Genomic DNA, 71683 nt, shown 5'->3' on the forward strand with positions numbered 1-71683 from the left:
AGGTCCCTGGCCTGCAGTCTACGCGCGTTCCGGTCGGATCACGGCGTTGGTACGTTCACACGTCCCGATTGAAACCCTACGTGGCCCCGCGAGTGGATGCGTCATCTCCTAACGTTGCCTTGCCGGTGTCTGTCACGTCCGATGCGCCACTGACTTTGCCTGTTCAACCAGCAAGCGCGCCTGTCGTGCCTCCTGTAGACGGGCCGGCTGTGATCCTGCCAGACACAGGGATTCCTGCACCGGGTGGGCCTACCACGGCAACGGGGACATTTGGCCCCGCTGCCCCTCCAACCCCGCCGCGGTTGCAGTTGCAGGGGGCCCCGATTATGGACCTCTCTGGGGAACGGGGTGCTGGGACAGACAGGCCTCCACCAGCGGCGGATGGTTCCGGTTCCGCTGCTCCTAAAACCCTGTCGGGACTGCGACCTTTGAGGGCGCCGCCTCTGGTGAAGGACGGGCCGGTGACCCGCACTCGTTCCAAATCCCTTCCCTTTCGTTAAGTGTGTTGTTGTTATACTCTCCGTTGTGTCTGGTGATTCCTGATTGTGATGCTGTCGCTCGCATTATTTTATCCTATTGCAGCCGGGACGGCTGGATTTTTCATCGGGGGGGGGTCATGTAATGCGAGCATAAATGGGGTTGTTGCTGGCCTCTGGTCCAATCACGCGGCCCGGGGCATTGGGGGGCGGAGCCTGGTCTGCGGGGTGTGTGGGAGGGGCCAACGTTCACCTCGGCTCTGTTGTGTATATGCCCCCCTTTTTAATTTTTAAAATTATTTTTTTTTAAGAATTATTCTGCCAACATACAAAATATCGGTTTTTTTTAATAGACACGGGGCAACGTGAGAACGGACACGCCCCCACACTTCCACAGATGCGCGCATACCTCATTTCAAAGGAAAGAGGGCATGAAAGAGAGCAATCAAGGTCATAAAAACTCCCCGAATTTCACACAAGAGGAACAAGGGAGGGGGGAATTGCAGACGGGGGGGGGGGGGGGGTCAGGAGGACATCCTTTTGTTAAAAAAAACCCTTTGATAAATAGAAAACCAGGCCACGAAATATATAATGATATTCTTAACAAAGGAAACAACATTGACGATAAAAAAAACACAGACGGGTTTTGAACCATGTTAGATAAACAATTACCAACTTAGCCATGAAGAGTAAGCAAACAGTATCTATCCTTACTCCAATTGATAACCAGACTACAGTCTGCACCAGAGTCGCGATTGATCAATTGTTAATTAAATACGGACATTGTTTACCTTAAATAATTTCTACGCGGCCGGGCCGAAGCATCGAAGAATAATTATGGCGTCTATTTCGCTCCAAAACAAAGATCCCTAGCCGGGATATCAGATTAAATAATCACAAGAAGTCAAATAATAAGTACGGAATTAAAGTGGAAGAGGAATCAAGGGCGGATAAGGCTCTCAAAATTAACCAAACACAACACCCCATGGGAAGCGAGCAACACGACCGTCTTTGTTTTTCCAAGAGGATCTCCACACGCAGGCACAAAAGCGAGGAAATGACACCAATAAAACTCCCGGGCAATGGCTCAAAGGAAATTAACACGCTCTCGGAAATAAATAAATAAGCGCATGCGCCGGGTGCTTCCACCGTGGAAACAACCGTCTTTGTCTCCCCACAACACGGACAGCAAAAATTGCACACGCGAGGAAATAACATTTCCATGAGAGATCGGGTCACGATGAAACATCTGGAACACGGTTTCGGCATAACTTGGGCATAATGGAAATAAGTCGCATTTCAACTTCCAAACCAAAACAACTTAAGCTGTGTGAGACAAAAGAGATGATCCCCGAGCAAGTCAGGGAATAATTAAGCTCGCTTAACGCGTAGGTTTTCGCAACAAATATTATTCAGTAACAAAAACATGGATTCGAATATTTTTTTTATATATATATATATATAACTCGACGCGAACCATCGGTCTGGCTAATGAATAACTTAGGTGGCGCCGGACGAGGCCCCCACCCCACCCCTTTCTTCCAGAACGACACACAGCTGTGTCTTCAAAGCTAATAAACACACGGACGGACACGCACACGACACACACAACGGACGCAGATGGTTCAGCCCCACAGGAAGGTTTTATGACACAGCCTTTGAACAACTCGGGAAACCGAGTGGAATTTTCCAATATAAACCGAAGGAAAATCTATCCAAAACAGATCGTCAGGGGCCCTGGCCCCCCACCACAGATCGCCAGGGCTCTGAGGCCCATCTCGTCGCCAGGGCTTCGGCTCCACCACACATCGTCCGGGCCACGGGCCCCACCAAAGAGATCGTCCGGGCCACGGGCCCCATCTCATCTCAACGCCGACAACGAAGAAGTTTTCGTCATCCAGAATGACGAGGTTCGCGGGGTAGCGACGCGCAGCTACCAGCCGAGGTCTGCACCACCTGAGAAGAATCGCTACCCTGAGTCGCCGAGCTGCGAGTGAAGCCAACAAAGACGCCAACGTCCACCCTGCCACGAACGAAGCATCGCTCCTCGTCAGAGTGACGACCAGCGAACAACCCGCAGGAAAGGCGGAGACCGCCAAGCGAGCGCCACCGAGCGCCAAGCGAGCGCCACCGAGCGCCAAGCGAGCGCCACCGAGCGCCAAGCGAGCGCCACCGAGCGCCAAGCGAGCGCCACCGAGCGCCACCGAGCGCCAAGCGAGCGCCACCGAGCGCCAAGCGAGCGCCACCGTGCGCCACCGTGCGCCACCGTGCGCCACCGAGCGACAACGAGCGCCAACGAGCGACACCGAGCGACACCCAGGTCGACCAGCATCAACCAAAACCGACTCGGCATCCCGCCGTGGAGAAAAAGAGTCAAAGTCTTCTGAACGAGCGCCGCCGCTCACCTCACAGCGGAGAAAGTCTCGGCTGCAGCTCTCACAGACAGCAGAGAGGTCGTATCGCTCCCCACATACAGACTCAAGGAAACACAGAGAAAATCTTGTCAAACCGGTTTCTTTGTCAGAGTCTCGCCGAAGAATTAATTAAAACAGAGCCAGATTCGCTCCCCCACACACACGCCCTCACCCACCAGTATATACATATACTTTCGCCTCTGGGATACAATAAGTGCTTTTTATTACCGCAAAATGAAGTGTGTCATGCTTGTTTCAAACTCGGCCAGTCGCCGATTGTGATCGATACAAAAACGAACTAATGAGATGCCTGGTTGTTAGGAGGGTTTTAGCCATTCAGTTCGTTAAATGCACAATATCGCAAATGCATAAGAGTTTTGAGTTATTCAATTTAGTAAATGCATAGTCTCGCAAATGCATAAGTGTTATTCATTCATATTAGTTAATGCATAGTCTCGCAAATGCATAAGAGTTGAGTTATTCAATTTAGTTAGATGCATAGTCTCGCCAATGCATAAGTGTTTATTCATTCATTTTAGTCAAATGCATAGTCTCGCAAATGCATAAGTGTTTATTCATTCATATTAGTCAAATTCATAATCTCGTAATTGCATAAGAATTTTAGTTATTCATATTAATCGAATGCATAAGAGTTTGGTTATTCATGAATTATTGACGCATGTTTGACCTGCATGATAGAATGTCACATGCTTGTTAGAATAAAATTGCTTCACACCAACTGTTCGAGTGCTTCTTTCCAAGTCCATGCAAAACTATCTTATTCTTGATAACTGTATCCTGTGATGAGATCTGAAACTGGTGACCTAAAATATCATAACACACACTAGGATAATCGGTAAACGTTTAATCGATGATAATCGTGTTATCCTGATTGATATAACTCTGGAGAAACGAAGCTGAGCTTAAATATCACAACCGCACACATTAACATAATCGCAAGCATCCGCATAAATTAATACGATTATCTCCGCGATTATCATAATTTATGCATATAATTACACGCATTATCATACTTTATGCATGTTAATACACACATTAACATAATTCATGCGATTTGCGCATTTTTTGGAAAATTATTAATTTTTATTATTTTCATCAAAATTTCATAACCCGACACATACAACAGCTTCAATGGGAGGCGAGGTAAATGGGGGCGGAACCAGCGGGTTAGTATGAGAAGGCCGGATCTGACGATCCGGGAGGCGGGAGTCAGGGTCACGTGGGGGGAATGGATATAAGTGGGAGCCCGGAAGAGATCGGGGCAGTCGGGGAAGTTAAGAGGCTGAGCCACGTTGGGTGGTGAGAAAAGATCCACGCCATCGGCCACGTGGCCGAAGGACCTCAGCAGGCCGTCGGCCAGCGGTGTGCGGAGTGCGGGAATAGGGGAGCTAACGGAGGAGCGTGCTAGGCACGCGAGAGAGAGCGTGCGTAGCACGCGAGAGGGAGCGTGCGTGGGGCGCGCGCGAGACAACACTGGTCCGAGAGGAGGCCAGTGGGGGTGCGGAGAAGAACCTGAATAAAAGACAAACGGAGACCAGCATCGCCTGACGGAGTCTTTTATTACAATTACATTGTCTTAGATAATATGAAACTCAACAATAGGTCCTGAATGGACCAGGCACCGACAGTATACTTACGAATTCCCGACTTACTTTCACCCACACTTACGAACACTCGCACTTACTAACACCCGACTTACGAACACCCACACTCACGAACATCCGCACTTATGAACCAGCTTCGATGAAATGTTAATCTTTTAAAATTTACTTAAAACCAAACTCGCACTTTTTTTCAGCGGAGCAATCCTCCGAGATGATGTAATGAGTGGGCCTCGCGCTGGCAGTGAGTTTGTGTATGTGTGTAGACGCATGCACGTGTGTGTGTGTAAGTGAGTGTGTGAGGAGCGGTAGTGTAGCGGTCAGAGTGCTGCACTACGAACCTGCCGACCAGAGTTCGAATCCCACTCATGGCCAACACCGGATGATGATTATCTGAACCCGTCCTGGGCCTCTCCTACATTGACTCAGCGTCTAATGAGTACCTGGTGCAGTGTGCAGTAAACATCGCCACTTGGAAGACAGTGGCTTGAATCAGATACCCATAGACTCATTAAGCAGATACCCATAGACTCATCACACTGATACCCATAGAATCACAGAGACCCATAGACTGACATTGCCTGTGTCAGCTGATATTTGGATGTCTTTGCATAGCTGCAGCTAGTAGCCATTTGCACAGCGTCTTGGGAGCATTTAGCGTCTTGTCATATGCGGTGCATTTGTAATTGGTGAGGGCAATGCGCTTTTATTTCAGAATGGGTGTTAGGTACATTGAATTAGCTTCGAACCAGCCGTTTGACTTTCTAAACTTTTTGCCACAAGCTGTCAAGGCCGTGCTGTGCATGTCCAGTAGAGTGTCCCATTTCTGCTGAGCGCAGTGGGATTTGGGGACTTGGGAAAGTAATGCACCGAGGGCACAGAGGAAAGCTTCAGCTTTTGTTGGGTCAGCTTTTTTGCTGCTGCCGATGCAGGAGGCTCTTTCCTGTGTATCTTTTTTTATCTGTAGCTTGACTCTACAGCACACGAGGGAATGGTCAGTGTCGCAGTCTGCACTGTCGAAACTGCGGGTTTGGAGAATGCTTCTAAGATCAGCTCGTCGTGTTAAGATCGGGTCCAGCTGGTGCCAGTGACCTGACCGTAGGATTTCTCCAGGAGATTTTGCGGTGGGGTTTGGTCTGGAAGTATGAGTTGGTGATGCATAAGTTGTATCAGCACTGTAAATAGCTCCGTGAGGCATTACATCTGTTAAAATAAAACAAATGTTTATATATTTTTTTATAGTTCGTGGCCCCAGTCCTGGGGGGTGCCTGGCCTGTGTGCGTGACATCATATTGAAAACAGCCTTGCTCGGATATCTGTTGACCGAGTGCCATGCCTCCGTAAGGTTCTAATCCCATGCCTACGACTGGACATCTGTGAGAAAAGGAGCTTCTTTGCTCATCGGATTCGTCCCGCAGTAATACATGCAGATTCTGATTCTGTCTCAATGGAATCACTCCAACTGGCAGTGCTTTCACCGCGTCCAGACGGAACCCCTTCCACCCCTCCCACCCCCTAGGGTCATTAGCTCCTGGGGTGGGAGGGTCACCACACGCGGCACTGAGGTCCATGTAGGCTCCTAGGCCACTTCTGTTTCGTAGGCCTTTAGTGATAACTGTCTATACTTGGTACTGCTGCCCATCTTGGTACCGCCGTTGTCACTTTGCTTGTTTCAAGCGTAAGTGCTTTGTCTCGCGGCTGGGCAAGATTTCGTTACTGATGGTACTCCAGTATTTAGTCGGTGCCCTCATTCGATGGGTGGCGCGATGTGTGCCGCAGATAAGCAGATTGAATTTGAAATTATTGAGATAAAAAACGAGGCAAGCCTAAAAATAGTCTAAGCGAAAATGGCTTCAACTATGTTTTTGTTTGCTATGATTGTCATATCGGATGACGCAGCTTTAAAGGGATGTCGTTCGTTTTCCATCAATAACAAATGCATTGTTCCGACAAGACAACCGCATGGCGAACGCCATGTTGCTTTATTTTTGTGTAAGCGTAAAGATTTGACACTTATTTTCAGTGTAATACGCCTCACTTACAACGAGCCAACTACCTTTGTTACCACTGCGAAAAAAATTGCCACGAGCAGCCAACAAATGAAGTGGCAAAAAAAATGATGGAGATTGTGCGACAAACGCCATTTGAAGATGTTATTGCTATTTCTGCAATTTAAAAACATCCATCTCCGGGGTTAATTTCTCTCTTACGTTATGGAAAAAAACGATTGACATTGACATGACTCTGCCTCTTTGTATATACACTGTACCCATCCTTGCTATATACATATATTTATTCAAGAAGATATCTTGGTCACTTTTTTAACAAATATAAAAAAACAAGGTCAACGTTTTTGTTTTGTAGGCTCCTTATAGTTTTTAATGTCCCTAGGGACAGTGCGTACTGTGGCCTATTTGATAATACAACCCTGGTGGGAAAGTGAGTGGGTAAATGAGTGAGTGGGTGACTCGGTGAGTGAGTGGGTGGGTGAGTGAGTGGGTAGCTGGGTGAGTGGGTGAATGGGTGAGTGGGTGATTGACTCGGTGAGTGAGTGGGTGGGTGAGTGAGTGGGTAGCTGGGTGAGTGGGTGAATGGGTGAGTGGGTGATTGACTCGGTGAGTGAGTGGGTGGGTGAGTGAGTGGGTAGCTGGGTGAGTGGGTAAATGAGTGAGTGGATGAGTATGTGAATGAGTAGGCCCCTAGGCCACAGTGCCTACTAACGTGGCCTATTAGATAACAAGTTCCTGGTGGGTGGATGAGTAGGTGGGTAAGTGGATGAATGAGTTATTGGGTGGGTCAGTGGGTGAATTAATAAGTGAGTTGGTGGCTGGATGAGTGAGTAGGCCCTAGGGACAGTGCATATTACTGTGGCCTACTGGATAATACAGCCCTGGTAGGTGGGTGAGTGGGTGGTTTAGTGGGTGGGTGGGTGAGTGGGTGAGTGAGTGGGTGGGTGGGTGAATGAGTGAGTTGGTGAATGAGTGAATGGGTGAATGAGTGAGTGAGTAGCTGAGTGAGTGGGTGGGTGGGTGAATGAGTGAGTGGATGAGTAGGTGAATTAGTGAGTGGGTGAGTAGGTGAATCAGTGAGTGAGTCGGCCCCTAGGCAAATGTGCCCACTAATGTGGCTTATTGGATAACAGGGCCCTGTCGAGGTCCCCTTGCCGTCGATCGAGAAGCCGTCTCCTCGCTGCTGTTGAGAAGAAGCCGCCCTTCTCCCAAAATCCCGCATTGGCTCTGGCGTTAGTGGTCGGATTTTTCAGTTTTTTTCCACTTGTTGTGTTTCCTGCTGGCGGAAAGAGAGGTCACAGGCAGGTCACGGTCAGCCAAAGTTTCCGTTCTTTACCAAGTGGGAAATGGAGGAGCACGTGACCAGAGTATTGTTTAAAAGAGGAGACGGGGGAGAGGATTCCAGTGACTCGGTGACCAACGCTGAGCACCGACAAGCTCCGATTAGCAGGACGCTCAGCTGCTACGTACGGTGGAGCGAAAGAAAATTCAACTTACCGTACGTATAAAGACTCACACGGATATCCATAGACTCATCACTCCAAGACTCATAGACTCATCACACGGAGACCCATAGACTCACACAGAGACCTATAGCCTCACACAGAAACCCATAGATTCCTCACACATAGACCCATATATTACTCACAGAGACCCATAGACTCACGCAGAGGCCATAGACTCCTCACACAGAGACGCATAGACTCACAAAAAGACCCATAGACTCACGTAGAGACGAGTACACTCACATATAGACCCACAGATTCATACAGGGATCCGTTGCCTCACACAGAGACCCACAGACTAACACGTAGACCCACAGACTCACACATGGACCCGTAGACTCACACAGAGATCCATAGCATCACACAGAAACCCATAGACTTACACGGAAACCCATAGACTCATCAAACATAAACCCACAGACTTACACATAGACCTACAGACTCAAACAGGGACCCGTAGACTCACACAGACCCATAGACTCACAAAATTACCCTTAGAATCACAGAGAGCCCTGTAAAATCATATAGACCCACAGACTCACACATAGACCCACAAAATCACGCAGGTAATTGTAGACGCACACAAAGATCCATAGACTCACACAGAGACCCATAGACTCACAAAGAGACCCATTGACTCACGACGAGACCCGTAAACTCACACAGGGACATGTAGACTCACACGTAGACCCACATACTCACACAGGGACCCGTAGACACACACATAGATCCATAGCCTCACAAAGAGACCCATAGACTTACTCAGTCCATTGACTCCTCACGCAGAGACCCATAGACTCAAACAGAGACCCATAGACTCACAAAAAGACCCATAGACTCAGAAAGAGACCCACACACTCACACAGAGACGAGTAGACTCAAACATAGACCCACATACTCACACATAGACCCACAGACTCACACAGAAATCCATAGACTCACACAGAGATCGATAGACCCCAACAGAGATCCATAGACTCATCACACAGAGACCCATAGACTTATCACACAGAGACCCATAGACTCATCACAAGAGACCCATAAACACACACAGAAATCCATGGACTCACACGGAGTCGCATAGATTCACACGGAGACCTGTAGACTCACAAAGAGACCCACAGACGCACAGAGACCCATAGACTCACACAGAGACCCATAGATCCACACATGTATCACTATGGGTCTCCATGCGTCTCTCTCCATCTCTATGTGTCTCTATGTTTGGCTGCTGCTATAAATGTCCACGTGATGTTGACGACGATGATAGGCCACTTTGTGAAGCTGCCATTATTTGTGATGGAGAGGTCAACAACAAAAAACATATTTTTTTCTGGCCTGGACTTTTGCAGCTGTTCTAGACTAATTTCAGGCTGCTGATTCCAAATCTGATCTCAGATTTGCTCTATCACATCTCATTTTGTATGCTATCGGCATACCCCATTTTCATTGATTTTACCCGAAATTGACTCCGTCACTTATGATTGCAAGTTGTTGCGAGTCAGTGACTGCTTTAGTGTTCAAATATGCTGCTATATTTTTAGGATAGTGTGTTTATAATATCATTTTATGTAGATATCCACATTTATTTCACATTTTTCTTCTTCAGTTTTTATTGAAAATGCAATATTTTATATCTCAAAAACCTGATGTGATAGACAAAAACTGATGCCAGATTTGGAATCAGCACCCCAAAATTACCTTTAAACCATTAGAATACTTTATGCCAGAAAAAAGTGTGTTGACCAGTGTAATAAGTTAATAGCTCAGTTGGGGTTTTACCTGGGAAGATAACAACTAGTATAGATTTCGATTTAAAGCTTTCGTGACTGCAGGGATTCATCTTCTTGGTTCTTTCGGTAAAGTCACGTAGAAGGGAAGTAATAAAATAATAAAAATAAAACATAATAAAACAATTCTCACGACGTTTCGGCCACAACGCAAGCAGCCATCCTCAGGCGAAGAATGAAACACCCCAAGCTTGGAGCGTATATTTAAGCTGGGTTAGAGGGGGGGGAGGTGGGAAGAAGAGCGCCTAAACAAAATAATTTGCATATCAAGAGGAATTCAGCATATGGAAAATGCGTAGGAGGTGGGCGGGGGGGGTTCCAAATCAATACTATGCCCGTGCATTATGCAGGATTAGCAGCATCAAAGGGGGGGGGGGAAGGGGGGGAGCATTAACAAAGGAAAGGAATGTTAATAGTATGTAGCTGTAGTTACTAAACAACCACGTAAAAAACTACAGTATAAACTGCATGACAAACTAAAGTTTATACTTTAGTTTGTCATGCAGTTTATACTGTAGTTTTTTACGTGGTTGTTTAGTAACTACAGCTACATACTATTAACATTCCTTTCCTTTGTTAATGCTCCCCCCCTTCCCCCCCCCCCTTTGATGCTGCTAATCCTGCATAATGCACGGGCATAGTATTGATTTGGAACCCCCCCCGCCCACCTCCTACGCATTTTCCATATGCTGAATTCCTCTTGATATGCAAATTATTTTGTTTAGGCGCTCTTCTTCCCACCTCCCCCCCCTCTAACCCAGCTTAAATATACGCTCCAAGCTTGGGGTGTTTCATTCTTCGCCTGAGGATGGCTGCTTGCGTTGTGGCCGAAACGTCGTGAGAATTGTTTTATTATGTTTTATTTTTATTATTTTATTACTTCCCTTCTACGTGACTTTACCGAAAGAACCAAGAAGAACTAGTATAGATGTTTATTTTTCGATTTAAAGGTTTCGTGACTGCAGGGATTCATCTTCTTGGTTCTTTCGGTAAAGTCATCACGTAGAAGAGAAATAATAAAGTAATAAATAAAATAATAAAGTAATATTAAAATATGTCATTTTTATTATTTTATTATTTCCCTTCTACGTGACTTTACCGAAAGAACCAAGAAGATAGATGTTTTTGTATATATTGTTTTACGTGATTTGTTTACCTTTCCTATACTTCGCCCTCCTATCCTGTTTGTGCATCGTGTTGTTTGTTGTTGAAACGTTCTGACTTCGTGGCCTCCTTACCGGAGCATCTGTGACGAGAAAAGAGCTTCACGGCTCATCGGATTCCTCCTGCAGCGTCAACTCGACACGCTGGTTCTGGCTGCTGTCTCCCCGCTTGTCTCTGATTCTCCCTCGTCAGGTTCGATCACCGGACCCCTGACGATGCCTGCTGCTGCTCCTTCTTTGGAGTTTGTGTCAATCTCTCTCTGTCTCTCCCCGTGGAGATATTAACGACCTCGCCTGGTATACAGGAAGTCCTGGGTTCGATTGAGACCCCAATGATGCCTGCTGCTGTGTATTTGGAGTTTGTGTCAATTTCTCTCTGTCTCTCCCTGTGGAGATGTTAATTACCTCGCCTGGTATATAGGAGGTCGTGGGTTCGATCCCGACCCTGATGCCTTCTGTATATTTCGTGTCGCTCTGTGGTCGTGTGTATTTTTCTCCGGGTCCTCCGGTTTTTCTCGTTCAATTTAAAATCAACATCACCACGTGTTTAGAGCTTTGCTATACATTTTCACGTGACAATGATAAGCCTACTTCATTGAACTATCATTTGTGATGGGCAGGGCGCTTTGAAAAACGATCGACTTTATAGCAGCTCATTTGAACCTTACTTGGTAAAATAAAATAAAAGTTCGTCGTTTAAATCCATCCTGTATACCAGGCGAGCAAGTTAACATCTCGCCACTGCTGTCCCCAGATGTCCATCTCGGCCCTTCCGCTGCTGCTGCTGCTGGGGGTGGTGGTGGTGGGAGCCCAGCAGGAGAAGACCGTCTGCGCGGGCATCAACGGGATCCCCGGTCAGCCCGGAGCCCCGGGGCAGCACGGGACCCCTGGGGCCCCCGGGAGGGACGGCAGAGACGGTGAGGGGTCAGGTCCCAGAGGACCCCCCACGGTGCGCTCGTGGTGGGAGCGACGCGATCACTCGCTCGCTCACTCGCTCACTCATTCGCTCACTCGTTCATTCACTCGTTCACTAACTCGCTCACTCGTTCACTCAATCGCTCACACCTTCACTCACTCACTCATTCACTCCCTAGTTCACTCACTCAATCGTGCACTCATTAAAAATCACTCATTCTATTGCTCACTCGTTCACTCACTCACTCATTCACTCACTCAATCGTTCACTCACTCAAACGTTCACTCGCCATTTCATGCCCTCGATCGTTCACTCGCTCATTCTCGTAGGAGAGTGTCTCGTGTGGAGTAGAGTCAGATGAGAGGGGAGAGGCAGGAGAGTGCGTGGTGGGGAGTTGAGTGAGATGAGAGGGGAGAGGCAGGAGAGGCAAGAGAGTGCGTGGTGGGGAGTTGAGTGAGATGGGAGAAGAGAGGCAGGAGAGTGAGTGGAGGGAAGTGGATTGAGATGAGAGGGGAAAGACAGGAGAGTGCGTGGAGGGGAGTAGAGTGAGATGAGAGGAGAGTGCGTGGAGGGGAGTAGAGTGAAATGAGAGTGGAGAGGCAGGAGAGTGCGTGGTGGGGAGTTGAGTGAGAAGAGAAGGGAGAGGCAGGAGAGTGAGTGGAGGGAAGTGGATTGAGATGAGAGGGGAGAGACAGGAGAGTGCGTGGACGGGAGTAGAGTGAGATGAGAGGAGAGTGCGTGGAGGAGAGTGAGATGAGAGTGGAGAGGCAGGAGAGTGAGTGGAGGGGAGTAGAGTGAGATAAGAGAGGAGAGGCAGGAGAGTGCGTGGAGGGGAGTAGAGTGAGATGAGAGGGGAGAGGTAGGAGAGTGCGTGGAGGCGAGTGGTGTGAATAGAGAGTGCACTGTAAAAAAGAAAAAGTTAGTTCAACTCAAATTTTCAAGGCAACCGACTGCACAGAATTTTTGAGTTGAAGATATCAACTTAATTTTTTAAGTTTTGAAGAACAACAATTATTAAGTTGCGTCAGCTAAGTTAGTTCAACTCAAATTTTCAAGGTAACCGACTGCACAGAATTTTTGAGTTGAAGATATCAACTTAATTTTTTAAGTTTTGAAGAACAACAATTATTAAGTTGCGTCAGCTAAGTTTTTCAAGTTCGTACAACTAAGTTTTTTTAGTTCAAGTTACTGGAACTTTTAAGTCTGTAAAAGCTTACTATTTTGAGTTTAAATTACCCCCCCCCCCCCACACACACACACACACTAAATCATCCACTGACAGTAAAACTGTTAATTTATGCATGTTTATTTGAACGACTTTGGCACAGCTTTACAATTCCATAATGACATCAGTATGGGCATTGGGCAATGTAAACGAGTTATACCCAAAGCAAATACATCTTTTTTTTTACTTTCCGACTCTTGTTGAGACCTTACAAATAATGCAATATTGTCAAAGATGACCGATAAACAGTTGTATAGTGCCTAAGTATTAATTCAGAAATGTGTAAATCCCCAGCTGAAAAAGCCAAATTGTCTAAACGTTCTGAATTATCTGAACTTTGAAATTAGCCAAAAATGCAAACACGCAGGCTATAACAGTAATTGTGAAACACAGCTTGCTTCTACTGAGAAACAATCAATATTCTCGTGACAGTTATATGACAGCTACAAATAACAGATTTTTTTTTAGTCAAAATAAAAGAACAACATAAAAACTATAAGGTGGTCCATGTGAAGACTTACAAAATATCCAAACATAAATGAACAAACATGATAAAATAAATCTTCCCCATGGAAAATGAATCACTGGTTTAACAGCTTGGTCTTGAAGCTCCGGACACGCTGTGAGCAATTGGTGGACATTTCCATGAAAATGTGCTGGATAGTTTCACAGGTATACTTGATGTCTTTTGGGAACTCCATGTTAAGGGCATAAAGCAAGCCAAAAAGATACGCAAGCGCAGTCGGGGTGTCTGGGATGTCTTTCAGGACAATGGTTTCCTCCAACACAAGGGCAATATTAATGACTGTGTCGTCATCATCATCAAGCACTGTGAGGACCCCCATCTTGATGCCTTTCACCTGTTTGTCATCTGCATCAGTTGCCTGACAAAACAAAAACCCCACTGAAATAATGTCCTGTAGAAAACTAGTCAATAAAGAGTGATGTCTATTTGTGTATGGCCTCTTTGCTATACAACACTACTAAAAGCTGAAGGTCTTCCAAGCTGCACTCACCAGGCATCTAGAGAAAAGCTTCTCAGTATTCTCCCGCAGAAATATGGGAAGACCTTCCACAGCTGCCTGTCTGCGATGACTTGTGATGTCAGATGTCTGTTTTGGAAGAATATAAAAACAAACAAATACTTTTGTTTAGCTCTGTGAAATGTACTCCTGTATGTGCACTTGGTTCCATTTGTATTCCCATCTCTACAATTGTGCATGTAGGCAGATAAAATAATTGCAGGCTCTGTTAGTTTGTTAGTGTTTATTTTTGTCTTTTAAGGATAAGTTCACTATTTTGCACTTTGAGCCCTTGCACTTTTATCTTGGCTGAAATAGAGTGTTTGACGAACACTCAACGAACACCACTAACCAATCGGTGAGTTGCACATCTTTGAAAACGAACGTTTAGGGTTGATTTAAAGACAGGTTTGTGAATGCATGTAGCTAGCCATTCTGAAGCATGGCAGGGCCGATTCTAAATCAGCCAAAAGCTCAAGACTGGACCAATAGTCAAAATTCGGGTGTCAAACACTATTTCATCAACCCACAGAGGAGGCTCAAAGTGCAAAACCGTGAACGTATCCTTTAAATATTACTGTATTAAATAGACAATCAAGATGGAACTCGCTCACCAATGTAGCTGATGCAAAAAAATTATTAAGTTATATTCCATCAAAAGTGCAGAGTGCTAGCTTGGTAGTTCCTTCTTGATTAATGGTTTAAATATTAGTGGACAAACTGAAGAAAAGGGTAACACTTTACAATAAGGTTCATTTATTAAACATTATTTAATGTATTAACTAACATGAACTATACATTTGTTATAGTATTTAATAATCTTTGTTAATGTTAGTTAATATGAATAAAGCTGTTCATTGTTTGTTCATGTTAGTTCACAGTGCATTAACTCATGTTAATAAGATTTTAATAAAGTATTAGTAAATGTCGAAATTAACATTAACAAAGATGAATAAATGCTGTATAAGTGCAGTTCATGATTAGTTAATGTTAACTAATGTAGTTAACTAATGTTAACTAACGAACCAAATTGTAAAGTGTTACCAAGAAAGGGCCTTGTAGTCAATATAACAACCTGTTTGTCAAGCATTTCCAAAAGGGTTTCCATCTCTCGACTAAAGGCGCACTTCCTGGCACGATACAATTTCAGCAGACGAGGGGTCAACATCTCAAGGGCAGCTTTAAATGTTCCCATCAGGTCCTTGGTGGTCACACGAGTGAACTCTTGACAAATCTGAATTAAACAAATGCAATACAAATACAACAAGCTGATAGTGTGATTTCATTGTTATAATTAAGACTGCAAACTCAAAGCCATAATACAAATTAACCTACATACACTATCATGGAAAAAACATAACACAAATGCACCAAGTTCAAGAAAAAAAAAGATTCCTTACCTGTTCTTCAAGAAATAGACCGGGCCACCTCTCCAGAACCTCTGAGACCATGGGCTCCATCTCTACAATCTCCATTCTCCTAAGGGAGAATGTGATGTCCATCTTCTGTTTGATGAACTCCATGTCCTTGTTTTTCTTCTTCATGGCTTCAACCAGGGAAGACCTCAGGTCTTCCAAGTCATCCTGGGTGTAGCTTTCAGGATGATCTGGTACATGGTTGACCTCACCTCGTTTTGGTTTTTTCAAGGAAAACCTTCCCTCCGGACCACCATCCCCATCATCATCATCTCTTCTTTGCCTGTTGACACCATGATCATCCGCCTCCTCCCTTCTTGATCTCCTGTTGACACCAACCTCATTACATCCAGCTTGACGTAGTTTTGATCTGTAGTTCCCCATCTTGTACTTTATGCTGGTTGTCCATCCCGCATATCCAGTACCACCACCAGGCAACAGAATCAAACTCATGTTTTTCAGGGTAGGCTTTCACAGAAAATATTTCTTGTGCCAACTTGTCCAGAATCTCTTTTTTCACATCTCTGGTTACATGTAAACCCTTCCCAAATAATTCAAACGTGTCATTCCCCTTGCGGAGTATCAGTTCCACATCATATGAGAATTCTGGTACTGGGAACGGAGTGGGCCACTGTGAAACATTCCTCCTATATGTCCGCACAACTGAAGATAAGCTGTGGATTGAGCCTGGAGATCCAATGATGGCTGTGTCAAGGGAAGAGATGGAGGATGACCGAGTTGGTGTTGGAGGTGGTGGTGATGGCATGTCCTCATTGCTCCACAGAATATGCAAGACAGCCTTTTCTGAAGGTAACTCTGCTATGTCAATCAGGTTGCAAACTGCCTGGCCAAAGTCTGAGTCTTCATACTGTATACAGAATTCACCCACAAGTTCAAGTTTTTGACGCAGTTCATTGTACAGTTCCTCTAAAGTTTCAGGAGCTTTGGTCAGCCGAATCTTACGGACGAGTTTGGGATTTATGTGGACCAGAAGCAAGAAAGCCTGTGAGGACAAAAGAAGAACAGATATTTGCATGACACTTTAAACTGAAGCCATATACAGTCATGGCCAAAAGTATTGGCACACCTCAAGAATTGTTGGTTTTTAAGCAAAATTCGCAAACTTTTGAAGGTTTTTTGATAAAATAACCAAACCAGGATATTTTCAATAGCTCAACACAACTGAAACAACAATTGGTTTCCCCAAATGTAACAGAATATATCACCAAAATACTGTGGAAAGTGAATACTGCATGGTCGAAAGTATTGGCACCCTTCACAACAAGTGTCTTTTGCCGTGATAAAAGCACACTTTTCAGTGTTAAAATCCAGTGCTAAGGTTATGGGTAGTCAGACGTCAGCTGTGGTAGCACTCCTGAGAAATATCAGCCCATTTCTAACGGACAAAAATCTCCAGTTTACTTACTATACATCTGTTGGTTTATATGGACAGTATAAGGTTTTCTTCAAGTAGAATCGACTTTATTATCCTTTAGAAATGGGCTTATACTTCTCAGGAATGCTACCACAGCTGATGTCTGACTATCCATAACCTTAGCTGTGGATTTTAACAATGAAAAGTGTGCTTGTATCACAGCAAAAGACGGTTATTTTGAGTGCCAATACTTTTGACCATGCAGTATTCACTTCCCGCAGTATTTTGGTGATATTTTGTGTTGAATTTGAGGAAACCAATTTTTGTTGTTTCAGTTCTGTTGAGCTATTGAAAATATCCTGGTTTGGTTATTACATTAAAAACACCTTCAAAAGTTTGTGAGTTTTGCTCGAAAACCAACACATCCGGAGGGGTACCAATACTTTTGGCCATGACTGTACCTTGAAGACTTAAAATCAAGTCATTAACACATGACAAAATTATGAAAACATACAAACAGAAAGGTGCTTACCATTTCAATTTACTGCAGTAGCCAAGCCCTTGGGGTCACCATCAAAGTTCTACCAACTTGGTATGCAGCCAATGGGTGGTAATCGTTCAAAGTCTCTGGATCCAGGATCTCTACATCTGAGTGACAGTTATCAATAAGTTGGTAAGACCGATAATGTTCCATGTACCAAGATGATAATCTTGCGGTGACAAAATACACTTTACACCACTTGTCCACCAATATGTGTAGTATTCTAAAGAATTCTGGCAGTCCACTGCATTCACCCGCAGACACTATCATGTCCCTCACATACTGGGTCCCATACAAATGTACTTCTTTAGCAAGAGACACATCATCTTCATTTGGGTACTTCTTTTCTAGTCCTGTCCTGAGCTTTTCATCTAAAGATGATATTTTCACTCTATCTACACTACCAACATGCAATTTTGGCTTGAACAATTGCTGTGTGTAAAGAAGATATGCCATGAGGTGTTGATGCTTAGTGGAAAGGGTGAGTAGTACATTCTTAAAACAGTGAGCATCATTGATTGCCTGTTTGAAAAAACTATGCTTAGACTCAAATCTAAACGTCCACAGATCCACTAATGGCCCAAAGCACCGTGTGAGATGCACATAGTGATCAATGAAGTGATGCTTTGGTTTCAACTTAAATTCAGGAAAGGTGTCAGTGAGTAACTGGCGATGGTCAGACAATTTATTCCCCAAGTAACATAATGTTCCCTCTGATAACGTAGTAGACACCGTAATCTCCACAATCTCTTTAAGGTCCATTAAAATTTCCCATGACTGCTCTTGTTCAGGTATATAGTTCCCGATCAAGAGAGGTAGCAAACGTAAAAGTGCCCAGTTTTCATGTCCGTTACCGTTTACCTTTCCAGATACAAGGCTTGTCTTTGTAATTGCATGTGGCTTGTTGACCAAATCAGAGAATTTGTATGGAAACTGTTTTATGCGGTTATTCAGTCCATCGAATGTAATGAAACCTTTTCTAATCAATTCTTTTAAACACAAACTTAATTCCGCTGCGACAACACCTTCAAATAGATCATGCAAAAGATCAGGGGGAAATCCAGTAACTGGGTGGAAGAAAGACAACTTACTTAAAGCACAGGATGATTTAACACCATTCACACATGGCTTAGGCTTATCACTCAACTTGAGTTGTTCCACAAAAGAATCGTGTTGCGTAGCAGTTCTCAGTGGAAAGTTCCTTGGCTCACAATTTCCAATTTGGTCTCGACTGATGCAACAAAATCTGCAGAATTTTTCGACATTTAAAGCTTCCTGAAAACCTGCTAAGCTATGTGCACCAAGGTTATCAGCACAGACACAGAACACTGTTCCCTTTACAAATGTATCTAGAGTCTCAATATACACTCCTATCTTTTCAAGATATCCAAGATCCTTAATCAAAGGATAAAGAAAGGCATCATACCCAAATTGTCTGACATCGACAGTTTTTCCAAGACAAGCCAGTTGAATTAGGGGGAGAGTAGAGCGAAACTTGCTTGGTAAATTCAACAAAATCCAATAGACAGCAGTAATTTTATGGATTTTTTTTGAGGACCCCAAAGGATTACATAGTTCCAGGTCATCTATGTAAAGTCCTATAGAGATACTTGCATCTTGCACACCCAGAAGACCATTGTCTTTGTAGTACTGTCCGTCTCGAAAAGAGCAAAATTTACCTGGGTTGTCCCCTTGACTAAACACCAACTTCTCCACAAAATCTGGCTGTCTCAACAAAGTCCCAAGAACCTGGAGGATTGAAACATAAACAAATGTTTGTTTATGGGTTATTTTATATGTATACTCAGTAGGCTGAATTACAGGGAACTTATCTTTAAAAAAAAGATTTCTCCTGTGATCAGTGGCCAATGCACCCTTTCCTTGAGTGCTTACAATTAATGGATTTGTTTCCAAGACAGCATCATTAATCTTATGGAGAACGCTATCATCTAATTAAATGCCGTGTTCTGCAAGCACTGCTTTGATACCTGGTTGCGAGTGGGATTTTGAAAGATGTAAAATATCATTAAACCCCTCAACTATTTTCTGTACAGCGTGTCTACTAACATGTAATTCAGTTTGCATACGTAGAAAAAATCCAGCAGCCCTGTGTTCAAGAGTCTCAGCATCTACATACTCCTCCTTTTCTTGGACATCTGAATTTCCAGAACTACCTGGAAGTGTATCTTCCTCACTACAGATACCTAATGGTTGGTCAGAGGAATCTGTCTCAATGGACACAGGTTCATTTTCTAAGTCTGCTCTTAAACAGGTTCTGATATCACCATGCTTGTGTTTCCTACTTTTGTGTGAACTAAAAGTCTTTAGATTGTTTGTTTTAAAACTACATCTCAAGAAGGGGCAACACACAGTCTCATGTTTTTTTAAATGGCGTCCAAGGTGTTTGAAGAAAGACTGTTGCGTGCAGATTTCCCGGAATTCACATAGATTACAAAAAAAGGTGAATTTATCATGTATTTTGGCTGTCCTAAAATGTGATCTGGTCAAATGTGACTTTAAGGCGCCAGGTGTTTTAAAAGTACATACACAGTCACCGTAAACACACGGCCAGTAAGCTCCTCTACCGTGCCTGAGCCGATGGTGCCTAAGCAGACGTTCTTGACTGGCACTGGCAAAGCTGCAGAAGCGACACTTCATAGAAAACCTAGCACAAAAATAAGAGGAGAAAATTAACACAGTGACATACTTCGCAACCGTTCACATTAATGCTGTTGAGCTTCAGGGCTAAAACACACAAAGGTAGGGCTGGGTATTGTTCAAAATCTTTCGATCCGGTGCCAATTTCGATACCTCAGTTTCGATACCGGTTCCTAGCGATACTTTTTTCGATACCAATTTTATGAAATCCATTTTAAAAAGATTACATAACTAGGGATGGGAACCGAGAACCAATTCTTCTTCAGAACCGGTGCCCAGTGAATCAATTCCTTGGAACCGTTAGCATGCCTGCTTAACAATTCCGCGTATCGGTTCCGCTCGTTGCAAATGTGTCATGATGTCACACACGCGCTGCATTGTTTTGATTAAGAACGTGGCAAACATGGCAGAGGCAGAAGTTCGACGCAGAAGTATAATGAGGCCTTTAACGGGACGCCATGTTGCTTTCCGACAAGCCATCGCGTGCTATCTCACACACATTCATACACTCACTCACTCTCATGCGCACACACACACACTTGCGCGCGCACACACACTCTCTCGCGCTCACTCACTCACACACGCGCACACATACACACTCACTCACTAGTGCTCACGCACACACTCTCGCTCACTCACTAGCGCACACACACTCTCTCGCGCTCACTCACTCACACACAAACGCACACATGCTCACTCACACACACACTCACTTTGAGAAGTAGCTCACCTATACTTTTAGATTTGTTCTGAGGTTGCTACACATAATTTGTGTATACAGTATGTGCTCTGTCTTCTGATCAGATATTAAAGCGAGTTAATACAAACAAACACATTTGTACTTATTCCCTCACCCAATGAGAATCGATAAGGAATCGGATCGATAAGCAATCGTTAAATCCTTATCAATTCCCATCCCTATACATAACACATTACCTCAGAAAAACTTTGGTTTTATTTTTTTAGTTTGACTCATGCTCCTTAGCCAGTGCACAAAGGAACACATTTTTTTTTATAAAGAGCTCATGCTCACCAAAACTGATTTTTAAAAAATAAAAAAATACAGTAAAACTTCATATTGTGAAATAGTATTACAATTTAAAATATTATTTTAATATATTTCAAAATGTAATTTACTCCTGTGATATCAAAGCTGAATTTTCAAAATCATTACTTCAGTGTCAAATGACCCTTCAGAAATATGAAAACAGTTTGCTGCTTAATATTTTGGAAACTATGATAATTTTTTTCATGATTATTTGATGAATAAAAAATTCAAAAAAGATTTATTTAAAAACGAAATATTTTGTAACATTACACGTTGTAATGTCACCCTTTGATAACTTTAATGCATCCTTACAGAAAACAAATTCTGACAAACCAACACATTTTTGAACGACAGTGTGTAACGTTACATTCAGTAGGTTATTTATTGAAATATAAACACTGGAGTGATCAACAAGGTATCTCTTCATTTACCAGTCGAAGACGGAGCAACTTTCTGCTCTTATGTTTACTCCGTGCACTGTCAAGGTCTTCATCATATTTGTCGTGGTACCGGTCTTTGCAGCAATTATTTTAATGCGAATACTGAATCGCGCGCTGTTGGCATCGAGCCTGGAGAAATGTACCCACACTTTTGATCGACTTTTCCACATCTTTAAGGTATTATGTGTGTGTGCTCGCGTCTCATATGAATATGTGCGCGGAGAGTTTGTGTGTGTGTGCTTGCGTCGTCTCATATAAGTATGCGTGTGAAAAGTTGTGGGTGCGCGCGCGCGTCTCATAATATGAGTGTGCGTGAGCGACTTTATGTGTGTCGTTGTGCATTTCATATGTATTTGTTTGAGCACTGACGTTGACGAGTTAACTCCTTAGGTAACGTTATCGAATTCTGGAACTGGAACCGAACCACATGTCATTTTTAGATAAAGTTACTCGATAGTATCGAGGCAATTCGGTCGGTAACGTTACCTAAAAAGTATCGAACTCGGCAACTTACCCAGCCCTACACAAAGGTCGCATGCTAGAAGCTATATAAATCTAGTTAACCGTATCAAACCGAAGTTTTGTATCAAAGTTTTAGCACGTTAGTTCTACCTTGATCACGAGCAGCAATGTGAACTGTTACCGCCGGTGCTTCGGTTTCAGGTCAATGAGCAAAGCAGACGTGCATAAAACAATGCCATATCATTCATCGAGAATAACAAACATAACGGCAACACAAATCTTTCAATTAATATGTGGACAAGAATTATATTGAGCTTAGCTGTTCAAAATAAGCTACGTTAGCTTCTAACCAATTAACGTTAGCAAGTGTGGGATTTTGTATTGCCATTAACGCCTCGCCTGGTTATGATTTATCGATTTTGTTTCGCGCAATGAAATGTAATACAAATACCAAATGCATATACATATTCATATGATTAGCTTACCTGTTAGAATGAATGTTGTTTATCTTCGGCCAAGAAGTCAGAGAAATTTACCGCTGGCATCGTGACAAAATGGCGGACGCAAACTTTCAAACTGTCGAAGAGAGCTCCAGGCAAAATCCTTGGAAACCCCGTGGCAGCCGGTTGCCATGACAAATTTCAAATGAGCATGCGCAGATAAGTTGACCTCACTTTAACTGGGTGTCAACTACAACTTAAAAATAAAATCAACTCAATTTATAAAGTAAGATGAACTTTTACTCAGAAACGTCTGAAAGTGAGTTCAAGTGGCTTACAACAGATAGTTCAAGTTCCAACTAGCAATTTTATTGTCAGTGAATGCAAAAATCTTAGTAAGGTGAACAATTTTGAGTTGTCATTTTTACAGTGTGGCTTGAGGAGCGGATGAGCCATGCTTTGTTCTTCTCGCAGGCGCTACCGGAGCACCCGGAGCCAAGGGAGACCTCGGGGCTCGAGGCTTGACTGGGGACCCAGGTGGGACTGTGACACTGACTCGTGTGCTCCGAGCAGCTGATTCTATATATTTATTTTATTACCAAGGAGGCTCACTGAGCTATGTGACTCTTGTTCAGAAGCGACCTGGCCACACGTAATGATAGCTCGACAAAGTGGACTCATCATCACGTGGACATTTATTCAGCCAAATATATTTCTAAATGTGGAATGGGAAAAAATCGGAGGACCCGGTGAAAAATCCACTTAACCACGGGGAGAGACGCATGCAAACTCCAAATGAACAGCTGGCGTCAGGATTGCGATCGAGCACACGACCTCCTGTGAACCAGGCGAGGTAGTTAACATCTAACCACCGACAGGCTGCATGTGCCACGGAGCGATTCATCACTTATATTATTATTTTTAACGTGAAGTTAAAAGACACCAGAAGCGGCCAAGCAACGCGAGGTAGTAAATAACCGAGCTCACTGCTCTATTTATTTCACTGCGGTTGCTATGAGATGTTAACTCCCTCGTCTGGTCCACAGGAGGTCGTGGGTTACAACCCAACCCTGACGATGCCTGGTGTATATTCGGTGTTTGCATGTTCTCCCCGTGGTCGTGTGGATTTTTCATTGGGTTCCTTTGGTTTTCCTTCCACCTTTAGAAACATGCGTTTAGACTTTACAGTATTTGTCTGCTATAAATGTCGACGTGATGATATCAGCCACCACATTTAGCTGTCATTTTCGACAGGAAGGTCTTTTCTGAAAAAAATAGCAAAACAGCAGCTCAGTGGACCTTATACCTGGGAATTTAACAAATAGTTTAGTCGATGGGTCTCTATGTATCTCCATGTTGTAGCTCACGAAGTATACCGTGTATAGGTGTAACATCTGTGGGGGCTAACGTCCCTCTCCTCCTCTCCCTCCTCGGCCCCTTCTCGCCGGGCTGCCGCCAATCGTGTGATCGGCCTCCCCGCACCAGCGTCCTCTCTGTGGCACATGGCTAGTGGCTGGCTCCCCACAGCCTGGAGTTATCCCACACACTCCCCACGTACACCACCACTCATGCAGAGGTGGGGGTTGGTATGGTGTGTGGAGTTGCTATGCACGCAAGGCGACACGGCACTTTCCCCGACTAAACCACGGCGATGGCGGATGACGTGTCCGGGTCAGTCAGTGGGAGTTCAGAAAGTGAGCTGTGGTGCAGGTGCGTGCGAACAAGGTGGAATGAGCACGTGTGTACGTGTCAACACTCAACTAACCAACCCGTTTGGTGGATGCTCCTCACTCATCCTGGGAGGGAGGGTTAGAAAACCTGGGTGTCCACATGACCCCCCCTAATCAGTGTCAGCAAAGTAGATGGAATTACTTTAAATATAAACGGACCCATCGCTAGATATTCACGCACGTGAATATGCACGCGCCTATCCCCCCCCCCCCTTCCTGTGCGTCGGCATTAATCCGCTGTGCAAATACGCAAAACGACGGCCGGGTTGATGATAATATACGCGTGTTTCACATGCCCGCACGTACCCGCACCACACCTACGCTCTCCCCACCCACGCAGAAATCACACCACACGGATCCTCTGTGCTAAAGTTTATTAATGGCGTCAATACGCATTACCGGGAGGAGGAATATTTCGCGAGGAGAGCCTAGCCTAACTCTGCCTATGAACCCAGTTACCCAAACGTTCTACCACGTACCTCGTCGCTGTACTCACGGCGTCGCACGGACGCTGTGAGAGTCGGAGGGAGAAGGACGAGCGAAAGCCTCGCTTATCACTGCCTCGTAGCAGCACTCGCGGGCATCACACAGATGCTGCGAGTGGCTCAAGGAGGCAGGACAGCAGGGAGGGGTCTGGATCGCCCGGAGGTTGAAGACAACTGAACTCACCGTCCCGGGGCACCTATCTTTATTCTCTAAACTTCAAAGGCCCAGGGTAACGTCATACCACGCCGCCAATCGGGCACTTACCCATGCTCCCCGTCATCGTCCCTCTCCACCATCTCTACCGTGGCCTAATCCCCTCACTTCAAAGGCCCAGGGTAGCATTGTACTGCGCAGCCAATAGCGTGCTCACCTGCGCCGTCTACATGGAGGGCCACGGGGTCTGCTGCTGCTGCTGCGGCCCCTCACCCATTGTCACCCGTGCTCAGCAATTCTAACCAGCTGGTTTGCCCTTCTGGCCTAATATTCCACCCTCCGCCTCTCCCAGTGTCGTGAGTAACTCATTGCGGTTGGCCCAGGGAACCTTTTCGTTCTGCGCCCATAACATTTTAAGCCAATTTAGGGGCACTTCAATGTAACTTGATGACTTGATGCCAAACCTGTGAGGGTCGGCCAATCTCCTGGCACCGGGAAACCGTGGGACCCTCCCTCTAGGGACTCTTCGGATTAAAACCCGATGTGCCAGGCAACCCACCGTCAGGACACTACGTGGGTGCGCTGTGTGTGGGTGTGTGTTTAGTGTGGGGGCCGGGAGGGGAGTGCTCCGTGGTCGTGGCACCACACATGACCCCTTGTTCTGGGAAACAGAACTCATTCAGTACACCGTGTAGAGCGGAAACACGCGTTTTATACAGACACGTCGGGCAAGGTTTTACTGTTACAAAACAAAGACGTTTGTCACAGGACACGACTCAATTGTGCAGGTTTGGCTCACCGTCATCAACATAGATGCAGAATTGCCCCATATCTCCGTTTGAGAGTTGGGATAAACACATAAAAAGTAAAGATCCCCCGTATAGCCTTAACAGACTGTTGTGGAAAGTGATGTTGGTGAGCACTTATGAAAACCGGCACGCCTTTGTCTCCCAAGTGGCGTTGTTAACACATCTCACCAGGTAATAATTTGAGGCTAGTCGACCTACGGTAGGAGGCCCAGTACCAGTTCAGATAATTGTAACTTGTGTTGAACATGAGCCGGAATCGAACTCGGGTCTCTGCTGGGTTCATAGCACTAACCGCTACATTACCATGGGGTGACACACACACATGCACACGCCGTGTGTTTGGACCGTGTTGTCCGACTAGGTCTGCCGGGAAAGCTGGGCCCTCTTGGCCAACCAGGGCTCGCGGGGACTCCGGGAGTCCCAGGTGAGCAGGGCGAAAGAGGCGAGAAAGGCGAGCGGGGAGAGAGCGGCGTGGGGCCCAGGTCGGCCTTCTCTGCGAAGGTGGACGCTTACAAGCCGGCGGCCGGCTCCCCCGTGACGTTCAACGTCATCATCACAAACCCGCAGGGCCACTACAACCCCGGCACGGGGAAGTTCACCTGCGCCCACCCAGGCGTCTACTATTTCACGCTGTACGCGCATCCCGGTGTACAAAACCTCGTGATTATGTTCATGAAAAACGGGGAGGTCATCTCTAAGGTGTGCGGTGAGAAATACAACGCAATAAGTGCCAGCGTCGTGCTGAGTCTCAAAGCTGGGGACGAGGTGTGGCTGGAGATGGAGGCTCCGTACATTAATTTTTACTTCAACACGCACAGAGACTCGGTGTTCAGCGGCTATATCCTGTACTCCGAGTGAATCGTTTTTGTTTCCATCTGTGCGTCTGGGAAGACAGATTGGGAACACATTAACACACACGCATGCACCCCTCCCCCCATGTTAAACAAAGCTTTTGGGCAACATCTCAGAAAAATACCCAGCAAAAATCTTCAAATATGCTCGGCTTGCCCAATGCTGTGGTAATGACTGCAAATTTTCGGATGGGAAATTTTCTCACCAGAGGAAAAATAGGCCCGACTCTTTTTCGCAGCCACCTCTCTCCATGTCAGCCAGGGTGTCTGGGCGATTATGAATCGGTTAGACAATGCATAGCCGCATGCACCAACTGAAAAAGTCCTGAAACCTCACCAATTTTTCCATCCGGCATCGGCAGTGAAGGGGGAAATATTCAAATTCCAGCTTATAGCTGAGAGTTGCTCATTTCTAACATGGAAGAGAGAGGACATTTTTTTCTCTCCCGTGCAATTCCCTCAATATTTTTCATCGGAAGGCAACGTAAAGAAGGACGATAACTCCATCTGGAATACTGGGAATCTTAACAAGATTTGGAATGTAGTAACTATGCCTTGGTTCGTTACGCACAAGGACGTGAGCCAACTGTGGCGGATAACAATTTCTTGACAACCAAGTACAACCAACTCTTCAAACTCTCGGCGACAATAATAACACGCGTCTACAGAACCCTGCAGTTCACCGACTTCACACAGCGACCCCGCGTGTCGACAATGACGGAAACCACGTCAACTTACACAGATAGAGACCACCGTGAGGACCGTTCGCAACAATCCTGACGCTCGCCTCCACTCCTGGGTGACGAGGCAACGCACCAGAAGCCCAGGGTACGCAAATTCACCATCGAGGTCGACTACAGCGTCAGGGACCCCCCAGGATTCAACGGTAGAGCCGTTCTCCCAAAATTCAACGCAGAATCAACCTCGGTCTTGCATTGCACTCACAACAGTGCTCTTAAGGGATCTATGTAGCAGCAGTTGGGAGCTGGACCGGTACTGCCTGAATCTCTGTGGCATTCAGGAGGTCCGGTGGACTGGGTCTGGCTCCTGCCACCATAAGGGGTGGACAGTCCTCTGCTCGGGGCAGGAGACTGCCAAACAAAAGGGTGTGGCTCTTCTTCGGAACAAAAGAATGAAGGGGGCGTGGGACCGTGTCGGTGAGGTGTGGGAAGCTATAAGCCACAGGTTACTTTGTGCTCGCCTTCCCATCAACCATAGGCAAGGAGTGGTGGTGGTTATTTATGCCCCCACCGAAGACGGACATCCGTGGAGGGATGCAGGCAAGGCCGATGAGTCAGATGCCTTCTATGACCTCCTGTCACAGGTGCTGGCTAAAGTGCCCCCTCGGGATAGAGTCATCTTATTGGGTGACTTCAATGCCTGATGCAGGAACCTCGTCTGGATTTATTGGAAGGCATGGGCCAAATCAGCTCAATAACAACGGCAGGAGGCTGCTAGGATGTTGTGCAGACCACGGGCTTGTAATTACCAACACGCTGTTCCGGCATTGGCGCATCCACACAACATCATGGATGCATGCCTGGTCCAAGCAAGAATATCTGCTGGACTACATAGTGACGGAACAGCGGATCCGAGCCCATGTTCTTGACACCAGGACCTACCTTGGAACTGATCTGCCATCTGACCATCGACTTGTCATCTGTAAGATGCGCCTGCCATTCTTCCACTCCGGTGGTGGGTGTACACACAGGACACCCATTCCAACTAAAGGTGGCCTGGTCTCATCTAGCTGATGGAAGTTGCCAGCGAGAATTTCATCATCGCTTGTGGCTGGGGTTGGCATCGTCCCCCACTCCTCCTGATGTCGATGGTAAATGGGCGAAGTTTAGGACTGTGACTCATGCAGCTGCAATGGCTGCTTTGGGTACGCGGTCCAGACCTCCCCAGAGACCCTGGCTGACAGAGGAGGTGTTCAGGATGGTTGAGAAAAAGAGACAGGCCCACTCTCATTGGCTACAGCATCCCACGTCAGAGCATGAGGAGGCTTACCGCAGCCTTCGCTCGGAGGTTTGGAGAGCCGTGAGGTGCTGCAAGGATGGGTGGTGGTCGCAGGTTGCAGAGGAGATGGAGTCTGCCTCAATGGCCTTCGACCACAGATCCCCATTCAACTCCATCAAAAAAGAAACCTGCAGCGCCACACCTATTACCATCATTAGGGGAAAGAAGGGTGATAAAATCTCCGACCCCCAGGAACAGGTTTGCAGATTTGCTGAGCATTTATGTGAGGTCCTGGGGGAGGGGAAATCCCTCTACATGGAAAACATCATGGGACAAAGTGGGGATGACCCTGCTGAGGCTGCGGTGCCTTAAGAAAGTCACCCCCTGTGGGTGGCTCGCTGAGGTACCATCTGTTGAGGAAGGACTGAAGGCGATCCAGAGTCTGAGTATGCCGGGAAAGGTCCTGGCAAGGATTATTCAACATTGCCTTGCTAGGCACGCTGAGGAGAGGCTTGCGTAGCCCCAATGCGGTTTCAGGAAAGGGCGATCCTGCACAGATGCCATATTTTCTACAGCAGAGGAATATGGAATTCCAACAAGACCTACATCTCTGCTTTATTGACCTAGTCAAGGCCTATGATACCATCAGTAGGCCTGGGCTTTTGGTTGTTCTTCGTTCTTTCGGAGTCCCTGACCTGCTGCTCACGATCATTAAAGGCCTTCATGATGATGAATGGGCCCAGGTAAAACTACGTGGCTGGGAGTCAGAGTCATTCCTTGTACACCTTGGGGTGCGACAAGGATGTCCTCTGGCTCCCACATTATTTAACATCTATTTTGACGACGTAGTTCGTGAAGCCTTCAATAGCTGTACTGGAGGAATTTCCATTTGGTACAGACACAATGGGAGGCTGATCGATGCCCGGGTGCGGTCAAGGAATGGCTCCCTCTTGGTCAACCACATTATGTATTCTGATGATTTGGTAATTGCTGCTCATTCAGAGGAGGAGTTGGAGACACTGCTGCTGAAACTAGAGCGTGCCACTAAGAGGTGGGGCTTTACCATAAGCACCTGCCTGGGTATTTTGTACCATCGGACATTCCACCCCCACAACTCCCAATCGGTGATGGGGTAGTTGTGGAGAGAGTTTCCCATACTTGGGCTGTGTGCTCATGACCGGCACCGGTTTAACAGCAGAGGTCTCACTCCGAATCAGTCGAGTGGAAATATCTTTTAATCGGTTGCGCAACGCAGTGTGGAAGCTACCTAGTCTGTCGCTCCGCACGAAGCTTCAGGTCTTCTCGGCCACGGTCATTCCCTCCCTTCTCTACGCTAGCGAAATGAAGATGAACATCAGTAGAGGGATGCAGGCAAGGCCGATGAATCAGATGCCTTTGATGACCTCCTGTCACAGGTGCCAGCTAAAGTGGCCCCTCGAGATAGTCATCTTTTTGGGTGGCTTTGAGTCCAGAGTTGGTCATGATGTTAGCATCTGGTCTGGAGTGATTGGAAGGCATCGGACAGATCAGCTCAATAATAACGGTAGGAGGCTGCTACATTTTTGTGCAGCCCATGGGCTTGTAATCACCAAAACGCTGTTCCGGCATTGGTGCATCCGCCCAACATCATGGATGCATGCTGGGTCCAAGCAAGAACATCTACTGGAGTACATCATGATGGAAACGTTGATACGCGCCCATGTCTTTGACACCAGGTCCTAGAGTAAGGCTGATGTGCCCACTGACCATCGGCTTATCATTTCTAAGATGCGTATGACATTCTTCCACTCCGGCAGTAGGTGTACATCTAGGAAACTATTCGAACAAACAGCGGCCTAGTCTCAGCTAGCTAATGAAAGTTGCTAGTGAGAATTTCATGATCACTTGCAGCTGGGGTTTGCATATTCCACCATTCCTGATGTCGATTGGAAATGGGTGAGTTATTGGACTGTGGCTCATGCAGCTGCAATGTCTGCTTTGGGTGCACTGTCCAAATCTCCCCAGAGACCCTGGCAGACAGAGGTGTTCAGGCTGGGTGAAAAAAAGCGACATGTCCCCTCTCACGGTCTACAGCATCCCATGTCAGAGAATGAGAAAGTTTTCCGCAGCCTTCTCTCAGAGATTTGGAGAGCCATACGGAGCTGCAAAGATGGGTGTTGGTCACGGGTTGCTGAGGAGATGGAGTCTGCCTCAGTAATACCCGACCACAAATCACTGTTTAATTCCATCAAAAAGTAACTTTTAGTGCCACACCTATCACCATCATTAGGGGTGTTGTATAAATGCCATTTTCAAAAAATTATATGAAGAGTGATATCGCCTATTTTCTATTTTTTACGTAATAGTTATCTTTTTACATATACTGTATCTGGATTTAGCGCGTTCTAACAAACACGCAGTACCGGAGGCCTGTGAACTCCTCCCTTGAAACAACAAAGGCAAATGGAGCACCCCCTGCTGCTTCGGCAGCGTCCCGAACACAAAGGAGACTGGGCATCGTGGAGGTTACTTACTCACAAGTCTTTGCTTGAAAAGTTGTAATGTTTGGATTGACCACCACCGCGTATAAATGTTTTCCAACATTATGGTATTAAACGTTAGTTTGATGATATAATGTGCTGTTATATGATGGTGCAGCGCAGGAGCAAAAGGTTTTTTATAATGACTATTTGGCATAAATTTTAACTTAAAGCTTTCGTGACTGCAGGACTTCATATTCTTGGGTCTTTCGGTAAAGTCACGAAGATAGGTTCAAAGAAAAACTACGTTTCGATCACAACACAAGCCATCGTCATCAGGAGGAGAAAAGAGGGGGAAAGCTGCTGAGGCAGACTGTTTTAAAGGTTTAAAAATCGTGTAGCCCAAGGGTCATAAACGACGTGGGCAGGGCTAGTGATGTTAATGTAACCGGACAGTGGCCTCCACGACGAGGGCGTGGAGGTGGCTATGTTAATGTGAGAGATTAGCATGTTAATGTGAGAGATTAGCATGCTAATGTGAGAGATTAGCATGTTAATGTGAGAGATTAGCATGCTAATGTGAGAGATTAGCATGTTAATGTGAGATATTATGATAATGTGAGAGATAATCATGTTAATGGCAGATCGCAGAGCAGCAATGTCGAGCTCGCTGTGCGAGGTGGCTGTGTTAGTGTGGGAAATTTAACCTGACCACCGAGCTCGACGACGCTAACTGACTGGATAGCTGGCTAACTATCCATCAGTGGCGGCGTCGGGCGATGACAAGCATGGCAACAGCAATGGCGACGACGCGGACGACTTCCACGGCGAGACGACCTTGATTCCCACGGGCAGCCCCGAACTCCCTCTCTCGCCCCCTTTTATCCTCCCGCTGATCTGGTCCCGCCTAGGCCACGCCCCCCTTCTCGAACCTTCTAGCTGGTTCTGGGAGCTCAAAGATGGATCCCTTCTATGACCTTTGGCCCAGTTCTTATCCCGTCCATGAACCTTGCCCCAGTTCTTCCCCTTGGGTGGGTACACCCGTAATTGCTACTTCTAGTCGCCAGTCGGCGCTGCTACACTAAACTTGCATGGACAATGTTGTTGGTGTTCTGATGATAATAATTTTTGGATGTTAGCGGAAGTTGAGATTAAAGTTGCTTAGATTAAAAACAGGTTCCTGTGTGCTTCTTTCCTAAACTCGTGCATCATTGTCGTAATAACGAACTGTATCCTGCGGCGAGATCTGAATCCCGAGGCCTGACACAATTGCACATGCAATTGTTCAAGCTAGAACCATTAATGTTGAAGCGAGAAGCGTACATGTTGAAGCGAGAATCAATGATATTATCACGATTGGTGATACATACCCCTAGACAACGAGAGAGCCAATAGTACATTTTTATTTCATTATTTTACCTATATTTTATTTTATATATATTTTTATCACAATAGACAACAGGGAAAAAATGTGATATGGTCTACGACCCTAGGAACAGGTTTGTAGATTTGCTGAACATTTCTGCGAGGTCTTAGGGGAGGGGAAATCTCTCAGTGTGGAAAACATATTTGGGGAAAATGTGGATAACCCTGCTGAGGCTGTCGTGCCTCATATATTGGAAGAAGTCGTCATCTTGATTTGATGCTTTCGTTACTGCAGGAATCCATACTGTTTGGTTCTTTCGGTAAAATCACGAGCGATCATCATCAGGTGTTCACCTTATGACGATTGATTGTGTTGCGATCGAAACGTCGTAATTTATTTTGTTTTATCTCCACCTGGGTGACTTTACCGAAAGAACCAAAGAAAATAGAAGTCATCTCCTGTGAGTGGCTGGCTAAGGTGCTATTTGTTGAGAAAGTACAGAAGGTGATCCAAAATCTGAGAACAGGAAAGCACCGGGCAGAGATGATCTCCCAAGTGAAATGTTTAGGGATGGTGGCGTTTGTGAGCAAACTGACCTACGCGACATTATATTCACAGTCTGGACCAGCAGACGGGTTCTGCAGGATTGGAAGGATACCCTACAGGGGCAATTCCCTCCTCAGTGTTGCGGAAAAGATCCTGGCAAGGATTAATCAACATCCCCTAGCCAGGCATCCTGAGGTGAGGCTTGTGGAGCCCAATGTGGTTTCAGGAAAGAGCACAGATGCCATATGTTGTCCGTTCGCTACAACAGAGGTGTAGGGAATTCCAACAAAACCTACATCTCTCCTTAATTAACCTGGTCAAGGCCTATGATACTATCAGTAGGCCTGGGCTCTGGGTTGTTCTTCTATGCTTTTGAAGTCCGTCACTCTCTGCTCACCATTATTAAATACCTTCATGATTGTGGGCAGGCCCTGGTAAAACTACATGGCCAGGAGTCGGAGCCTTTCGCTGTTCACCTTGGGGTATGACAGGAATGTCCTCGGGCTCCCACATTATTTAACATCTATTTCTCCCACGTAGCTCGTGATGCCAACGATGGCCGTACCGGAAGAATTTCTATCTGGTACAGACACAATGGGAGGCTGATCGATGCCCAGGTGAGGTCAAAGGATGGCTGCCTATTGGTCAACTATGTTACGTATGCCAATGATCTGGGGATTTCTGCTTACTCAAAAGAAGAGTTGGAGGCGCTGCTACTGAACCTGGAGCATGCCACGAAGAGGTGGGGCCTTACCATCAGCCCCACCAAAACTAGGCACCTGCCTGGGTAACTTTTTCCATTGGACAATCCACCCCCACAACTCGCAATTGGTGATGGGGCAGTTGTGGAGAGAGTGGAGAGTTTCCCATACCTGGGCAGTGTGCACATGATCAGCTTCGAATTGACAGCAGATGTCTGACTCTGAATCAGTCGAGCGGCATTATCTTTGCATTGGTTATGTAATGCTCTGCGAAAGCTACCTGGTCTGTTGCTCCATACGAAGCTTCCGGTTCGCTCGGCCACAGTCATGCCATCCCTTCTTTATGCTTGCGACACGTGCACCCCCCCTAACGAAACATCTTGCCCGGTTAGAAACATTAGGCTGACCTGCCTATAATCTATCCTGGGTTCAACCAGGGTGGATTGTCGGAGGAGCTCACAAAAAACCCTTTAAAGATCTGGAAAAAGTCCCATCGGTGAGCTTTTTTGGCAGGCAACGCTGCGTTGGCTGGGTCATGTAGCCCTCATGCCCAGCCACTGAACGCCTAAACAGCTTTAATTCGACCGGATAGAGGGGGCTATACGGTGTGGCAAGAGTAAATAAAGAGATGGAGTGATGTGGTACAAGAGGATGTGGAGCTGAGTGGACTTGCCGATGGCTGGTAACAGCGGTGTCAAGATTTGGCCTCTAAGGAGGAGGCTTGTTAAGAATGCTATTGGGCAGTTGGAGGCAGTCGTTCTCCAGCAACAACGGAGGGCGGAGGAGCGATGCTCACAACAACACGCGGAGCGCCGGGTGGCTCTTAAACAAGAAGTTTGCACAAAAAAGAGCACATGTGGTGCATCAGCCAGGCATCTCAGTCAGTCGACCCATGGCACCTGCTGGGTCTGCCCCGGGACCTCCTGCGATCGGGAGTTCGAAACTTCACGTGGACTCAACGTGCACATAGCCTGGCACAAGCGTCGTAGTGACGTCACCGCCACTTAGTGGCGAATGGCGGTTGTTGTTGTTGTGTGGGGGAGCGGTAGTGTAGTGGTTAGCGCTACGCTGCGCCGCGAACCCGGTGACCCGAGTTCGAATCACGGCCAACATCGGTGTTTTCGATTATCTAAACTGGCCCTGAGCCTCCTCTAGGTCGACTCAGTCTCAAATGAGTACCTGGTGTGGGACGTAAAATCATCGCTGGTGGGGAGACAAAAGGGATCAGGTGCTGACCACCCACCCCCTCGTGTGCCATGACGGCCTTCATAGGTGCTCGCTAACAGCACTTGCCCCAACAGTCTGTTACAGGCTACACGGGGGATCTTTGTTGTACGTGTGTGTGTGTCTGTGTGTGTGCAGATCAGATCCGTTCAATGAAGACTTGAAGGACAGAACAACTACACACACACCCACACACTCACGCACACACTCATCCACACACTCACACACTCACCTACACACTCATCCACACTCACCCACACACTCACCCACACACTCATCCACACACTCACCTACACACTCACCAATACACTCACTCACTCACTCACCCACTCACTCACCCAACCACTCACTCACCCACTCAGCCAATCACCCACTCACTCACCCACTCACTCACCCACTCACTCACTCACCCACTCACTCACCCACTCAGCCAATCACCCACTCACTCACTTAACCACTCACTCACCCACTCACTCACCCAACCACTCACTCACGGGGGCAGTCACGTGCGGTAAGGCGAGGCAGGGGAGGCAGAGCCTCACCTGTCAAACTACAATGCAAATAGCTTTACTTCAAGTAAAAAAAAGAATAATAAAATTGAATAAATTGGAAGATTTCCACACTAATCTGTGTTATAAATATAATTTCTGTATGAATCCAATAATTTTCATAGTCAAAATCGCCAAATTTGCCGAGCTCCGCTGCAAATACAGGGAGAGACGAGAGGTGAGGCAGCGACGAGCTCAGCCTCCCCTCTGATTGCGCAACCCCTCAGAAACTGGATGGAGCGCGGGCAATAAGCACGTGCCTGTTACTATCTCAGTATGTCACCAATGTAATGTTTGTAGACCCCTTCAGAACCGCCCCCCTCAGTCAGGACACGCCCCGTTACTAAAGACACGCCCCCTCAGTGAGGACACGCCCCCTTCCGTGTGTAAATCTGGCTCTGATACGAGCCAGTGCCTCCGCAGCCATTGACCTCACCGCACGTCACTGCTAAATATCACCACTAAGGGAGACAAAGGCGGTTGGGCGTGGTGCTGCTGGCCACCCACCCTCTCGTGTGCCACAGTGCCGGCCTTCATAGGCGCTGCTACTTCTCGCTACTAACAGCCACTTTCCCCCGGCAGTCTGTTACAGGCTACACGGGGGATCTTTGTCTTTCTTGTTTGTGCGCGCGCTTGTTGACTGTGACGTCACACGTGGGAGGTCTGGACCAAGTGGGAAATGGAGGAGCACGTGACCCGAGTATTATTTAAAAGAGGAGACGGGGGAGAGGATTTCAGTGACTCGGTGACCAACGCTGAGCACCGACAACCTGCGATTAGCAGGACGCTCAGCTGCTACGTACGGTGGAGCGAAAGAAAATTCAACTTACCGTACGTATAAAGACTCACACGGCGATCCATAGACTCATCACACCAGACCCTAAGACTCATCACAAACATACCCATAGACTCACACAGAAACCCATAGATTCCTCACACATAGACCCATATATTACTCACAGAGACCCATAGACTCACAAAAAGACCCATAGCCTCACATAGAGACGAGTCCACTCACACATAGACCCAAAGACACACACATAGATCAACAGACTCACACTGGGACCCGTAGACTCACACAGACCCATAGATGTACACAGAGATCCATAGCCTCACACAGAAACTCATAGACTCACACGTAGACCCATAGACTCATTACACATACACCCACAGACTCACACGTAGACCCACAGACTCACACTGGGACCCGTAGACTCACACAGACCCATAGATGTACACAGAGATCCATAGCCTCACACAGAAACCCATAGACTCACACATAAACCCAAAGACTCACACAGACCCATAGACGCACACAAAAATTCAAAGACACACACAGAGACCCGTAAACTCACATGAAGACGAGTTGACTCACACATAGACCCGCAGACTCACGCAAAGGCCATATATTCCTCACACAGCGACCCATAGACTCACAAAACGACCATAGACTCACAAAGGGACCCGTATAATCATATAGACCAACAAACTCATACATAGATCCACAAACTCACACAGGGACTCGTACATGCACACGAAGATCCGTAGCCTCACACAGAGATCCATAGACTCATACAAAGATTTATAGCCTCACACAGAAACCCGTAGATTCCTCACATAGAGACCCATATTACTCACAGAGACCCACAGACTCAAACAGAGACCCACAGACTCACAATAAGACCCATAGACTCACAAAGAGACCCGTGAACTCACATTGAGACGAGTAGACTCACACAAGGACCCACAGCCTCGCACAGAGACGAGGCGACTTACACATAGACCCACATTTCTGATGGGCAGGGCGCTTGTGAAAAAAGAGCTACTAGATAGCAGCTCATTAATACCTTACTTGGTAAAATAAAATAATAATTCGTGTTTAAATCCATCCTGTATACCCAGCGAGCTAGTTAACATCTCCCCACTGCTGTCCCCAGATGTCCATCTCGGCCCTGCCGCTGCTGCTGCTGCTGCTGGAGGTGGTGGTGGTGGGAGCCCAGCAAGAGAGGACCATCTGCGCGGGCATCAACGGGATCCCCGGTCAGCCCGGAGCCCCGGGGCAGCACGGGACCCCTGGGGCCCCCGGGAGGGACGGCAGAGACGGTGAGGGGTCGGGTCCCAGAGACCCCCCCACGGTGCGCTCGTGGTGCGACGCGATCACTCGCTCGCTCACTCGCTCACTCAATTGTTCACTTGCTCACTCATTTGTTCACTCGTTCACTCACTCATTCACTCACTCAATCGTTCACTCGCCATGTCATTCCCTCGATCGTTCACTCGCTCATTCTCGTAGGAGAGTGTCTCGTGTGGAGTGGAGTGAGATGAGATGGGAGAGGCAGGAGAGTGAGTGGAGGGGAGTAGAGTGAGATGAGAGGGGAGAAGCAGGAGAGTGAGTGGAGGGGAATTGCTGAGATGAGAGGGGAGAGGCAAGATAGTGCGTGGAGGGGAGTGGAGTGAGATGAGAGCGAAAAGGCAGGGGAGTGCGTGGAGGGGAATTGAGTGAGATGAGAGGGGAGAGGCAGGAGAGTGAGTGGAAGGGAGTAGAGTGAGTTGAGAGGGAAAAGGCAGGAGGATGAGTGGAGGGGAGAAGAGTGAGATGAGAGGGGAGAGGCAGGAGAGTGCGTGGAGGAGAGTGGAGTGAGATGAGAGGGGAGAGGCAGGAGAGTGCGGGGAGGGGAGTGGAGTGAGATGAGAGGAGAGAGGCAGGAGAGTGCGTGGAGGGGCGTGAGATGAGAAGAGAGAAGTAGGAGAGTGCGTGGAGGGGAGTGGAGTGAGATGAGAGGGGAGAGGCAGGAGAGTGCGTGGAGTGAGATGAGAGGCAGGAGACTGCGTGGAAGGGAGTAGAGTGAGATGAGAGGGGAGAGACAGGAGAGTGCGTGGAGAGGAGTAGAGTGAGATGAGCGGGGAGAGGTAGGAGAGTGAGTGGAGTGAGATGAGAGGCAGGAGAGTGCGTGGAAGGGAGTAGAGTGAGATGAGAGGGTAGAGGCAGGAGAGTGCGTGGAGGGGAGTGGAGTGAGATGAGAGGGGAGATACAGGAGCGTGCGTGGAGGGGAATGGAGTGAGATGAGAGGGGAGAGGCAGGAGAGTGAGTGGAGGGGAGTAGAGTGAGATGAGAGGGGAGAGACAGGTAAGTGCGTGGAGGGGAATGGAGTGAGATGAGAGGGGAGAGGCAGGAGAGTGCGTGGAGGCGAGTGGAGTGAATTGAGAGTGGCTTGTTGAGCGGACGAGCCATGCTTTGTTCTTCTCGCAGGCATTACCGGAGCACCCGGAGCCAAGGGAGACCTCGGGGCTCGAGGCTTGACTGGGGACCCAGGTGGGACTGTGACACTGATTCGTGTGCTCCTAGCAGCTGATCCTATAAATGTATTTTATTACCAAGTAATCCTCACTGAGCTATGCGTAGTGGCGTAACGCGCGCAGGGTTTGCAAAGAGCAGTTTTATTCATGTACGGGGTTGCAAACAGTGAGGCCAGCTCAGGACGAGCAGGTGCAGGCGGGTGGCCTGGGAGACAGCAGACAGAGAGACGCCATCAATTAGGGAACGAGGCAGTGATTGGCTGGCTGCAAATGCCAACGCGGTGTCGGTGCCAAGGAGGCGAGAGATAGTGGCGATGAGGGTGAGAACACGTGCAAGAGACGCCATCTTAATGAGGGTCATCTGAGGGCACTTAATGAGGAGGGGGATATAAGGGGAACTTCTGAAGCAACGGGGTTGAGTTGGTTGGAGATGAAGCAGTTGGTTGGAGATGAAGCAGTGAACATATTCAAGAGAAGTCCGGGACCTTTCCCTCCACACCTCGTCCTCCCCAGAGGTGATGGCTGATCCCCCGCTGGGGGCACAGGCGAGACACGCTAGCAGTGGAGAGGCTAGCGGAATCTTGAGTCTGAGTGTGATAGGCTATAGCGGGGTGAGAAGCTAGCAGAGTGTACAGAGAGAGAGTCCGTGACAGGCTAGGAGAGCGGGGAGTAACACGCTAGCGGAGGAAGAAAGAAAGAGTTCGCTACAGGAGTACCTGGTGTTGAATGTGAGGAGCATCCGTGTGGGATGCTGCGTATAAAGTAACACAGGAGAAAAATACGAAGTTTTCCGCGTGAATAAACACCACACGACATATGATACTCTTGTTCAGAAGCGACCTGGTCACATTTAATGATAGCTCGACGAAGTGGACTTATCATCACGTGGACATATATTCAGCTAAATACATGTCTACATGTGGAGGGTAGAAAATCGGAGGACCCAGTGAAAAATCCACACAACAACGGGGAGAGACGCATGCAAACTCCAAATAAACAGCTGGCGTCAGGAATGCGATCGAGCGCACGACCTCCTGTAAACCAGGCTGCATGTGCCACGAAGCGATGTATCACTTCTCCTATACTTTTTTACGTGAAGTTAAAAGACACCAATTGTGCAGGTTTGGCTCACCGTCATCAACATGGATGCAGAATTGCCCCATCTCTCGGTTTGAGAGTGGGGATAAATACACAAAAATCCCTCGTATAGCCTTATCAGACTGTTGTGGCAAGTGCTGTTAGTGAGCACCGATGAAGGCCGGCATGCCTTTGTCTCCCAAGTGGCGTTGTGTACACATTGCACCAGGTAATCATTTGAGGCTGAGTCGACCTAGGGAAGGAGTCCCAGGACTGGTTCAGATATTCGTCGCTTGTGTTGACCATGAGCGGGAATCGAACTCGGGTTCATAGCGCTAACTGCCACACTACCGTGGGGTGACACACACACATGTGCATGCCGTGCGTTTGGACCGTGTTGTCCGACTAGGTCTGCCAGGAAAGCTGGGCCCTCTTGGCCAACCGGGGCGCGCGGGGACTCCGGGAGTCGGAGGTGAGCAGGGCGAAAGAGGCGAGAAAGGCGAGCAGGGAGAGAGCGGCGTGGGGCCCAGGTCGGCCTTCTCTGCGAAGGTCGGCGCTTACACGCCAGCGGCCGGCTCCCCCGTGAGGTTCAACGTCATCATCACCAACCCGCAGGGCCATTACAACCCCGGTACGGGGAAGTTCACCTGCGGCCACTCAGGCGTCTACTATTTCACGCTGTACGCGCACCCCGGTGAAGAGCACCTCGTGGTTATGATCATGAAAAACGGGAAGGTCGTCTCTAAGGTGTGTGGTATAAAATACACCGCAATAAGTGGCAGTGTCGTGCTGAGTCTCAAAGCTGGCGACGAGGTGTGGCTGGAGATGGAGGCTCCGTACATTCATTTTCACATTGACGCGCACAGAGACGCCGTGTTCAGCGGCTATATTTTGTACTCCGAGTGAATCGTTTTTGTATCCATCGGCGCGTTTGGGAAAACAGATTGGGAACACATTAACACACACGCATATGTACCCCCTCCCCCCGTGATAAACAAAGCTTTTGGGCAACATCTCAGAAAAATACCCGGCAAAAATCTGCAAATATACTCAGCTTGCCCAATGCTGTGGTAATGACTGTAAATTTTCGGATGTGAGATGTTCTCACCAGAGGCAAAATAGGCCCGACTCTTATTCTCAGCCACCTCTCTCCATGTCAGTCAGGGTGTCTGGGCGATTATGAATCGGTTAGACAATGCGGAAAGACATCGCCGCTTGCACCAACTGAAAAAGTCCTGAAACCTCAACAATTTCACATCCGGCATCGGCAGTGAAGGGGGAAATATTCCAATTCCAGCTGATAGCTGAGAGTTGCTCATTTCTAACATGGGAGAGAGAGGAGAGGGGATACATTTTCTCTCCCGTGCAATTCTCTCAATATTTTGTATCAGACGGCAACAGAAAGAAGGACAATAACTCGATCTGGAATACTGAGAATCTTAACAAGATTTGGAATGTAGTAACTATGCCTTGGTTCGTTACACACAAGGACGTAAACCAACTGTGGCGGATAACAATTTATTGACAAGCAAGTACAACCAACTCTTCAAAACTATCGGCAACAATTATAACACGTGTCTACAGAACCCTGCAGTTCACCGACTTCACACAGCGACCCCGCGTGTCGACAATGACGGAACACCGCGTCGACTTACACATGTAATAAAGGACTTCCAGGCGGTGTCGTTAAACGTGTCCTTTATTGGGTTCTTGCTCACACCCTGCGATGTCTCCGCTCCGACCCGCACCTGTTCCTCCTCGCGTCTCCGCGCTCCACGCTGTCTCCCACTCGCTCTCTCTCTGCAGCCACACCGCTGCCTGTGTGCTCCCGCACACTCCGCAGCCGCCCTGCTGCTCCCCGTTACTCCGCACCAACAGCAGCCACTCCGCTGCCCCATGCGCTCTCCGCGTACTCTGCAGTCTCCCCGCTGCTCCACGCGCACCGCTGGCCGACGGTGCCGTGCCTCCACTCTCTCACTATCTCCCCACTCCTCACCAGCACTCCACGTGGCCTCTCCCTTCTTAATTCCGACTTCCCTCCCGATCCCCTTCCGGTTCTCCCCTTATATCCTCCCCCTCACGTGACCCTGACTCCGCCCATCCTCACGTGACCCTGACTCCGCCCATACTCATGTGACCCTGTCTTTGCTCGCATTACACACAGATAGAGACCACCGCGAGGACCTTTCGCACCAACCCTGACGCACGCCTAAATGCCTGGGTGACGAGGCAACGCACCAGAAGCGCAGGGTATGCAAATTCACCGTCGAGGTCGACTACAGCGTCAGGGACCCCCCAGGACTCAACGGTAGGGCCGTTCTCCCAAAATTCAACGCAGAATCAACCTCGGTCTTGCATTGCACTCACAACAGTGCTCTTAAGGGATCTATGTAGCAGCAGTTGGGAGCTGGACCGGTACCGCCTGAATTTCTGTGGCATTCAGGAGGTCCGGTGGACCGGGTCTGGCTCCTGCCACCATGAGGGGTGGATGGTCCTCTACTCGGGGCAGGAGACTGCCAAACAAAATGGGTGTGGCTCTTCTTCAGAACAAAAGAATGAAGGGGGCGTGGGACCGTGTCGGTGAGGTGTGGGAAGCTATAAGCCACAGGCTACTTTGTGCTCGCCTTCCCATCAACCAGAGGCAAGGAGTGGTGGTGGTTATTTATGCCCCCACCGAAGACGGACATCCGTGGAGGGATGCAGGCAAGGCCGATGAGTCAGATGCCTTCTATGACCTCCTGTCACAGGTGCTGGCTAAAGTGGCCCCTCGGGATAGAGTCATCTTATTGGGTGACTTCAATGCCTGATGCAGGAACCTGGTCTGGATGTATTGGAAGGCATGGGCCAAATCAGCTCCATAACAACGGCAGGAGGCTGCTAGGATGTTGTGCAGCCCACGGGTTTGTAATTACCAACACGCTGTTCCGGCATCGGCGCATCCACACTACATCATGGATGCATGCCTGGTCCAAGCAAGAACATCTGCTGGACTACATAGTGATGGAACAGCGGATGCGAGCCCATGTTCTTGACACCAGGACCTACCGTGGAACTGATCTGCCATCTGACCATCGACTTGTCATCTGTAAGATGCGCCTGCCATTCTTCCACTCCGGTGATGGGTGTACACACAGGACACCCATTCCAACTTAAGGTGGCCTGGTCTCATCTAGCTGATGAAAGTTGCCAGCGAGAATTTCATCATCGCTTGCGGCTGGGGTTAGCATCGTCTCCCACTCCTCCTGATGTCGAGGGTAAATGGGCGAGGTTTAGGACTGTGACTCATGCAGCTGGAATGGTTGCTTTGGGTACGTAGTCCAGACCTCCCCAGAGACCCTGGCTGACAGAGGAGGTGTTCAGGATGGTTGAGAAAAAGAGACAGGCCCACCCTAATCGTCTACAGCATCGCACGTCAGAGAATGAGGAGGCTTACCACAGTCTTCGCTCGGAGTTTCGGAAAACCGTGAGGTGCTGCAAGGATGGGTGGTGGTCGCAGGTTGCTGAGGAGATGGAGTCTGCCTCAATGGCCTTCGACCACAGATCCCCATTTAACTCCATCAAAAAAGAAACCTGCAGTGCCACACCTATTACCATCATTAGGGGAAAGAACGGTGATACAATCTCCGACCCCCAGGAACAGGTTTGCAGATTTGCTGAGCATTTATGTGAGGACCTGGTTGAGGGGAAATCCCTCGACATGGAAAACATCATGGGACAAAGTGGGGATGACCCTGCTGAGGCTGCGGTGCCTTAAGAAAGCCACCCCCTGTGGGTGGCTGGCTGAGGTACCATCTGTTGAGGAAGGACTGAAGGCGGTCCAGAGTCTGAGACCAGAAAAGGCACCGGGCAGAGATGATCTCCCAAGCAAAATGCTGAGGGTGTGTGGCGTTTGTGCGCAGACTGCCCTATGTGACATCATAACAACAGTCTGGACCACTGGATGGGTTCTGCAGGATTGGATAGATGCCCTGGTGGTACCCCTTTTTAAGAAGGGGGACCGCACAAACTGTAACAACTACAGGGGCATCTCACTCCTCAGTGTGCCGGGAAAGGTCCTGGCAAGGATTATTCAACATTGCTTTGCTAGTCACGCTGAGGAGAGGCTTGCGGAGCCCCAATGCGGTTTCATGAAAGGGCGATCCTGCACAGATGCCATATTTGCTACAGCAGAGGAATATGGAATTCCAACAAGACCTACATCTCTGCTTTCTTGACCTAGTCAAGGCCTATGATACCATCAGTAGGCCTGTGCTTTTGGTTGTTCTTCGTTCTTTCAGAGTCCCTGACCCACTGCTCACGATCATTAAAGACCTTCATGATGATGAACGGGCCCAGGTAAAATTACGTGGCTTGGAGTCAGAGTCATTCATTGTACACCTTGGGGTGCGACAAGGATGTCCTCTGGCTCCCACATTATTTAACATCTATTTTGACCACGTAGATCGTGAAGCCTTCAATAGCTGTACTGGAGGAATTTCCATTTGGTACAGATACAATGGGAGGCTGATCGATGCCCGGGTGCGGTCAAGGAATGGCTCCCTATTGGTCAACCACATTATGTACGTTGATGATTTGGTAAGTGCTGCTCATTCAGAGGAGGAGTTGGAGACACTGCTGCTGAAACTAGAGCATGCCACTAAGAGGTGGGGCTGTACCATCAGCCCCACCAAAACTAAGCACCTGCCTGGGTATTTTGTACCATCGGACACTCCACCCCACAACTCCCAATCGGTGATGGGGTAGTTGTGGAGAGAGTTTCCCATACTTGGACTGTGTGCTCATTACCGGCACCGGTTTAACAGCAGAGGTCTCACTCTGAATCAGTCGAGTGGCAATATCTTTTAATCGGTTGCGTAACGCTGTGTGGAAGCTACCTGGTCTGTCGCTCCGCACGAAGCTTCAGGTCTTCTCGGCCACAGTCATTCCCTTCCTTCTCTACACTTGCAAAACGAAGATGAACATCAGTAGAGGGATGCAGGCAAAGCCGATGAATCAGATGACTTTTATGACCTCCTGTCACAGGTGCTAGCTGAAGTGGCCCCCCGAGATAGAGTCATCTTGTTGGGTGGCTTTGAGTTCCGAGTGGGTCATGATGCTGGCACCTGGCCTGGAGTTATTGGAAGACATTGGACAGAGCAGCTCAAAAACAACAGTTGGAGGCTGCTATATTTTTGTGCAGCCCATGGGCTTGTAATTACCAACAGGCTGTTTCAGCATCGGTGCATCCACTCAACATCATGGATGCATGCCGGGTCCAAGCAAGAACATCTGCTGGACTAAATCATGATACGCGCCCATGTCCTTGACAGCAGGCCCTGCCGTAATGCTGATTTGCCCACTGACCATCGGCTTATCATTTCTAAAATGCGTATGACATTCTTCCACTCCGGTATTGGGTGTACATCCAGGAACCTATTCGAACAAACATCTGCTTGGTCTCAGCTAGCTAATGAAAGTTGCTAGTGAGAATTCCACGATCACTTGCAGCTGGGGTTTGCATCTTCCAGCATTCCTGATGTCGATGGGAAATGGGTGAGTTATTGGACTGTGGCTCAGGCAGCTGCAATGGCTGCTTTGGGTGCACTGTCCAAATCTCCCTTGAGACCCTGACAGACAGAGGAGGTGTTCAGGCTGGGTGAGAAAAAGCGACATGTCCCCTCTCACGGTCTACAGAATCCCATGTCAGAGAATGAGGAAGTTTACCGCAGCCTTCTCTCCGAGATATGGAGAGCCATACGGAGCTGCAAAGATGGGCGTTGGTCAGGAGTTGCTGTGGAGATGGAGTCTGCCTCAGTAATACCCGATCACAAATCACTGTTTAACTCGATCAAGAAGTTACTTTTAGTGCAACACCTATCACCATCATTAGGGGTGTTGTACAAATGCTATTTTCAAATAATTATATGAAGAGTGATATCGCCTACTTTTTTACGTAATAGTTATCTTTTTACATATATATGGATTTAGCGCGTTCTAAAAAAACACGCAGTAACGGAGGCCTGTGAACTCCTCCCTTGAAACTACAAAGGCAAAAGGACCACCCCCTGCTGCTTCGGCAGCGTCCCGAACACAAAGGAGACAGGCATAGTGGAGGTTACTTACTCACAAGTCTTTGCTTGAAAAGTTGTAATGTTTGGATTGACCACCACCGCGTAGGAATATTTTCCAACATTATGGTATTAAACGTTAGTTTGATGATATAATGTGCTGTTATATGATGGTGCAGCCCAGGAGCAAAAGGTTTTTATAATGACTATTTGGCATAAATCTTGACTTTAAGCTTTCATGACTGCAGGAATTCATATTCTTGGGTGTTTCGGTAAAGTCACGAAGATAGGTTCAAAGAAAAACTACTTTTCGATCACAACACAAGCCATCGTCATCAGGAGGAGAAAAGAGGGGGAAAGCTGCTGAGGCAAACTGTTTTAAAGGTTTAAAAATCGTGTAGCCCAAGGGTCATAAACGACGTGGGCAGGGCTAGTGTTGTTAATGTAACCGGACAGTGGCCTCCACGACGAGGGCGTGGAGGTGGCTATGTTAATGTGAGAGATTAGCATGTTAATGTGAGAGATTAGCATGCTAATGTGAGAGATTAGCATGTTAATGTGAGATATTATGATAATGTGAGAGATAATCATGTTAATGGCAGATCGCAGAGCAGCAATGTCGAGCTCGCCGGGCGAGGTGGCTGTGTTAGTGTGGGAAATTTAACCTGACCACCGAGCTCGACGACGCTAACTGACTGGATAGCTGAAGAAGAAGTCGTCATCTTGATTTGATGCTTTGGTGTTCAGCTGATGACGATTGCTTGTGTTGCGATCAAAACGTCGTGATTTATTTTGTTTTATTTCCACCTACGTGACTTTACCGAAATTACTAAAGAGTATAGAAGAATCTTATTGGTTCTTTCGGTAAAGTCACGTAGAAGGGAAATAATAAAATAATAAAAATAAAACATCATGAAATAATTCTCACGACGTTTCGGCCACAACGCAAGCAGCCGTCCTCAGGTGAAGAATGAAACACCACCAAGCTTGGAGCGTATATTTAAGCTGGGTTGGAGGGGGAAGAAGAGCGCCTTGACAAAAGAATTTGCATATCAAACGTAATTTAGCACATTTATAGGAAATGCGTAGGAGGCTGGTGGGGGGGTTTCAAAGTCATATTATGCCCGTGCATTATGCAGGATTAGCAGCATCAAAGGGAGGGGATGGGGGTAGCATTAACAAAGGGAAGGAATGTTAATAGTATGTAGCTGCAGTTACTAAACAACCATGTAAAAAACTAAAGTATAAACTACATAGTATCATCAGTATACTAAATATACTCTCCAATAAGCTGAACTACTAACAGTAAGTAATACATTACAATTCTACGTCGCAAAAAATATAATATGCTTCCAGCTAAACTTTTTCTCTTACATCACACGGGTCTACCCCGTACTATATACTACCATAGACAAACCCAACATTAAATTACATACTGTATTACTATACACCACTCTATACCTTGGCGTATGTGTTTGAGTTCACTGGCAATGTGTTCCTGGTCGGAGATGCATTGGGCTCTATGGTATAGAGTCTTGATGAGGCAGAGGCGTAGCTAGGGGGGGGCAGGGTGGTACATATGTCCCCGGGCGCCAAGGTAAAGGGGCGCCAAAATGAGGCTTACAACGTTGCGGCGGGCGCAGCAGCCTGAAACTACTGCACAAATCTACACCTCAACCTAAAAGTTTATATATCCCGCCACACACAGCCTACATGTCATGTAATTACATTTTGGTACGCGCGCCTAATAAGAACTTACATGGAAGAACGTCCCAAACAACAGACAGGCGCTGTTGATGTTCGTATGTTGATCGATACGGGTGCGTCGGCGACCATCATTTCAGACATAATTTATAACATTTTGCCCTATACATGCCGTCCCTTGCAGCCAGTTGATGTGCCATGCTATGCCGCAAATGGGGGTTCGTTGGGCATCACCGGACGGATCAATGCTCAGATCCGCATTGCTGACGTCCAATTAGTTGGGCCCATTTTGGTCTCATCAACCCTCGCCGTTAATTCTCATTAACAAAGGGTGTATTGAGCTCCCCTCCGGCCGACGCATGGCCTTCCTACCCACACCCACTCGGTTGCACTCCACATCTACGACGGTGCAGGCGTTGGCGGCGTGCACAATTCACATTCCTCCTGGCTCTCAGATGTTAGTTCCCCTCCGGTTTCGTAAACCCCTTGATTACGACGCGTTTATGGGGGGTGCTGTGATCGGGCCTTCGCGTTCAGCTGAGCGGGTGTCGGACCTCGTGTGTGCACAAACGCTCGTGCGAAGCGACCACGACCCCTTTATCCAGGTCCTTAACGCGGGATTGGAAACGGCCGTTATCTGTCAGGGAATGGTGCTTGCTCACGCGACGCCAGCCCCGCCAGAAGATGTGATCGTGGGTCACGTAGGGGGCGAGTTCTCTTCCGTTGCCAAGCCAGGTCCTGACACAGGATGGCTCGACGCGCTTTGCTCCACTTCTGCCGATTTGTCACCATTACAGCATGCTAAATTACGCACGCTGCTGAGCGATTTCGCCGACGTTTTCAGTCAAAGCAAATTCGACATTGGCTGCACTAAATTGCTAAGCCACCACATCGACACGGGTGATGCCGCTCCAATTCGTCAAAACCCATTCCGGTTGAGCCCGGCCGAAAAGGAACATGTACGGGTGGCCGTCAACGATATGTTGGCGGCCGATGTCATTGCGCCATCAAATAGCCCATGGGGGGCACCGATCGTTCTTGTTAAGAAGCACGACGGGAGCCTCCGCTTTTGTGTTGACTTCAGGAAACTTAATAAGATTTCTGTGGCCGACGCCTACCCGCTTTCCAGGATGGACGAGTCGCTCGATGCCTTAGCAGGTGCGCATTACTTCTCCACCTTGGATCTCCTCTCGGGGTTTTGGCAGCTACCCCTTGATGACGCATCCAAACCAAAGACGGCCTTTCGCACGCCGCAGGGACTGTTCCAATTCAACAGACTTCCCATGGGTCTTCACTCGGCCCCGGCGACGTTCCAGCGCCTGATGGAGCTGGTCCTCGCTGGGCTCCAGTGGGATTCTTGCGTAATCTACCTCGACGATGTAATCGTGTTCAGCAAAACTTTTGATGGACACCTCACGCGATTGAAGGCAGTTTTCCTTAAAATGCGAGCGGCTAACCTCAAATTCAAACCGCAAAAGTGCCACCTCATGAGGGATTCGGTTCGTTATTTGGGCCATATTGTCAGCCGCTCGGGAATTGCCACAGACCCCGAAAAGACAAATTGCGTGCGCTCATGGCCAACTCCTACCTCTGTTGGGGAGGTGCGGAGTTTTATCGGCTTCGCCTCATATTATCGACGATTTGTTGCGGGATTCGCATCCATCGCGAAGCCCCTCCACGCATTAACGGACAAAGGGGTCAAATTCCGCTGGGGAGAGTTAGAACAGGCATCGTTCAATGCCGTCCGAAAGCACTGGTCGATGCTCCTACCCTGTCTTATCCAGATTTTACCACTCCGTTCATTCTGGATACAGACGCTAGCAACACCGGAATTGGAGGGGTGCTGTCGCAAATTGTCAATGGAGTGGAGCGCGTCGTCGCCTATGGCAGCAGGGTGCTGTCGCCCGCGGAGCAACGTTACTGCGTGACGCGCCGCGAATTGCTTGCTATCGTTTTTTTCATAAAGCAGTACAGGCCATACGTGTATGGCAGGCATTTCACAGTACGCTCCGACCACGCGGCGCTACAATACGCCTTGCGAGTGGACCAACCATCTGGACAGCTCTCGCGTTGGCTCGAGATCCTCCAGGACTTTGCGTTCACTGTCATTTACCGCAAGGGGATTCAACACGGGAATGCCGACGGGTTGTCGCGACTGCCGAACAATGAGCGCTGTGCTTGTTTTTTGGGTGCGGGGCGTTGTAGGCAGCCTGACGGGGGTACCGCCCCCATCCCTTGCGGCCGCGGCCGGGGATGGGGTCGGGGACCACGGGGCTCCCTCCACGCAAGTTCCGCAGGACGCATTGCTGGGCCTCGGGTTGGACGACTGGGGACGTCTTCAGATGGAAGACGTCTCCCTCCTCAAATTGAGACGCCGCGCTAGGGATGCCGAGGGTCACAGGGGGCAGGGGGGCCCCATATCATATGTCATCCGGGAAGGCGTCCTCATGCATTGGGATGGGGGGTCCCAATCCCACACATTGGTGGTGCCCACCTCCCTGCGGGGGCGGCTTGTGTGGGAAACCCACAGTCGCCTCTTGCACTTGGGTGTTCAGAAAACACTAGCTAAAATCCAATTGGAATTTTTCTGGCCGGGCATGGCAAACGATGTGGCTGACCTTGTGCAAGGTTGCACAGAATGTGCACGGCGGAAACCACCTGCTAGGCCGTCCTGCCCGCCGCTCCAATCCATTAAAGTTTCCCGGGTCAATGAGATCGTCGCATTGGATATTTTGGGTCCGTTTCCCGCTACTCCTCGGGGTAGTAAGTACCTTTTGGTTGGGGTCGAATATTTTACCCGATGGGCCATGGCCTGGCCACTCCCCAACCAGTCTGCAGCAGCCATTACGGAGGCCTTTTTCCAGAGCTACGTCCTGGAAAAGGGTGCTCCTGGACGCCTGCTGACCGACCAAGGGAAAAATTTCTCTTCCACCCTGTTGCGGGATGTGTGCAACCTGCTAGGGACACACAAAATTCGCACCTCGCCATATCACCCCCAGACTGACGGTATGGTCGAGCGATTACATAGGACACTTACCTCCATGCTAAGCCACCAGGTGTCTGAGTCACAGACTGATTGGGATCTCCACATACCTGGTGTCTTGGCCGCCTATAGAATGGCGCCCCATGCTGCCACGGGGTACTCGCCATTCTATCTTATGTATGGTAGGGAGGTTTGCCCCCCAATCGACATACAATTGCACATTAAACAGCCCGCACCTAAGGCTAAGATTGCCGACCACATCCGTGCTAATGTGCGTCGTCTCGTAGATGCCCGGGAGGCTGCTCAAAATAACTCAGAAGCCCGTCAGCTTGCCAACGAGCGGTTACGGAATCTCCGCACATCCCGCCACGTTTGGGTAGAAGGGGACCGCGCCTGGCTCCACTGCCCACAGGTACCATTGGCTACTTCCTCAAAACTGCTTAAGCCTTGGAGAGGGCCGGTGGTTATTATTCGCGTTCTCCGCCCGCAGTGTGTCAGGATCCAGCATGGCAAGCGACGTTGGTTCGTGCACCCGTCACGTCTAAAACCTTACATTCAACCCTACACACCTCCTTCACATCTCCGGGGCCGAGAGCGCGACATGTCTGACGAGCCGCGCCGCGATGATGCTGCTTCTAACTCTCGGGCAGGTCCCGCTGCCCCGCCCTCAGGTGCCTTGGGAATGAAATCCGCCACGGCCGACCCAGCGGGAACAAGCTTGCCCGCGGGATCAGCGACCCAGGACACAAGCGCAACAGCGGGTCGTCGGTCCCCTCCTGCCTCCGTCGCGACCGATGGACCTGCCACTCGGACTCGCTCAAAACTCAAACGATTTTCATGACCCCCGCCCACGAACTCTCGTCCCAACGCGACGCCACTCACCTTGCCATCATGTATAGTGGGCGATTGGGGCGTGTGTTCATCCTGCATATATGTGTTTATACAGTGTTGTTCTGCATCGGTGACCACAGGAGGGTGAGAGGCGCTTTCTTCTCATTTTTTTTTCTTGATTTGTCACACACTCATTCTGATGGTTGACAAATAATTTCTTGTACAATTGTATTTTTTTTTGACAGCCGGGTCGGCTGGAGGCTACGTAGAGGGGGGTAATGTAGTGACATAAGAAGGGAGGGGCTGCTGAGGGCTCTGGGTTCCCAGGTGGGTCCAGACGCTTAAGCCTCTGGGCGCCAGGCGTTGAGTTCCCAGGGGGTCCAGACGCTTAATCCCCTTGGCGCCGCCAAAGGGGGGGGGCTGTGTGTGCTCTGTGGGATATCTGGGGGCGCACACGGCCCCACCCCTCGTTGGACCAGGCATAAAAGGAGAGCTCCCTGGACGATCGGGGCCCAGTTGTAACTCAAGACCCAAGACCCACGACCAGCCATCTGAAGACCCTGGGATGCTGTGAGAGCCAGCGCTGGGACTCTGGAACTCCCGACTCTACGACCTTGTGAGAGCCAGCGCTGGGACTCTGGAACTCCCGACTCTACGACCTTGTGAGGGCGAGTTCCGGAGCGTAGCCAGAGTAGAGTATCTAGGCTGTGTAGCTAGGCTGTGTAGCTAGGCTGTAACAGAGTATCAGGACTGTTGGACTGTTGGAGTGTTGTATTGTAATAAAGAAGTTACCTCTACAAGTGTCTCCGGAACCTGTTACACATCAGCCAGTCATCTCAGTTAGTCGACCCATGGCACCTACTGGGTCTGCCCCGACGAGCGGGAGTTCGAAACTTCACGTGGCCTCAAGGTGCACATGGCCTGGCGCAAGCGTCGTGGTGACGTCACCGCCACTTAGTGTTGTTGTTGTGTGGGGGAGCGGTAGTGTAGCAGTTAGTGCTACGCTGTGCTGCAAACCCGGTGACCCGAGTTCGAATCACGGCCAACATCGGTGATTTCGATTATCTAAACTGGCCCTGAGCCTCCGCTAGGTCGACTCAGTCTCAAATGAGTATCTGGTGCGGGGCGTAAAATCATCGCCGGTGGGGAGACAAAAGGGACCAGGCGTGGTGCTGACCACCCACCCCCTCGTGTGCCATGCCGGCCTTCATAGGTGCTCGCTAACAGCGCTTGCCCCAACAGTCTGTTACAGGCTATACGGGGGAAGTCACGTGCGGTAAGGCGAGGCAGGGGAGGCAGAGCCTCACCTGTGAAACTACAATGAAAATAGCTTTACTTCAAGTAAAAAAAAGAATAATAAATTAGAATAAATAGGAAGATTTCCACACTAATCTGTGTTATAAATATAATTTCTGCATGAATCCAATAATTTTTATAGCCAAAATCGCCAAATTTGCCAAGCTCTGCTGCAAATACAGGGAGAGACGAGAGGTGAGGCAGCAACGAGCTCAGCCTCCCCTCTGATTGCGCAACCCCTCAGAAACTGGATGGAGCACGGGTAATAAGAGCGTGCCTGTTACTATTTCTCTGTATGTCACCAATGTAATGTTTGTAGACCCCTTCATTACATTTCCTCGCCTTCCATGGTCCAGGTAACTTATTTCACGTATGTGAATAAAGATATTTAGTCTCGCAGGTCTCGTGATAAAACTGTAATTAAAAAGCACCAGGGGAGGCAGCTATCACATCTGCCTCACTGAGGGGGTCGTGTGAGACACGCCCCCCTCAGTGAGGACACGCCCCCTCAGTGAGGACACACCCTCTCAGTGAGGACACGCCCCCTCAGTGAGGACATGCCCCCTCAGTGACGACACGCCCCGTCAGTGACGACACGCCCCCTTAGTGAGGACACACCCCCTTAGTGAGGACACGCCCCCTTAGTGAGGACACGCCCCCTTAGTGACGACACGCCCCCTCAGTGAAGACACGCCCTCTCAGTAAGGATACGCTCCCTCAGTGACGACACGCCCCCTCAGTGAGGACACGCCCCCTCAGTGACGACACACCCCCTCAGTGACGACACACGCCCCTCAGTGTGTCAATCAGGCTTTGATACGAGCCAGTGCCTCCCCAGCCATTGACCTGCTGCTGGCCACCCACCCCCTCGTGTGCCACAGTGCCGGCCTTCATAGGCGCTACTACTTCTCGCTACTAACAGCCACTTGCCCCCGGCAGTCTGTTACAGGCTACACGGGGGATCTTTGTCTTTCTTGTTTGTGCGCGCGCTTGTTGACTGTGACGTCAAACGTGGGAGGTCTGGACCAAGTTGGAAATGGAGGAGCACGTGACCCGAGTGACGTTTAAAAGGGGAGACGGGGGAGAGGATTCCAGTGACTCGGTGACCAACGCTGAGCACCGACAACCTGCGGTTAGCAGGACGCTCAGCTGCTACGTACGATGGAGCGAAAGAAAATTCTACTTACCGTACGTATAAAGACTCACACGGAGATCCATAGACTCATCACACCAGACCCTAAGACTCATCACAAACATACCCATAGACTCACACAGAGACCCATAGACTCATCACACCAGACCCACAGACTCATCATACGGAGACCCATAGACTCACATAAAGACCCATAGCCTCACACAGAGATCCATAGCCTCACACAGAAACCCATAGATTCCTCACACATAGACCCATATATTGCTCACAGAGACCGATAGACTCACTCAGAGGCCATGGACTCCTCAAAAGAGACACATAGACTCACAAACAGACCCATAGACTTACATAGAGATGAGTACACTCACACAGATCCATCGACTCACACAGAGATTAATAGCCTCACACAGAGACCCACAGACTCACACATAGACCCACAGACTCACTCAGGGACCCGTAGACTCACACAGACCCATGGACGCACACAGAGATCCATACCCTCAAAACCCATAGACTCAAACGGAGACCCATAAACTCATCACACATAGACTCACAGACTCACAGATAGACCCACAGACTCACACAGAGACCTGTATACTCACTCAGCCCATAGACTCCTCACACAGAGACCCATCGACTCAAACAGAGACCCACAGACTCACAATAAGACCCATAGACTCACAAAGAGACCCGTAAACTCACATAGAGACGAGTAGACTCACACAAGGACCCACAGCCTCGCACAGAGACGAGGCGACTTACACATAGACCCACATTTGTGATGGGCAGGGCGCTTGTGAAAAAAGAGCTACTATATAGCAGCTCATTCATACCTTACTTGGTAAAATCAAATAATAGTTCGTAGTTTAAATCCATCCTGTACACCCGGCGAGCTAGTTAACGTCTCGCCACTGCTGTCCCCAGATGTCCATCTCGGCCCTGCCGCTGCTGCTGCTGCTGGGGGTGGTGGTGGTGGGAGCCCAGCAGGAGAGGACCATCTGCGCGGGCATCAACGGGATCCCGGGTCAGCCCGGAGCCCCGGGGCAGCACGGGACCCCTGGGGCCCCCGGGAGGGACGGCAGAGACGGTGAGGGGTCAGGTCCCAGAGTCCCCCCCACGGTGCGATCGTGGTGCGACGCGATCACTCGCTCGCTCACTCGTTCACTCAATTGTTCACTCGCTCACTCATTTGTTCACTCGTTCACTCACTCGTTCACCAACTCAATCGTTCACTCACTCATTCACTAACTCATTCACTCAATCGTTCACTCGCCATGTCATGCACTCGATCGTTTACTCGCTCATTCTCGGAGGAGCGTGTCTCGTGTGGAGTAGAGTCAGATGAAAGGGGAGAGGCAGGAGAGAGCGTGGAGGGGAGTAGAGTGAGATGAGTGGGGAGAGGCAGCAGAGTGCGTGGAGGGGAGTAGAGTGAGATGAGATTGGAGAGGTAGGAGAGTGCGTGGAGGGGAGTGGAGTTAGATGAGAGGGGAGAGGCAGCAGAGTGCGTGGAGGGGAGTGGAGTGAGATGAGTGGGGAGAGGCAGGAGAGTGCGTGGAGGGGAGTAGAGTGAGATGAGAGGGGAGAGAAAGGAAAGTGATTGGAGGGGAATGGAGTGAGATGAGAGTGGAAAGGCAGGAGAGTGAGTGGAGGGGAGCAGAATGAGATGAGAGGGGAGAGGCAGGAGAGTGCGTGGAGGGGAGTGAAGTGAGATGAGAGGGGAGAGACAGGAGAGTGAGTGGAGGGGAGTAGAGTAAGATGAGAGGGGAGAGGCAGGAGAGTGCGTGGAGGGGAGTGGAGTGAGATGAGATGAGAGAGGCAGGAGAGTGCGTGGAGGGGAGTAGAGTAAGATGAGAGGGAGAGGCAGGAGAGTGAGTGGAGGGGGGTAGAGTGAGATGAGAGAGGCAGGAGAGTGCGTGGAGGCGAGTGGAGTGAGATGAGAGGGGAGAGACAGGAGAGTGCGTGGAGGCGAGTGGTGTGAATTGAGAGTGGCTTGAGGAGCGGACGAGCCATGCTTTGTTCTTTTCGCAGGCGTTACCGGAGCACCCGGAGCCAAGGGAGACCTCGGTGCTCGAGGCTTGACTGGGGACCCAGGTGGGACTGTGACACTGACTCGTGTGCTCCTAGCAGCTGATTCTATATATTTATTTTATTACCAAGTAATCCTCACTGAGCTATGCGTAGTGGCGTAACGTGCGCAGGGTTTGCAAACAGCAGTTGCATTCATGTACGGGGTTACAAATAGTGAGGTCAGCTCAGGACGAGCAGGTGCAGGCGGGTGGCCTGGGAGGCAGCAGACAGAGAGACGCCATCAATTAGGGAACGAGACAGTGATTGGCTGGCTGCAAATGCAAACGCGGGGTAGGTGCCAAGGAGGCGAGAGATAGTGGAGATGAGGGTGAGAACACGTGCAAGAGGCGTCGGGAAGACGCTGGCTTAATGAGGGCCACCTGAGGGCACATAATTAGGAGGGGGATATAAGGGGAACGTGTGAAGCAAGTTGGTTGGAGATGAAGCAGTGAACAGTATTCAAGAGAAGTACGGTACCTTGCCCTCCACACCTCGTCCTCCCCAGAGGTGATGGCTGATCCCCCGCTGGGGGAAAGGGCGAGACACGCTATCAGTGGAAAGACTAGCGGAAAATCTTTAGTTTGAGTGTGATAGGCATTAGCGGTGAGAAGCTAGCAGAGTGTACAGAGAGAGTCCGTGACAGGCTAGGAGAGCGGGGAGTAACAGGCTAGCGGAGCAAGAGAGAGTAAGCTCGAAGTAGCAGGCTAGCGGAGGAAGAAAGAAAGAGTTCGCTACAGGAGTACCTGGTGTTGAACGTGATGAGCATCCGTGTGGGATGCTGCGAATAAAGTAACTCAGGAGAAAAAGACGAAGTTTTCCGCGTGAATAAACACCACGCGACATATTTAACTCTTGTTCAGAAGCGACCTGGCCACACTTAATGATAGCTCGACGAAGTGGACTTATCATCACGTGGTCATTTATTCAGCCAAATACATGTATACATGTGGAGGGAAGAAAATCGGAGGACCCGGTGAAAAATCCAGGCATGCAAACTCGAAATAAACAGCTGGCCTCAGGATTGCGATCGAGCACACGACCTCCTGTAAACCAGGCGAGGTAGTTAACATCTAGCCACCGACAGGCTGCATGTGCCACGAAGCGATTTATCACTTCTATACTTTTTTACGTGAAGTTAAAATACACCAATTGTGCAGGTTTGGCTCACCGTCATCAACATAGATGCAGAATTGCCCCATACACAAAAATCCCCCGTATAGCCTTATCAAACTGTTGTGGCAAGTGCTGCTCAAGGCCGGCACGCCTTTGTCTCCCAAGTGGCGTTGTTAACACGTCTCACCAGGTAATCATTTGAGGCTGAGTCGACCTAGGGAAGGAGTCCCAGGACTGGTTCAGATAATCGTCTCTGCTGGGTTCATAGCGCGAACCGCTACACTACCGTGGGGTGACACGCACATGCACACGCCGTGCGTTTGGACCGTGTTGTCCGCCTAGGTCTGCCGGGAAAGCTGGGCCCTCTTGGCCAACCGGGGCGCGCGGGGACTCCGGGAGTCCCAGGTGAGCAGGGCGAAAGTGGCGAGAAAGGCGAGCGGGGAGAGAGCGGCGTGGGGCCCAGGTCGGCCTTCTCTGCGAAGGTCGGCACCTACACGCCGGCGGCCGGCTCTCCAATGACGTTCAACGTCATCATCACCAATCCGCAGGGCCACTACAACCCCGGCACGGGGAAATTCACCTGCGCCCATCCAGGCGTCTACTATTTCACGCTGTACATGCATGCCCATGAAAAGCACCTCGTGATTATGATCATGAAAAACGGGAAGGTCGTCTCGAAGGTGTGCGGTGAGAAATTCAACGCAATAAGTGGCAGCGTCGTGCTGAGTCTCAAAGCCGAGGACGAGGTTTGGCTGGAGATGGAGGCTCCGTACATAAATTTGTTCTTCAACGTGCACAGAGATGCGGTGTTCAGTGGCTATATCCTGTACCCCGAGTGAATCGTTTTTGTTTCTATCGGCGCATCTGGGAAGACAGATTGGGAACACATTAACACACACGCATATGTACCCCCTCCCCCCGTGATAAACAAAGCTTTTGGGCAACATCTCAGAAAAATACCCAGCAAAAATCTGCAAATATACTCAGCTTGCCCAATGCTGTGGTAATGACTGCAAATTTTCGGATGTGAGATGTTCTCACCAGAGGCAAAATAGGCCTGGCTCTTATTCTCAGCCACCTCTCTCCTTGTCGGCCAGGGTGTCTGGGCGAATATGAATCGGTTAGACAATGCAGAGAGACATAGCCGCTTGCACCAACTGAAAAAGTCCTGAAACCTCACCAATTTTCACATCCGGCATCGGCAGTGAAGGAGGAAATATTCCAATTCCAGCTGATAGCTGAGAGTTGCTCATTTCTAACATGGGAGAGAGAGGAGAGAGGATACATTTTCTCTCCCGTGCAATTCTCTCAATATTTTTAATCGGACACCAACACAGATTTTTAAACGCGCTTTGATGGCAACAGAAAGGACAATAACTCGATCTGGAATACTGAGAATCTTAACAAGATTGGGAATGCAGTAACTATGCCTTGGTTCGTTATGCACAAAGACGTCAACCAACTGTGGCGGATAATAATTTCTTGACAACCAAGTACAACCAACTATTCAAACTCTCGGCGACAGTAATAACACGCGTCTACAGAACCCTGCAGTTCACCGACTTCACACAGCGACCCGGCGTGTCGACAATGACGGAGCACCACGTCGACTTACACAGATAGAGACCACCGCGAGGACCGTTGACAACAATCCTGACCTACGTCTCAACTCCTGGGAGACGAGGCAACGCACCAGAAGCCCAGGGTATGCAAATTCACCGTCGAGGTCGACTACAGCGTCAGGGACCCCCCCCAGGACTGAACGGTAGAGCCGTACTCCCAAAATTCAACGCAGAATCAATCTCGGTCTTGCATTGCACTCACAGTGCTCTTAAGGGATCTATGCAGCAGCAGCAATCTAGGGACTTGGCTGGAAATTCCAACAGTGGTCTGAACAACTCAACGCAGCAGTGGTCTCGGTGACTGAGCCGCCTGCCCTGAAGTAACAGCTGGTCTTCTCCAGGAGTCCCTTTGTCGTGGTGAGTAGTCATTAGGCGGTCATGGATACGAGTTTTGGTCGTTCCTGTGGGGGGTATTACGATAAGAAAGGTCATAAAAGCGGGGGGTCGCAAGTCGAGCCGTTGCAAGTCAGGGGTCACCTATACAAATTTGGTTCACTCACACAGAGACCCATAGACTCACACAAAGATCCTTAGACTCACACAGAGACCCATAGACTCACACAGAGATCCTTAGACTCACACAGAGGCCCGTAGACTCACACAGAGACCTGTAGACTCACAGAGACCCATAGACTAACAAAGAGACCCGTAGACTCACACAGAAACCCATTGACTCACACAGAGACCCATAGACTCCCACAGAGACCCATAGTTTGTGGTCCTTCCCCTCTTCTGATTCACACGGTTGGCTATGTATGGTGCGATAGACGTTCAACGTACGTACATACATATGTAATGTTCTTGAAGGAGACGGAGACTTCTTGGAGGCCACACGCTTTTATTCACTAACAATTATCACACCTTAACACAAAGGGGAAATGGCCCCTTTGCCCACAACCTAGGGAGGTACAGCCTCCGGGCTATTCTAACCACACTCCCTACTTAAGCCCTCCGGCTATTTAGCCTAGGGGAGGCTAACCCACCGCTGGCACCCCACTGAGCCCCGGCCTGTCGAAGGACATCAGCGGCTTGGGGTCCAGGGTCTTCGGGCGGCTTCTGGCTTCGGCTTGAGACGGACTAACTCCCGCTCTCCGGGAGCCGTCTTATATACTCTCTCTCTGAGGGGCGGGGTTCTGGGGGCCCCAGCTCCCACCAGCCCCCTCCCCTCAGAGCGGTTCCAACTGCCTTTTGCCCGACCGGTTCGGACCGGTTCAGACCAGTACCTAACCCTCCCCTAGGTTGTGGCGCATGTGTCAAACCTGACCACCACACATACACACGCAGGGCATGCTTGTTGGGAATTATTTGTGACTTAACCACGAAGTTAGAAATGGGATTGTAGTCAATAGTTTCCACTGCACCATTTATAAAGTAGGTTCACGTGGCCCCTACTGCAATAGAACACCTTGAAAGTGATTACATTTTGTAGAACTTGGAAATGTTCTGATTAAGTCTGCCTACATATTATTTGCTCAAAGTTACACGTGTGGTGAGTCCTCGCTTCCACTGTATAACGCGCTTCCATTTCAAAAGATTTTTTACTCAATGCGGAATGCACACCATTATGTTATAACACAGAACGATCGCCGTTACAATGCGTAACGCGCTGCCTGTTATGACGTGGAATGCACGTACCGTTACAACGTGGAATACGTGCACCATTATAACTGGAATGCACAAGGTTAGGAAGCGGAACGTGCTTACCATTATAATGCAGAACGCGCACCGTTATAACTCGGAACTTGTGTGCCGTTTTAACGCGGAACGTGTGCCACCGTTGCTGTAACGCGGTTTCTGAGAGGTCGACGGGCAAAGTACTTTCTCAAGACTGCATGATGGCTCAGCAGTTATGGTGAAGCGGTAACGCGGAGTGATACGGTGACACGGCGACGCTACGCCCGTCGGTTGACACGGAGCTACTTTTTAAGAGCGCTCCTTCCACGTTAATTTCCTAGGGCCCCAGCGTGTGGCGTTGATTCAGACTTCTCGTCGCGTGCTTCTGTACGTTGCTGAAAGGAAGGAGGCTTTTTGTATTTATTTCCAAGGGGTTTTTCGTCTGCCATAAATAAAGGATCTGTACTCGTGTGAATATTTCTTTGTGTCAATTTGTATGTTTGTGTATGCCAACTTCAAATAGTAAACACATGTAAAACACACACAAAAACATAGACACAACACCTAAAAACATAAGGTTATGCAAGAATGTTTAAAAACATTACTATTTAAACATTATGATTTAGTGATTGTGTCATTTTTGAAAATCCGGCGCCATCTTTTCCTCCAAAGCCGCCAGATAATCGATGATCCAATGTATAATCGATTATATATGTGTAATACGAGAGTTCACCGATGAGCGCCGATCAGTGTGATAGGCTCCGCCGCTTGGGCCATGAACCAATCAGAGGGACGGGCCGAGGTTAGGGGCGGAGCCTAAAGGCTGGGGGGAAGTAACCATCTCGAAGGTTCGTGAGAGGGCGTGGCTGTAGGCGGGGATTGGTGACGTGGGCCAGGGGATATAAGGGGAAGCAGAAGAGAGCTCGAGGTCAGTGTGTGGAGTCAGAGAGTGGGACCACGTCGCTCGCCTCCGGGACGCCAGCGGCCACGTGGCGGCTGGAGGCTTCCTCCCAGCCAGAGGTCGCAATCGGGTACCCGATACCCGTACCCTACCCGATACCCGGCTACCCGGCCGCGTACGGGTACCCGTTTGCAACCCTGGTGCGGCCGGATTCGGATAGGCCGTGAGTCACTGGTGAGTAACTGTCACTCATTTCCCAACGTCTTGTCTCTTTTCACAATTCAAGTTCCTAGAATCAACCCACCCGCGCCTGCAACATGGCTTTATCCGAGAGGTCGCAATCTGGTACCCGTACCCTACCCGATACCCGGCCGGGTACGGGTAGCCGGGTATCGGGTAAGGTACGGGTACCTGTTTGCGACCCTGGTGCGGCCGGGTACGGGTAAGGAATCAAAACCCGTTGCGACCTCTGCTCCCAGTGCACCGCCTGTCAGCGGTGCGCGAGAGCGGGAGAGGTTGAGAGAGAGAAGACGCGAGTAACCACCAGCCGTGCGGAACGGAGTGCAGCCGTGCAAGAGAGAGAGAGGCGCTTTCCAGCTGTGGAAAGAAATAAAAAAGACGAAGACACAAGCCCAGATCGTCGTCGCAGTGGTTTATTTCATATGTACGGTTTTCTGTTTTTGGGCAGTGGAAAAACAGCTACTCTCTGGCAGACTCAGTGATGTTTTACTTATAACGTGTAATTCCTACATTCGATTCATTGTTATTTCGGTTAACCAGTAGTTTTTGTTGGATTGGAATATAATACGTTAACTGAGGGACTAAATGCAATTATATGCATAATGGATGACTTCTTAAAATATATTTAAACTTATACGGTAGACTCTCAATCATCCCTATGCGGGTTTATCCAATTTTGCGGATTAAGTGCGGCACCTGAAATTTTGAGAAAAATTAATAACTCATGGATTTCCTCTTAAGCCGAAATTAATCATCAAAGAATAGTTATAATATACTCTTTGGTTCTTTTGGTAAAGTCACGTGGGTAGAAATGTTTTTATCAAAAGCTTGATGGTGTTCATTCAGACGCTGTCTTTCCGACAGACCTGTTCTTCACCTGAGGACGGCTGCTTGCATTGTGGCCGAAACATCGTGAGAATTGTATTTTATTATGTTTAATTTGTATTATTTTATTATTTCCCTTCTACGTGACATTACCGAAAGAACCAAGAAGATCAATCCCTGCAGTCATGAAAGCTTTACATCGAAAAATTTAATGGGCTGTGTCGGGTTAACGACATTTATACTGACGCCATTTTACTCCAATATAATTTTTTTTTTTATCTATCATGAATAATATTGGTGGCTAAATCCTACTGCTACTTTGGGTTAAATTGACACTCATAAAGCACAGGACACCGTCCAGTTAAAGGACCGGAGTTGAGCGTTCAAGCTTCAGAATCCAAGTCCACACTGCAGCCCGGTGAACCACCAGAGCCGGATGTTGTGTTCAGCCCACGGGGTTTTAAATACAGGAGCACTGGAGATAGAGAGACGCTCTCTCTCGCATCGTGAGTTCAAGACAGCTGCACTAAGTCCCAGCGCATGCAACACGCTCCCAGGTGGCGCAACGACCGATTCGCCATTTCAACATTGATGGGGTGGCTATGCAAATTACGACTCACTTTTACTCAAATAGCTACGCATGTTTTTTTAACCCCATATATACAATATGTAGGCTATGACTTTATATGAGGTGTGGGAGGACAACAAACTATGTCTGTGTGAGTTTCCGTGTCCCTGTCTGAGTCTATGGGTTTCTATGTAAGTTTATGGGCTTCTATGTGAGTCTTTGAGTCTCTGTGTGAGTTTATACGTCTCTATGCGAGTCTGTGCGTCTCTGTGTGAGTCTATGGATCTCTATGTGAGTCTATAGGTCATTGTGTGAGTTTATGGGTCTCTGTGAGTCTATAGGTAATTGTGTGAGTTTATGGGTCTCTGTGTGAGTCTATAGGTCATTGTGTGAGTTTATGGGTCTCTGTGTGAGTCTATGGGTCTCTATGTGAGTTTATGGGCTTCAATGTGAGTCTTTGAGTCTATGTGTGAGGCTATGGGTCTTTGTGTGAGTCTATAGGTCATTGTGTGAGTTTATGGGTCTCTGTGTGAGTCTGGGTCATTGTGTGAGTTTATGGGTCTCTGTGTGAGTCTATAGGTAATTGTGTGAGTTTATGGGTCTCTGTGTGAGTCTATAGGTAATTGTGTGAGTTTATAGGTCTCTGTGTGACTCTATAGGTCATTGTGTGAGTTGATGGGTCTTTGTGTGAGTCTATAGGTCATTGTGTGAGTTGATGGGTCTCTGTGTGAGTTTATGTATATACTGTATGTTGAACTTTTTTCGCACCGTATGTGGCCAACCGTGCTAATCGGAGGTGTGGGGGATGGAAAACAAACTATGCGTCTTACTTTCTAAAAACATCCAATCCTGTTTTGGGGATTCACTCAATCACCAGCAGCAACAACAGCAGACGTAGAATGAATTTCCTCTTCTGACGTCAGAGCCACCGATGGGGGTGAACTCCTGAGACTGGTTTGTCATTGTGTGTGTCTGTTCATGTGTGCGTATATGTGTGTGTGTTCGTGTGTATATATGTGAATGTTCATATATGTGTGTGTATGTTGATGTATGTGTATGTTGATGTGTGTGTATGTGTGTGCATGTTCCTGTGTTCATATATGTGTGTGTATGTTGATGTATGTGTATGTTGATGTGTGTGTGTATGAGTGTGCTGTTTTCCTGTTGTGTGTGGATATATATGATATGTTCATGTGTATGTTTCTGTATGTGTTTCTTTGTTCACATGTGTCCATGTCCATGTGTGTGTATGTGTGTGGGTGGGGAGCGGTAGTGTAGCGGTTAGCGCGCAGCGGTTAGCGCGCAGCGCTATGAACCCAGTGACCCGAGTTCGATTCCCGCTCACGGTCAACACCGGTGACGATTATCTGAACCGGTCCTGGGCCTCCCCTAGGTCGATTCAGCCTGAAATGAGTACCTGGTGCGGTGTGTAAACATCGCCACTTGGGAGACAAAGGCGGTCGGGCGTGGTGCTGGCCACCCACCCCCTCGTGTACCGTTCTGGCATTCATAGGTGCTCGCTAACAGCACTTGCCCCTACAGTCTGTTAAGCCTATACGGGGGATCTTTATCTTTGTGTGCGTGTTCATTTAATTCTATGTGTGTGCGTGTTCATGTGTCCAGCAAAAACAACCCCCTATCTCTTCGCTGGTGCCGGACGGCAACGCTGTGGTGGATGTGAGCAATGCCATCCAGGAAAGGTCAATTCCAAAATCGGCGATACCCGTTCATGGTGGTTATAGCCACCATAGCGACAAACCCGGGGCTCTGAATGGGTTTGAGGGGTTGGTAACCACTCCACCTTCAATACAAATACCACTAAAATACATGTAAATAATCTAACTAAACTTGTGCCGGAGGCCCCGGGGGGACAGGCTTCTATGACGTTTCCTGGCCAAACCCCATTTGGCGGAGCCAGGAGACTGAATCCTTACCATTGGGGTTCCTCCAAAAAGAGCAAGAAGCCATTGTGAGTGGCCACGTGAAATGTTCGAACGCTCATGGGTCACGATGCTGGAACCTGGTCTGGAGTGATTGGAAGGCATCGGACAGATCAGCTCAAAAACAACTTTTGTGCAGCCCATGGGCTTGTAATTACCAACACGCTGTTCCAGCATCGGTGCATCCACACAACATCATAGATGCATGCCGGGTCCAAGCAAGAACATCTGCTGGACTACATAGTGATGGAAAAGCGGATGCGCCTGCCATTATTCCACTCCGGTAGTGGGTGTACATCCAGGACCCTATTCAAACACACAGCGGCCTAGTCTCAGCTAGCTAATGAAAGTTGCAAGCGAGAATTTCATGATCACTTGCAGCTGTGGTTTGCATCTTCCACCATTCCTGATGTCGAGGGGAAATTGGCGAGTTATAGGACTGTGGCTCATGCAGCTGCAATGACTGCTTTGGGTGCACTGTCCAATTCTCCCCAGATACCCTGGCAGACAGAGGAGGTGTTCAGGCTGGCTGAGAAAAAGTGACATGTCCACTTTCACGGTCTACAGCATCCCATGTCAGAGAATGAGGAGGCTTACTACAGCCTTCACTCGGAGGTTTGGACAGCCATACGGCGCTGCAAAAATCGGTGTTGGTTGCTGAGGGTTGCTGAGGAGATGGAGTCTGCCTCAGTAATACCCGATCACAAATCACTGTTTAACTACATCAAAAAGGTAACCTCCAGTGCCACACCTATCACCATCATTAGGGGCAGGGGCGGTTTCTTCATTAGGGCGATTGGGCGACGCACCACCAATGTCATTCAACCACAGAGTCACGCTAGCCGTCACTGTCAGCCTCTGGATATAGTCCAATCAGCGTCATGTCACGTTCTGTGGAGTACCACCTCTTTTTGGGCGATTTCACTACGGCTGAGAATCGCCCCGAGTGGCCCCATAGACTTACATTCAAAGATGTTTTTTTTCGAACGGGGGCGCTGCAATGCATTCTCTATGGCTTCCGGGAGGGCATGCACTAACGTGCTTACGTCATCATACGTGGTAACGTCATCATACGTAAGCACGTTTCATCCAACAATATAATTTATCGCCACCTAGTGGAATCCTTAATAAAATAAACTTGAGTGGTTTGTTTTAATAGTGAGTATATAAACAAACAAGATGTATTGTAAGAGTCACTTTATTTTTCATTAATATTAAAGAAGTGAAGTTGCCTTTACATGCTTAAGCTGTTAATTTATTCATTGCATGGGTGACCCTTATCAATCATCCAGACATTTGCCCCCCCTGAGAGATTTTGCAGGAGCCGCCACTGATTAGGGGTGTTGTATAAATGCCATTTTCAAAAAAATTATATTAAGAACGATATCGCCTATATTTTATGTAGTAGTTTTCTTTTTACATATCTGGATTTAGCGCGTTCTAAAAAAACACGCAGTAACGGAGGCCTGTGAACTACTCTCTTGAAACAAGCACCCCCTGCTGCTTCGGCAGCGTCCCGAACACAAAGGAGACTGGGCATCGTGAAAGTTAATTAATCACAAGCCTTGGCTTGAAAAGTTGTAATGTTTGGATTAACCACCACCGTGTCGGAATATTTTCCAACATTATGGTATTAAACGTTAGATTGATGATAGAATGTGCTGTTATATGACGATGCAGCTCAGGTGCAAAATGTTTTTATAATGACGATTTGGCATATTTGTGTCGTGACATCGCGGATGTCACTGTGTAATGCCGCCCTAGAGAGGCACGGCGTGCGATCTATTGACATCGCGGTCACCACTTACATGTGAGTGCAGTACCGGCCCTAGTGGGGCTCGGTGAGCGCTGACTGACAGCGCTGGATGGCGCCACGCTCTGCGTGCAGTGCCGACCCCTACAACTACAAGATAGGGGGTGAGAGAGCCGGCCACGGGAATGGGTTACTAAAGGCCGTGGCACTCTGATTGACCCCGGAGGACACGTGACCGGTTGAGTCTACACGGGGGCCCCAAGTGGGGGCTAGGGGTGGTCACGTGTCAGGGTCGACATCCTGCTCGAGGATTCTAAAATGTGGTCATGACTCAGGGCGGAGCCAGCCACGCCGCAGAGGATATAAGCCGGGTCCCGAGAGGGAACAGCTGCTGTTGTTCATCCTGAATAATCTATGTTCTACGTTCTACGTTCTACAGAGTCGCCAAGACGTGGACTGGGACCCAAGCTGTGGTCCGTTCCGTTGTAGCTAATTACGTTGTAACTAGTGTAGTTAACCTGGTGATCCACAACCATTGGTTGTTATCTTGTTAAGGGGCAGTTACCCCTTGTGTTGGTATGAATAAATGTGTTGCCTCCAAAGAGTACGTCTGTGACCCAGTTGAACTCACTACATTTGTACTAACAATGACTGTCACGCGCCTTTGTCTCCCCAGTAGCAATCTTAACATGCCAGCCAGGTATTCATATTTAGGCTGAGTCGACCTAGGCAGGGAATCAAAACCAGTGCAGATAACCGCGACTGTTTTTATTAAGGGAGAATCTAACTCGGTAAACCAGTCACTGCAGAGAGGACACAAAGATAAAACCCAGAGAGAGAGAGAGGGGGTAAAGGAGGCCATTCGCATGCCACATGGAAAATCAAGAGGCCGTTTCACAAAAAAACACATGGCCACAGATACGCACCACATCCGGGGGTCAGCATCGACGAGTCAAAAATACATTCCAATGGGCAATTAAGAACATCTGCGTCCACACAAGCCTTGGGATGACCTCCGGAGGACGGGGAGAAGTATGGTCGAGGTGACAACCACTGGCATCAGGATGTCCAGGCAACCAGAACAAAGGGGCAACTAGGCTGACCAGATGAATGCGAGGGGCGTGATAATGAGAGGAGCTTTGGGCTTCTTAGGTGTCTTAGGGATGACATTTTTATTGAACAATATACTAAAATCACACAAATCAGTCTTGCAATGGCAAACTCCGGTGTATGGTTCTCGTAATCAATACCAGTTGCTGGGTTTTGCAGAGGAAAACTCCGGGAACGGCATCCGTAAAACAGACAACAGTGTTGAGTCTTGCAGAGTGTTGAATTCTGCGCTGACAGACTCAAAGTTTTATTCTACGTTTCTCCTTATATATTGAGTCACTTGCAAAGTCAATGACATCGAGAAATTGTTCTTGCACTAAGCTAAGAGTTGTGAGAAGCTAAGAGGTGTGGGAATATATTTTCAAATAATACTGCAATCAGCTAAGACGTGTGAGAAGTTAAGTGGATATTTGAGTAACACACCAATATCGAGTGTGCATGAAATGTTGTCCAAATATAGTAATAGGTTTTTACCCTTTCAACTGGTACAAAAACTGACACATTTATACAAGGCATCATGTTTGCAATAACCACAACACAAGCAGTCAAAATGCAAACAAAAATAAACAACTCTGATGATGATAATGATATGCACTGTCCTTGAAGTTGATTGGTCCACACCCGAGACAGCTTTCCTTAGAGCCTAGTCTCCATTGGTGTTGGACCAGATGACGCCAAAAAGGCGTACAACTCAAAGACAGCGCACTATCAGAGTATTGAGAGCTCGGGGTAAGCATTTTCACTATGAGACCTCCTTTACCAGTGGCAAAATATAGTAATAGGTTTTTACCCTTTCAACTGGTACAAAAACTGACACCTTTATACAAGCCATCATGTTTGCAATAACCACAACACAAGCAGTTGGTTAAAATGTTATAAATTGATTTGCATGGGAAATAAGCATTTGACCCCTCTGCAAAACATGCCTTAGTACTTGGTGGCAAAACCCTTGTTGGCAATCACAGAGGTCAGACGTTTCTTGTAGTTGGCCACCAGGTTTGCACACATCTCAGGAGGGATTTTGTCCCACTCCTCTTTGCAGATCTTCTCCAAGTCATTAAGGTTTCGAGGCTGACGTTTGGCAACTCGAACCTTCAGCTCCCTCCATAGATTTTCTATGGGATTAAGGTCTGAAGACTGGCTAGGCCACTCCAGGACCTTAATGTGCTTCTTCTTGAGCCACTCCTTTGTTGCCTTGGCCGTTTGTTTTGGGTCATTGTCATGCTGGAATACCCATCCACGACCCATTTTCAATGCCCTGGCTGAGGGAAGGAGGTTCTCACCCAAGATTTGACGGTACATCGCCCCGTCCATCGTCCCTTTGATGCGGTGAAGTTGTCCTGTCCCCTTAGCAGAAAAACACCCCCAAAGCATAATATTTCCACCTCCATGTTTGACGGTGGGGATGGTGTTCTTGGGGTCATAGGCAGCATTCCTCCTCCTCCAAACATGGCGAGTTGAGTTGATGCCAAAGAGCTCCATTTTGGTCTCATCTGACCACAACACTTTCACCCAGTTGTCCTCTGAATCATTCAGATGTTCATTGGCAAACTTCACCTTGGGGTGTGACAGGGATGTCCTCTGGCTCCAACATAGCTTAACATCTTTTTTGACAACATAGTTCGTGAAGCCTTTGATGGCTCTACCAGAGGAATTTCCATCTGGTACAGATACAATGAGAGGCTGATTGCATCCCGGGTGCAGTTAAGGGATGGCTCCCCTATTGGTCAACCATGTTACGTATGCTGATGATCTGGTGATTGCTGCTCACTAAGAGGAGTTAGAGGCGCTGCTGCTGAACCTGGAAAAATGCCAATTAGAGGTAGGGCCTTACTATCGGCACCACTAAAACTAAGCACCTTCCTGAGTATTTTGTGCCAACAAACACTCCACCCCCTCCACTCCCATGTGGTGATGGGGCAAGTAGTGGAGAGTCTGGAGAGTTTCCCATACCTGGGCAGTGTGCTCATGACCAACTCCGGTTTCACAGCAGAGGTCTCACTCCGAATCAGTCGAGCGGTATTATCTTTTCATCGGTAGCGTAACGCTGTGTGGAAGCTACCTGGTCTGTCGCTCCACACGAAGCTTCAGGCCACGGTCATGCCCTCCCTTCTTTACGCTTGCGAAACGTGGACCCCCCTAATGGAACATCTCCGCCGGTTAGAAACATTTATGCTGGCCTGCCTACGATCCATCATGGGTTTAACCAGGCTGTATTGTGTGAGGAGCTCACAAATCCATGAAAGATCTGGACAAAGTCCCATTGGTGACTTTTTCCGGTAGGCAAGGCTGTGGGTGATGTAGCCCACATGCCCTGATCCCCCCCTTCCAATACGTTATCATGTGCAACAACAGTGACTTGCGCACAAACACTTACACGTCGACGCCTACGAGCACCTCGTGCCCTCTTTTAGCCCCGCCCCCCCCCCCCCCCCGATACGTTCCATTCATTGGCTACCACATTCTGATAAGCCCCCCCCCTCTCCTCCCCCTTAACTTGTATTTAAAAACTTGCATCTTGAATCCCTGCCTCACTTGATGCAGCAGATCTGGCTGTGACGGTCCCACCTGATGACGGAGACTTGTGTTGCCTCCGAAACGTCGTGATTTTTATTTTATTTTTATTAATTTTAATTTCATTTTTTACCTACGTGACTTTACAGAAAGAACTAAGAGTATGAATCCTTGCAGTCACGAAAGCTTCAAATCTAGAATAATTTTTTCGTTTGGCCGAAGAGAGAGCTAAACGGGTGCTGGACGGACTAGAGAAGAGATGGAGTGATGTGGTACAATAGGATGTGGAGCTGAGTGGACTTGCCGATGATTGGTACCAGCGGCGTCAAGATCGACTTCTGTGGAGGAGGCTCGTGAAGGATGCTACTGGTCAGTTGGAGGCAGTCGCGCTCTAACAACAACGGAGGGCGGAGGAGCGACGCTCACAACAACAAGCGGAGCGCCGGTTGGCTAAAAACAGCAAGTTGGTACAGTAGGGGGCACATATGGTGCAGAGGCAAGTAATCTCAATCACCCCATGGCACCTGCTGGGTCTGTCCCGTGACCTCCTGCCAGCGGCGTTCGATACTTCACGTGGACTTAACGTGCACATAGCCTGGCACAAGCGCCGTAATAACGTCACCGCCACTCAGTGGCGAATGGCGGTTGTTGTTGTTTCTGCATGTGTCTTCATTTGTTTTTGTGTTGCGCCATAATAAGGCGCTGTAGGCAGCTGACCTGCCACCACGCTCACGGGCCATCAGGCGGCATCCGAGAGAGATCGAGGTGGGTAGGGGTTGACCGAATGTCAAACCCCCGCCCCTCCGTGACCAGAGTTTGACACCCCAGACCCCCCAGGGGCTGGGGGCTGAGGGGGGTGGGGGCCCCCCCACCGCTTCCTAAGACCCCTTAAGAATTAAGACCCTCTAAGACCTTCCAAAAGGTTCTGGAGGTAGGGGGGGGGGTCATGAGGGGAGAGGTGACCCCGACCTGGAGATAAAAGCCCGGACCTCTGAACGAGCCGGGGAGTGTTCACGAACTCAAGCTTGAAGACATCTGAAGACCTGAAGACTGGACCAGCACCCGGGTACCTTCAACCGAGGCTCTTGCTAAAGCCGGTTGTAAGCGCACCCGAGGTAGCTTGGACCCCCTGGATCCTCCCTGAGCCTCTTGCTCGAGCCGGGGTTGGAGTGGATCAGAGCGAGTCCCGGACCCGGGGTGGGTCGGTCGGTCCAGTCTTCCCCAAGCCGCTGTCGCAAGGGACCAGCGTGTAGTGTAGCCAGGAGTGCGTTGGTTACGGTGGAAGGGAGGCTGCCTCTCTCTTAGGCTATCGGGTAGAAGGGGCCGTATCCCTTCGTGTTACAGTAGTGTTGAACAGAGTTGTTCAGAGTTGTTAAGAGTTGTTATAATAAACGCGTTGCCTCCAGCAGATGTCTCCGCGTGGTTATTTATATGAGACAACATATGCATGCGTGATAATTGTTTTTTTACCCTTTTATCCGGCAACAAAACTGACACTTTTCTTACGAGGAGTCATGTTTGCATATGTAGTGACATAAGAGGGGAGGGGCTGCTGGGGGCTCTGGGACCCTAGGCAACCCAGACGCTTAAGCCCCTTGGCGCCAGGCGCTAGGTTCCCAGGCAACCCAGACGCTTAAGCCCCTTGGTGCCACCAACGGGGGGGGGGGGGGGCGTG

General features: G+C 48.6%; 3 protein-coding genes and 2 long non-coding RNA genes across 5 annotated transcripts; 3 read left to right on the plus strand and 2 right to left on the minus strand.

Annotated features, from left to right (window-relative positions):
* The first annotated feature begins 7916 nt into the window (after window positions 1-7916).
* Window positions 7917-31123, plus strand: LOC144735582 (complement C1q tumor necrosis factor-related protein 5-like). Its single transcript, XM_078618015.1, has 4 exons — window positions 7917-8019; window positions 11734-11896; window positions 22996-23058; window positions 26061-31123. Exons 2-4 carry the CDS (start codon window positions 11734-11736, stop codon window positions 26555-26557), a joined length of 723 nt encoding a protein of 240 aa, XP_078474141.1. The 5' UTR covers window positions 7917-8019; the 3' UTR covers window positions 26558-31123.
* Window positions 13186-16547, minus strand: LOC144735442 (uncharacterized). Its single transcript, XR_013588612.1, has 4 exons — window positions 15543-16547; window positions 15218-15376; window positions 14137-14232; window positions 13186-14004 (listed from the first exon to the last, which is right to left on the minus strand). It is a non-coding gene; the product is annotated as an uncharacterized LOC144735442 (long non-coding RNA).
* LOC144735444 (uncharacterized) lies at window positions 16573-22943 on the minus strand. Its single transcript, XR_013588613.1, has 3 exons — window positions 22567-22943; window positions 20021-20138; window positions 16573-19222 (listed from the first exon to the last, which is right to left on the minus strand). It is a non-coding gene; the product is annotated as an uncharacterized LOC144735444 (long non-coding RNA).
* A 4376-nt stretch (window positions 31124-35499) lies between the features above and the next one.
* On the plus strand, window positions 35500-47785 carry LOC144735584 (complement C1q tumor necrosis factor-related protein 5-like). Its single transcript, XM_078618016.1, has 4 exons — window positions 35500-36184; window positions 37291-37456; window positions 38604-38666; window positions 40137-47785. Exons 2-4 carry the CDS (start codon window positions 37291-37293, stop codon window positions 40631-40633), a joined length of 726 nt encoding a protein of 241 aa, XP_078474142.1. The 5' UTR covers window positions 35500-36184; the 3' UTR covers window positions 40634-47785.
* A 5505-nt stretch (window positions 47786-53290) lies between these two features.
* LOC144735505 (complement C1q tumor necrosis factor-related protein 5-like) lies at window positions 53291-60632 on the plus strand. Its single transcript, XM_078617901.1, has 4 exons — window positions 53291-53776; window positions 54666-54828; window positions 55770-55832; window positions 57264-60632. The coding sequence occupies exons 1-4, from the start codon at window positions 53750-53752 to the stop codon at window positions 57758-57760; spliced, it is 750 nt and encodes a 249-aa protein (XP_078474027.1). The 5' UTR covers window positions 53291-53749; the 3' UTR covers window positions 57761-60632.
* Window positions 60633-71683: the final 11051 nt, after the last annotated feature.

This window comes from Lampetra planeri, chromosome 55 (genome assembly GCF_965212315.1).
Source record: "Lampetra planeri chromosome 55, kcLamPlan1.2.h2, whole genome shotgun sequence".
Taxonomy (NCBI): domain Eukaryota; kingdom Metazoa; phylum Chordata; class Hyperoartia; order Petromyzontiformes; family Petromyzontidae; genus Lampetra; species Lampetra planeri.

Bases quoted from the DNA above. Each gene is read 5' to 3' on its own strand.
- LOC144735582 (XM_078618015.1), top strand. From the start codon at position 11,734: ATGTCCATCTCGGCCCTTCCGCTGCTGCTGCTGCTGGGGGTGGTGGTG. The intron at 11,897-22,995 runs GTGAGGGGTCAG...TTCTTCTCGCAG, and splicing joins CGGGAGGGACGGCAGAGACG to GCGCTACCGGAGCACCCGGA. The intron at 23,059-26,060 runs GTGGGACTGTGA...TTGTCCGACTAG, and splicing joins AGGCTTGACTGGGGACCCAG to GTCTGCCGGGAAAGCTGGGC.
- LOC144735584 (XM_078618016.1), top strand. From the start codon at position 37,291: ATGTCCATCTCGGCCCTGCCGCTGCTGCTGCTGCTGCTGGAGGTGGTG. The intron at 37,457-38,603 runs GTGAGGGGTCGG...TTCTTCTCGCAG, and splicing joins CGGGAGGGACGGCAGAGACG to GCATTACCGGAGCACCCGGA. The intron at 38,667-40,136 runs GTGGGACTGTGA...TTGTCCGACTAG, and splicing joins AGGCTTGACTGGGGACCCAG to GTCTGCCAGGAAAGCTGGGC.
- LOC144735505 (XM_078617901.1), top strand. From the start codon at position 53,750: ATGGAGCGAAAGAAAATTCTACTTACC. The intron at 54,829-55,769 runs GTGAGGGGTCAG...TTCTTTTCGCAG, and splicing joins CGGGAGGGACGGCAGAGACG to GCGTTACCGGAGCACCCGGA. The intron at 55,833-57,263 runs GTGGGACTGTGA...TTGTCCGCCTAG, and splicing joins AGGCTTGACTGGGGACCCAG to GTCTGCCGGGAAAGCTGGGC.